We start from the raw sequence: 60948 nt of genomic DNA on the forward strand, positions 1-60948 counted from the left end.
CATATATTCTCTATTATCACTCTCTCTACCAAACCAACTTGTTGCTATAAAAAATGCTTTTCAAGTTTTTACAAACTTATAGGTCTTAACTAGGAATGAAATATCGTATATTACAACCGAAAACTACTGAAAAAGTTATCTAAACGTATCGTATTATGGGTTTGGGTTACGAATGCTGCGGAATTTCTTATTGGGTCCATTTTTCCAATTATGTATAAGAGTCACAATTCTTAGCCACTTGCTTCGATAACTTAAGTTTAGTTTAGACCAACCATTTGATGGTCATTACGATTTATGTTCACGTGTGAATGGGAAGAAAATAGATTGGAAAATTGTGGATGGTGCTTACCTATTTTGTTTGATTAAAGACAACATGAGGAAAAAGGAAAAAAAATTGACTTAAAAAAAGGCCTCAATTCATATACCTTTTTTCATCCTCTAATCAAAACATGTTCACTCCAAGTCAAATCTAAATTATACAATCATATTTTATCAAGCAACACTAATATTTTATTTCAAATGGGAGCTACAAATCTATTATTTCCATCATTTAGTACATAAAATTATTCCTAAATTTCATTCAAATGACAAATTATACATGAAAGTATCAGCATAATTCAAAAGTATAAAATAGTGAGATAATTAGACTAAAATGGACTGAAAATACTAATTAGTCTAATATAAAAAATGCAAAAACTATAAAATATTACAAAAAAAATATTAAAAATGTTTTCAAGAGATTCTACCAGGCTTTGAATAAGGAAGTACTGAAAAAAAAATGTAAACACTGTTTTTTATCTATTTATTTCTAGACTTATTACTCGATTTTTTCTATATTTTGTAAGATTTTCCTTATGAATTTCACATAAAAAATTATAAAAAAAATTACTGTTTTTCTCATAGATTTTGTAAAGTTTTCATAAAGTATTTGCAAAAAGAAATCATAAACTGTACAAAGTATTACTAGCGATCGAATAAAGATAGAGCCTCGATTTTAGTTACTAAAAAACTAAACTACCTTTGTTTTATTCATTTTATTAATATTTATGTTATTGACAAGAAAGAGGAGAGATGTAGCTTTTTTATTCAACTAATCTTCATTTTAAAATTAATAGTTATCGATGTATTTTAAGAATACAGTAAAGAAATAACAGAAAAAATCAATAAAAAATTCAAACTCTCTTAAAATTCATTGAAAGTTTTTTTTTTTATCGACTGAAATGAAACAAAACCAAATTAATAAGTAGATGATAAGAGTTACGTGGTACTTTTATTACACTATAATTAATTGTAAAACGACATTTACATCAACTATATCTATAATCAAATATCTGATATGAGTAAATTTTTATGAGACTTCATAACCCTGAACTCATTTTCAACATATACATGAATATAAAGTGGTGTGATATGTATATCAGTTTAGTTTGCCACAGAAAGAGTCCTAACAATAATGAAGTTCACCATGTGCATAACATGATGACAACCTGTTGCGGAATGAGAAGTTAGTGAAGATAAGTCCATATTGCATTCAATGATGATGATGATGATACCACCATATTACCATGAGAAAAACAAAACAAAAATAAGATAGAAAAATTAAATAATGGACAATAATTATATATAAATCTAACATGTTTTTTTTTTTCATTGTATTGGTTGTCTTTTTAACAACATAAAAATATCTTCAATATATAACTTATATAACTATTATAAGTTCAATGTAAAAATAGGTTTCAACCTATTTCATGTTATGTAACTCAACTAATTGTAAGCTCTTAATCTACTTTTGAGAAGATAAGTCCGACTAATTCTGGTTTTATCGATGCGCCCCATAGATTATATATTACTCGAATTATATAAAACAAGTTGTCTGAATTTGAAGCAGAAAAAAAGAGTAAAATTGTACTATTCTTCTCGAAAAAACAGTTTAAGACATAAGATAATATAATTCATTTACACAATGCGTACAAACTCTGCAAAAGAAAATGGTTTGAGAAGAGTTAATTATATATCCATATTTGTCTGGTAGCTAAAAGACACTAGTCATACAACCTTCCATGTTTCCCTCCTAGGAACAATTGAATCATAATTTATTTGGAAATAAGTTATTTAAATTATTAAGTAAAATATCCCCATAAAATGGATCAATATAGTTTTCTCCTCTCCTATATAACTAGAAATTTAATTTCAACTCAAAATCTAATCATATAGATTCTTACTTAAAAAGTGGATTTTAAACTTAACTTATAAAGTTTACAAAATCAATTTATAAGATAAAATTTGAATCCATTTTCATAGTTGAAACTCTTAATTAGAGTGTTTGCAACGTGATTTTATTCAACATTTAGTTAAAAATATGTTAAAATCAACTATAAAAGTTTTAAATATAATAACTATATGTAATTCAATAAATATAAAAGAATTTCAAATTAAACTATTTTTTTTCAATTTTTTAAATTGATTTTAAATTTGATTGTATTATTTGTTATTAATGCATTAATTAATTCTTATTTATCTTAATGAATAACTTTATTATTTATATTTCTTACAATATTGTGTATAATATTAAATAACTTATTTATATTTATTAATATTTTTCTTTCAATTTATCTATTAATGAAATAAAATAGAAAGACAAAAGTGTTGTTACACCATAACAAAGAAAAAAAATAAAAAATAAAAGTGATTATATTACATTTATACAAAAATACATATTAAATAATTTCTATCTTATGTCTCTCGAAAATTTAATAAAAACTCTCCCTCTTTCTATTATATATATATATATATGAAATTCAAAACATCATAATCAGAACTTTTATATTTTTTTTCTAGTAATATTTTAGTTTGTTTTAATTCTTTTCTCCTCCAACATTATTAATGCAATGTTTAGAATATTTGAATAACTCTTCTTCTATCACATATTTATATATTAAACACATCACTTCTCATCCACAAACATATTGGTATAAAACAAATTAAACACATTATATATTTTTTCTCTCACATATATATCCTTTTATATGAGTAAAGTAATAATTATAATATAATATTTGAATAATTATGTATATTTAATTTAATTATTGGATCACAATAGAAATGTCAAAATGGGTTTTAACTTATGAATCAATTTGGTTCATCATATGTTCAATTTATTTATCAAATTATATATATTGATATTTTTTTTAATTATTATCTTTATAATAATATTTTAACAATTAGGTGAATATTTTTATTTCACTATTATAAAAGTTAGATTGAGTTAATTCATTTTAATTATACTGCGATAAATATATAAAATAAATTTCAAAAAATGAAAATATTTATAAGTAAGTCAACTTACTAATCTACCAATCTATGATGAGTCGAATTGAGTTATAAATTTTTTGACTCACTATAAAATAAGTTAAATGAACTAATTATTTTTTAACTGATCTCATGATGGTCAACTCATATAAACAATATGAACCGAACTAATTGGTTAAAAAAATAAAAAATATTTAAATTTTGACGAGTTTTCAATTTTATGCATCGAGATTTAGTTTCTCTTTTTGGTAATTACAATTTTTAAGCCTAATATCCTTAATCAATGAAAAAGCAATTTGAAATCAGTTTTCTTTTTTTCTTGCGGAACAAGTTTGGTTTGGTGTATTTTATTTTAGGAACTTATGCGTAATTTCTTTCTATAATTGAAAAAAAAAAATGTATTAAACTATTCTTGTATAAGTTACTACATATTGCTTTCACAAAGAATCCTAGCAAAATTACTGAAAAGAATCTAAAAAGTTGTTTATGGATATATATATTTTTGTAAACCAATTAGAAGTGCAAATGTTTTATTTATTGTTAACTATCTAACATATTTTTATTCTGTATCAATAAGCCTTGTAATATGCTGTAATTTTTGTCACACTGGGGGCAACATTTTCTTGCAAACCTCCTCTGTGATGTGACGGTAGCCCCAACTAAGTGTCCAATATGGTTTTGGATTTTTAAGATGCACTGCTTCAGTGTTTAATAAAATTCCTGTATGTAGGGCTATTCATGAAGAAGTTTAATATATCACGCTTCTCTTCCTTTTCTTAAAGTCCACCAATCCCATTATCAACATGCTTCCTCTTTTCTTCCTATCATCTCTTTTTTATTCACAAATTCACATTTTACTTCAAATACTTCCCTCTAATACTGTGCTAGGTTGGTGGTTTCAATTCTATTTCATCAATTTTACAATTTCTTCTTTCCTTCCCACATGGTTGCGCAGGACAAATAAAAAATGCAAATATTTATTAGGTGAAATAGAATGTCATGATACTACGTTAAAAGTAGATTTTAAGTTTAACTTAATATCACAAAATCAATCAGTTTGTAACATAAAATTTGTATTTCATGAAATTATTGGAAGTAGACTTCTAACTTTAAATGTATCGGTGAGTGTGATTCTTGAAAAACAATTGGAAGCTTTTTTGGGTCCATAAAAGCAGAGTATTCTGGATTCTGTGGTTCCTGGAGGGATCTATAAGCTAGCTTCTATATCCATTATCATCGAGATAGAATTGTGCAAAATTTTATGCATATTTGACCACTGAAGTGCAAGAACCATATATTTTGCATCTTTTCTGTACCCAAAAAATGTGTTAGAGAAAGAAAAAATGCTTCTAGTATTGTGCCTTTGAATTGATTTTGATCGGACTGATTTGATTTCCACTTTGCATATATGGCTCCAACTTTTGGAAAATTCTAGTAATTCTTCTTCCTTTTTTAACAAACTCTTTCTTCCTTTATTTTCTTTCTATTCTTTTAAAGTGTTTCTCGTCTTTCTCTTCAATAGAGTAAATAACAACTTTAACAAATCATAATTTGTTTATAATATTTTGTTCCAAAAAAATTATCTTGTTTATTCTATAACTCTTGCTATAAATATTTCAGGTTACATAGGTTCAACAAGTTAAGAAAGGTGTAATCCTAATTGAATCAATTTTAGATCAGTGTCTTGGTTATTTGAGAATTTTTTTTGTTTCTTAGTGAAAAAGCAACTCTCAAGTAAACGATAGTTGATTTTATCAAAGAAAGTAATTCCTTTTTTGATAATATTGACGAATGTAGATTATTAAAAAAATAATTGATTTGACGTCTTTGAGAGTTGTTGTTTTTATTTTTGTATAATTGGATATTGTAGTCTTGTATATAATTCTGGGGTTTTTATCAGTCAATTTGAGATTGAAGGGGTATTTGAAGAGGTGATGTGAATAAAATAGTATAAAAATAAAAATACATTTGAAACTTGATACAACAATATTGTATCAAATTGAATTGAAGAGATTAAGAATTGTCTGTGAGGTGAACAGAGTTAAACCATTTGAGTGCTGTATTTGACATGTTTTTTTAATGTTAAATACTTTTTTATTTTATGTTAAGAATTGATAGGATTCTCTATGGTTGTCTTTTGAATTTTGCATTATATGCATAGAGACGGAAATTCGTTACTGAATCTAACCTTAAAGACTAAAAAGTTCATTTATAAATCAATTTTGTCTAATAATAAACATTGAGCAGTGAATAATTAATTTTCTTAATTAAATGCACTCTTAGTAAACTATAGTTAACCCACCTAGTTACTATGCTAAAAGAAAAACTTGTCATATGAAATTGTTTAATTCAAGTTTTATACTCTTGTTTTTAGTTAAAGTTATTTAATATTAACCTAGTCAAATATCAATTTTGAAGACTAGTACTAAAAGAACGTAGACTATTAAGGTAATATTCAAATTTAAAATAAAATTAACATTAAAAACAAGTGTGACATTGCACCTGAATTTTATTTGTTTACAGATTTTTTTTCAATGAATTTTTGAAGCTTTAATTGGTTGGAACTAATAATTTTTGGTAAACATAACTCTGACTAGTGGTCAACTAAAAAGAAAGAAAAAAAAATTAAAATGTAGTTTAAATAAATTTATACTTTTATAAATTAATTTGAAAAATCTCTGGTTATTTTGTTTTATTTAATTTATTTTTTCATGAATAAATAAAATAGAACAAAATACGTGTATAAAAATTTGTAAACGAGTTTTTCAACCATAGAGTTGGGTGGACTCAACTTCCGTTGCCACAACTCGTGGAACACTAAGACATGGATTCGGTTGGATGAAATTCCAAGATTCCCCACTATCACCTTTATTATATGTTTAACTTCAATTATTTCAAGAATGACATGATTTTAATCTATTATTTTTTTTTTTTACGAATTATACACACGATTACATTTAAAACAATAATATTTTTCAAATTTAACTATGCAATTTTTTTCTCTCATGCTTAAAACCATTTATACTTTTATAATTTAGCTATACATATTTTCTACATATTATATTTTTATTTACTCTTTGTTTAAAAAATGACATAATATATGAATTACTTATTAATATATGACAATGAAAATTTTTGTGGAGTTGCAATGGCAACATTTTGTATTTTGATTTGCGGATTTAATTTTGTGGACTGGTAATACCAAAATTCTGTAGTTTGAATTGGAGATTCTCTTGGATCAAATTTAAACCATCAAAAGTGTTTGTTTTACATGATAGGTTCGAAGAAAAACAGGGAAAGGATTAATAAAGTCAACAGGAAAAAATAAAAAAGAATCTGCATGCCCAGAGGCTAAAGCTTGATGACCCTTTTCCAAAAGTAGCACTTTGAATAAAATGATATAATTAGCGAAATCTCTCTAGATTTTATTTTTCAGGAAATTTTAAAACTTTATTTTTCACTTCTAATTGGTATTACTTTAGTAAATAGTGATGCCTATACATACCATACCTACTTCCGGGGAACCGCCCACGATTTCATTTCAGACTTATTTTCAATACGTGTCACACTTTTAACTTTGATTTCCTCAGTCGACAAATTTTACCGATTTTATCACAGGAATTATTTTCCCTTTAATTGTAATATATATATTATAAAACTAAATATTAATAATAATTCAATAAGTAATAACAACGGATGACTAAATAAGTTTAATAAACAAAAGTTTTGTAGTAATAAATTTTGGATGTCTCTAAAAAGGAAATTAATTTTAAATTTCATTGTATAAAACTGGTTTTTAGAGTGAGATTTTATTTATATTTTTATATTTTTAAGTGAAAGTCTATGTCTATCTTATAAAATTTATATTTTCTTTTAGGTTTTTGATACCATTCCTCTTTTATTCTTTCAAAATACACTTATAATTATTTTTATTTTAAAATATATTAAGAAAATTTAAATATTAATATAATACATTTTTAATACTCAATAAAAAATAATGCCAAAATATCAGTAAAAAATATGGGATTCCTTTCATATATTGAAGTAACATTATCGACGTATACCATTTGAAGTAATAGATACAAGTATTAACTCTTATGATTTGTCAACGGGGCAGGTAAAATATGAGTATTAGCTCCTCGTATGTTATTTACTGGATAAATATTTGTTTTGTGTTGTGCATGTATTCGCATATTTTTTTAATATTCACACGTATCCACGGGTATTTATAAAAGAAAATTTTAATATTTAATAAATAATTTAACCATAAATTAAAATAAAAAATACAATGCATAACCTTTGTAAATCTCAAACAAAGTGAAACTAATTCATTTAAATAGTGTTGAATGACAATTTACAAATAAATGAAGATGTTTTAAAATCAATTGATAAAAAATAATTCATTCAAATCAATGTGTTAATGTTTTAATATTTTTTTTAATTTAAAGTAGAATATAGCTGGTACGGGTATCCACGGGTACGGATACTATGATATTCATATCCACCTCCATTAACATGTGGGTATAAAAAATACTTGTACCCATTACCACAGATATCCATTTTCTATTGGTTGTAATTTTTATCCGCGGATACTCGTGGGTACGGATTTTGTTGACATCCTTACTTATAACAAAAATATAGTTTTTAACAGAAAAAATCATATAATTTTTATAAACAGTATTTTTTTAGAAAAAGTTTAACAATCTCGCAAACTTCCATTTATTCCAAGCTATCAAGATCGTACATGATCTTGTTTATAAACGAAACCAATTTTTTTGGCCATATACTCATTCCTGATTATTTATTTGTAATAATTTTGTTTCATAATTATTGAATGAAAGGGTTTAAAATTGATGCAAAATGATAATTGTATTGTATTTTAAGTATATTTTTAGTTATAAAATAGTTAAATTAAATAATTTCGTCCTTTATTTATTTAAAATTATTACTCTATAATTTAAATCCTCTTACTCCTCTTCAACCTCCGTGTACATCATTTCTAGAGTGTACTGATCATCATCTCTCCATTCTCTTTTTCAAGTAAAAATATAAGAGATACAAATAACATGTTTAACTTAATTAAAGAAAACTGTGATCAAAATATGTTTTTCTTTTAGTTTTCAACTTTCCTTTTGCCCCATACACGTTGTTTGTGAGTCAATGCATGTTTGATCAACTGAGAAAAGATGAGTCATTACTAGTGTAAATCCATGATGGTGCGATTATTGGATAGGTTTAGTATTTTGGAAGAAATATAGTATATCTTGGGCTATTATTAGACGATAACTAATATTATCGTGTTTTATTTTTTATTTTTTATTGTTATTTGATTAGTATTATTATTATAGCCATTTTAAGTTTTATTTAATAAAATTGGAAAAGATGAGTATTTGGTTTACATATTTAATATTTTACAGATAAGTAAAAATATTAAAGAAATTAAAAAGAATATCAACAAAATTTGATTATCAAAGTTATTGGTAAGAAGAAATATTGATAAAGTTGGTTGTTTCAATATAAAATCAAGTACAATGTTGGAGACCTAGTCCAATTCGAAAAATTTATAAATAAGGAATTTGATGGAGGTCAAAAGAATCAATCCTTCAAGCAACAAAAAACCCCTTTTGGAAAAAAAAAAAAAAACCCTTTGGAGGAGAGAGGGAAAAATAAATACCTTTTGAGAGAATGACACTTGACCTACAAGGAAGGAAGGTAGAGACACATTCTGAAGGTCAAAGACATTCATCTTTATCATTATTCTAATAGCAAAAAAAATAAGAAGAATATCAACAAAATTTGATTATCAAAATTATCGGCAAGAGAAGATATTGATAAAATTGGTTACTTCAATACAAAATCAAGTACAAAGTTGCAGGTCAGTCCAATATGAAAAATCTATAAATAAGGGGTTTGATAGAGGTTAAAGGTAACAACCCTTCTGGCAACAAAAAAAACCCCTTATTATGAAAAAAAAAAATACCTTTGGGAGAGAGAGGAAAAATAATAAATGCTTTTGGAGAGAATGATACTTGACCTTATAGGAAAGAAGGTAGAGACGCATTTCAAAGGCCTGAGACATTCATCTTCGTTATTATTCTAATAGTAAAGAGATTAACAAGAATATCAACAGATTTTAATTATCAAAGTTATCGGCAAGAGGAGATATTGATAAAGTTAATTACTTCAATGCAAAATCAAGTACAAAGTTGCAAGTTAGTCCAATTTGAAAAATCTATAAACAAGGAGTTTGAAAAAAAAAAGCTTTTAGGTAACAATCCTTCCGGCAACAAAAAAAACCTTATCATGGGGAAAAAACCCTTTAGGGGAGAGAGGGAAAAACAAATTCTTTTGGGAGAAAGACCTTTGAACAAAAAGGATGTAATGTAACTAGGTAAATCCCTTTATCATAGAAGTTGGGTGTAATGTATTATTAGTTTTTTATGAATTTCATTATTCAATATAATTCTTTCTCATCACTATGGTGTTCTATTCTTGTTTTAACTGTATGGTAATTATTGATTGCATATTTATGGATATCTAATCATTGGACACGATATTAGAACCTAGACTATAATAACTCTTTGCATGTTTACTTAATTATTATAAAATAAAATATAGTATATACAAATAATATATATATATATATATATATTGATTTATTTATTTTTTAATTATTTTACATCATATTTATTTTCACTTTATCACTTGAAAAATAAATATATTTGGAAACCTTTTTATATTTAAGGAAAAAATATTATCAACTTTGGATCTCTCCTTAAATATAGATGCACAATTCCCGATCAATTTGAAATGGGATATTAGTCATTTTTCTTATATATAAAAACTTAAACTAATTTATTAATAAACATATTTATACTTGCTTTGTACATATAATTTTGTTAATTATCAACGAAATATTACTGATGACTCCAAATTCACGATAAACTCTAATTTATCGACAATTATTTTTCGATGAATTTTACATTTTAATTTATTAATGAATATTTTCATTAGTATGAAATTCGTCTATAAAATTTGCTAAAAAATTCCTCAATAAATTATAATAATTATTATTATTGACGAATATTTTCATTGATAACTTATCATCATAATTATTAACGATAAAAGTTGTTGGAATTGTTTATCATTAAATTACAATTTTCATTATCAACTAATATTTTCATTGATACCTTATTATTATAGTTAATGATCTCTCATTTTGTCAACACTTTGGATAGCAAATTTTTGCACCCAATCTGATAAAGGTTTTTTTTTTTAATATTAAGGGAATATGGGTGAGAAAAAGAGGAGGAGGAGATTGTTGAGAGCAGTGGCGGAAGAACGTTGTGACAGAGGGGAGCCACGGCTCCCCCAATCATTTTTTTTATTTTATTTAAAAAATAATATTTATATATTATTATTTTATTTATATTAATTAATTATTATTTTATTTTATTTTCTATATATTTATATATTATTACTTTATTTATATATTATTGTTTTATTTATATATTATTATCTTATTTATATTAATTTAGTTTGGAATTTTTTTTTGAATTTAAAAACTGTTTTTTTTATTATAATTTCTTATACTTCTTTATTTAGTTTTTCTTTTCTGTGCCTCGATCTCTTTCTCTCGTTTTATTTTCATCTCAATTTTTACCGTCAATTCCTTATTATTTTCAAAATCAAATTGCACTACGATAAAATCGAAGAGTTAATGAACATTTTGGACCGAACAATTTCTTCTTTTGAGTAAGTTCATTTTCCTCCCCTTTTTTTTTGAAGCAATTTGTTTCCCTCTTGTATGTGGTTTTTCTACACTCTAGGCATATCTCTATCGATTAGAGATCATAAAATCATGTTTTAATTATTGATCAAACTCTTCTTTGTGTAGATAGAGCTATTTTAGGCTTTGAAGTTGTGTAAGAAAACAACAAGATTAGGAATTTACTTTAAGGTAAGGAAAGCTAATCATTTAGAAGTTTTTAGTTTTCTTAAAATATTGAGTCTTGCTTTTAAGATTTAATTTGGGGTATGCATAATTTTATTTTTTTGTAAATAGGTGAGAGGTGACAAATTTATATTAGAAAAATTATGATAAAGAGTAAAATAATTGATTCTTGGCTTAAATACCTTTTTGGTCCTCATTTTCGTAGTGTTTGTTGCGGATGATCCTCATTTTGACAGAATGTTTAAAATAGTTCTCATCTTTACCGAATGTTTTAAATGGTCCTCATTTTCGCAATTCGTGTTTTATTTGGTTCTTTTCTGTAATGCCGTTTAAATCATTAACGGAGCATTGTACCACACCTGTACATTACACGTAACACACCCTAATACAAATCGTGCCACATGTACAATGTTCCGTTAATGATTTAAACGGCGTTACATAAAAGGACCAAATAAAACACGAATTGCGAAAATAAGGACCATTTTAAAAATTCTGTCAAAATGAGGACCATCCGCAACAAACACTACGAAAATGATGACCAAAAAGGTATTTAAGCCTTGATTCTTTTTTCAAAAGGAAGGCTTATGATGAAGATGAAAAAAATGCATCTACGTCATCTAAAATTGAGAAACTTCATGAGAATCCAAATATTGAAGAAAACGAAAAACAACTCTCTAAGGTTTCTAAAATTACATATAATGAATTTGAAAATATATTTAGAACGTGATTCGTGAAAGCGTTTTCAAATTTGGCAATACCCATCAAATCAAATTGATTCAGTACACATGGTTTAGCTTATTTTCTTCATGGTTAGAGTATTCGCCATTAAAAGAGGTTGCATATTGCTTGCCGTGCTATCTTTTTAGTAAAAAACCAAGCGGATGACCTAGCTCATATGTTTTCATTATTACAGGTAATTGAGTTTATTTTCATTGAATTCTAATTAGAAATTTGAATAAAAAAATGATATAAAGAAATAAATTTTTTTAATTAAAAAAAATAATTTATATATAACAAATATAATTTGGCCCCCCTAAGATTTTTGGTCAAGTTCCGCCACTGGTTGAGAGTGATAGGGAGGTTTGTATATGACGCACATCGGGATTGTTATTGATTGCCAATGACGTGTAGATAGAGGACGTCAGTGATGGTGACAATGGTGACCGGAATTAAAGAAAGAGGTGAATGTAAAAGAAGTGGAAAAAGGAAGATAAATAGGAGGATATGAGACCCCAGAGGACAAAATTTACTTGGAGTTGACAATAGTGACGCAACAATAATGATGAAAAAATATATAAAAGAAAAGAAAACAAAAGATAAAAAAAAGAAGAAGAAGAACAGTCAATCGAACATTTTATCAATAACAACTTTACTGAGATATTTCTGACAATAAACATGATTTACCGACAAATCTTTACTATTATCAACTATTTTTTTATAATGTTATAATACAAAATTTTTTATTACAATGTTTAAGATTACATCATTATTATTGAAACTTGAATTATTTTTTTTGTCTTAAAAAATTGTTAATATTATATGCATAAGACTAACATCAAATAACATTTAATTGATAAAAAGAAAAAAAAATACAATTTTGCACACGTGAAGAACTTATCCTCTCATCTGCCACATGTACATTTCCTGCAAAGTTTCATTACATTTGAAAAACAAATTACAAAATTAAAGTTTAAATTAAAAGAAAAGCAATTATGACAATTCATGTTATACTTGTATGGGTGTGGGTGTTTGCAACTTTAAAATCAAGAAGGAAAAATACATTGGAAAGTATTTATCAAATTTTATTCTCCAAATATTTAGATAAAGGGTAGGAATATTTATCAATTAATTTATATCAAGTTATTTGACTATTTCATGTTATTTTATCACTATGTAACATCATCTTATAAGATATCATTTATCTTTTAAAAGTATAACTAGTAAACACGATATCTCTAAATATCATTCGTTAATGAATTTTTTAATTTACTAAATTTATGTTTCAGAAATAAACATATTATATATATATATATATATATATATATATATATATATATTACAGTATATTATATATTAAACTTTAAACTACGGTTAATTTAAACTTGCAATTTAAATAGTAAAATTTGGATTAGACGCAATAATTAAGGTCGACAACAAAACGATGTGGGACAAATTTAATTATCTCATATTTATTTTTAATGTAAAAATTCACCTTCATCTTATTCTTATGTCCAATGAATTTAAGATTTTTGTATCATCTTTACTTTGATTCTTATTGAGTAATGATATATCTGTACTTGTGCTCAAATTTATTTTATCATTGTTTTAATATTAATTATTTATTTTTTATAAAAAAATAAAAATCACATAAAATAAAATAAAATATTATTAAATATTCAATATAAAAATTTATTATTTCTTAATTGTTAAATATTTAAAAATAAATTATAATAGTATAAATTTCAAATCAAAAATATCAAATTACAATAAGGGAAAAAAATTTATAAAATATTTCACAATTATACATAATTAATGTTTTTTAGCAACTAAAACAACTATAAATATTTTAGATTATAGATCTTTTTACTGATATTTTTTTTTATACAGAACAAAATTGCACAAAGAAAAAAATATTAAATTAATAATTTAAAATTAGATATAAATCTTTCAGTTTTTGAATTTCGATATATCTTAGATGGTATAAAAAAAATTTATGTCAATTGTTGTAATAAAGTTACACTTAGAATAAATTAATAAATAAAAATCATTATATAAAAAATCATTAAAACAATATTTTATATAATAAAAATAAAATGTATAATTAATTATATGATAAGATATAAAATACTTTATAAATATGAGAAAACTGTTCAAATATCAAAATTGTAAAACCGATAAATAATAAAATTTATTTAAACAAAACAAAAGTTTTTCAAATAAAACAAGAATCAACTATCGATGAAATTAAAGAAAATATATTTTTATATTATCTGGTAAAATAATTATGTAATTAAGTCTTTCAAGATGAGAGTCAAATTTTTTTATGTGAAAAAGATAAACAATTATGAGAAAAAGAATAGTGTAATCAAGTTGTAATAAAAAAAGAAGTAAATATATATATATATATATATATATATATATATATATATATATATATATATATATATATTATGTTATCAAATATATTTGTTTTCGTATTGTTTAATTTATTTATATATGATTTTATTTTAGTTTATTTTTTATCTTTTCTTAAATAAATAAAAAATTATTAAACACACATGACTTCATGTTATGTTTGACAAATCTTATTTTAAATATATTTTTTTAATGTGGTGTAGAAGTCAATAATGACATGTAACTTTCAAAGAATAATGTTCATCACCTTAACTATAATAGTTTTTACAGGTATTATTACCATCGATTGCAAATGTTAAGTAAATATTTTCAAATAAATATTTTGGGTGTCAAAATATATATTCAAAATATTTAGTATTAAAATAAAAATAAATCATTGTTTGCTATCTATTAATTTATATATAATAAAAAAATTTCAGAGGGTCAAAACCCTCTTATAAGCTTATAGGAAGCTCGGCTGATTACCATTATATTTATATTTCTTATAAAAATTGTCATGTTAATTCATTATATATTATGTCACCTAACTAATTTATTTTTAAGAGTATATAATAAAACTTTTTTCTAAAAGTATATATATATATATATATATATATATATATATATATATATATATATATATATATATATATATATATATATACTCACGTGAACGAACTTTTATAAAATCAAAATATCAAATAAAATTACATACAAATATTATACAAATATTATATAGTGACAAGAATGGTAGAGTAAATTAAATCAAAGAGTTAAATAATAAAAAAATTAAGGTGCTTATATAAACTAATTTTTCAATTAGGTGTTTAAAACATTATAAATGTAGTAGTATTAAAAAAATGGTATTAGGAATAAATATAGATATGTTTGTCTCTAAGTAATGAAATAATATATATATATATATATATATATATATATATATATATATATATATATATATATATATATAAAATTTGTTATATTTAAATAGATCGATTGTAGGTTGTAAGAAGATAAATACGCATAAAAAGATAGTTTTTAAAAATTCAATGTCTTAATTTATTAAAATATAATTTATATAATAATGTCAAAATGTTGGAAAAGGGTGTTAGAATAAAGTATTTTCCTCAAGAATTTATCATGCAAATTGACTTGACTTTCAAATATAGCTTATCCTTCAATAAAACTAAATGAGACTAAACACATAATTTTCAAAGTTGAGAGATAGGAAATATTGTAGATGTTCACCAAAAGAGGAGAGGAAAAACAATTTCATATAAAGAAGGACGTACTTTCCTTAAAAATAATAAGTTCTTATTTAGTTAAAAATTATAAGTTAAGATTTTATAAGTAACTACTAAAACCAATAAAATTCATATATATATATATATATATATATATATATATATATATTATAAAATATTATTATTTATTATTGTTTCTTCTGATAAGATATTATATTTAACATATATACATTACAAATTTTTACAGATATAAAAAATTGATTTTAAATATATATTATGCATAATAAGTATTAATTAAACGCCATACAAAATATTTATTAAATATTTTACTATTTAATAAATATAAGAGAATGATTTTTGTTATAATATGCTAAACATAATATACATTTAGTTTCAGTAATATAATTAACTATTATACTTATTATAATAAAGTTAATATGTTTGTATGAATACTTACAAATTATAATATGCTTTAATTAAGGATGACAACATGTGGATTTGAACATTCTTATCTTTATATTTGAGAATTCTTATTTTTATATTGTACACATATGCAATTTTTATTTTACGTCTCCGAAAATGTGCATATTTTTGCATTTATACTTATTTCTATTTTATTTTAAATATTAATTAAATATTTTGTTTACAACTAATTAAAATATAGTAGAAAAAAAAAGATGTTATAAGTATTTATTGTCAAAATCAGATAATTATTTTTCTAATATCAAATAGTAAGACACAAATTATAATTATATAAATTTCAAATAAAAATATTTGATAACCTCTTAACGAGAGTCAAATAATTATAACAAATAGTAAAAATAATTAAATGTTTCTTTTAGAAATAAAGAATTTTTTGTCTATTTGAAATAGAAAAGATAATGAGAATGAAAATAAATATTAGAATGGGAGACAACTCTTTTTGTTTCTGAAATTGTGAAATAGATAAAAGAAACGTATAGTTACACGCCATATTCCAAATTTTGTTAAAAATTTTCAAATGGTATCTAATTAGACTTTTGTTTCAAGTGAGTTTTAATTTATTGAAAAATTAACTCAATTAAATAATTTATATTAATACCTTATATATAATATTAGTATTAGTGTCACATGTCAATTTGTACTTTTATTTTTATTATTTTGCAAAATTTTGTGTTGTATGTTCCTGCAATGTAACATGTGTTACATGTCAGTGTCAAATTCAAATGTCATGGTCTTATATTTAATGTATTTCTATTACATGCTTTTTATTTAATGCAATTATATTTTTGTTTTTAAAATATAATGTTGTTTCTCTTCAAATTAAAACAAATTTTATTATTTGTATAGATGTTATAGTAATATTTTTATTAAAATTGTATTTTCTTATCTAATTCTTATATATATATATATATATATATATATATATAAAATTATTTAATAAAAATAAATTTTAAATTTTAATATTTTTAAATTTTAAGTCAAACAAATAGTTATTCTACTTTTTATTTTATTTTAAGTTCAACATTAGTTTTTTATTTATTGTATTATATTTATTTATAAGTTTAAGTTTCATTTTAAAAAAGTAAATATTTAAAACAATTATATTATTAATTCATATTTTTTGTATAACATTAAAATTAATTAATTTAAATGGAATCTACTAATAATATTAGAATTGATTTAAACTTAATTTTAAAAATAAAAATTAATTTTAATATAAATATCACTATAGCATTTATAATTATAATAAATTTGGTTATAATTAAAAGATTTTATTCAGAAATAAAATATTAAAATCGAATTGAGTCAAATATATACGTATGTAGAATAAATTGAATAAAAAATAAAAATATTTGTTATTGACACCAGCATCGACACCTAACACATAATATGTTGAAAGCAAAAAAATGTACAAGAAAATGAATAAAAAAAATTACAAATTCATACGTAACGGTTTTTAATATCGAAGGTACTGACAAAATTAAATCAAATTTTAAAAAATTGAAGCTTAATTAAAAAAAAAATTTAAATGGAAACGACTCAAAATTTTTTCTCAACTTGGAACTACTAAATAAGGAAAAAAGAAATATAGGGAAAATATTTAAAATTTGTAGAATAAGAGTAAAAGCTAAATCTTAGAAAAGTAATCTGTTGGGTGAAAATAAGGGGTGTGTGCGCATCTGAATTGAACTGCGATACCTACTGATGAGTTGATTTGTATTAAAAAAAAAAGAAAAAGGTTTTTGTTTGGTATTTATTTATTTGAGAGGAAATAAAGAAAGGAAGAAAGTGTGAGAGGATGGTGAGGATACTGGGCCCATGTGGTGCTAAGTGTATCCACAGAGCAGAGCAGAGCAGAGCACTGGGTCTATAAATTGTGTATAGTTTTTATGAATGAAGGACCATGCTACCACACATTCACTTCTCTCATTTCTCCTTCTTCCCTCTCCAAACTCAGTGAGGAATCAGAGAAAGTTATTGAGTTGAGCAACTATGACCATGGAAGAGGGGAGGGTGGTGAACCAGGACTACACCCAAGATGGCACTGTCAACATTAAAGGCAAACCTATTCTTAGATCCAAAAGTGGCGGTTGGAAAGCTTGCTCCTTTGTTGTTGGTAACTTTTTTCTATCCTTCTCTAACCTTTTTGCTTTCCCTTTCTTCTACAAATGCACAACTATTTTATTACTTTAAAACCTTTCTTACGTTTCATTCAACCAATCACAAACCATTTAACAACTCTATTATGTTAACGCAAGCTTTCACATCCATGCCTCTCATATGGCTACTCCTTTTCTTTTCATTTCTGATTGTTTTTCCAATTTCGAAACTTTGAACTACTCAGTTGTACCATGTTATGCAGTTCTCGGCAACTGCAAGTGTTGGTGATAACTGAGAAGAGAAATTTACTTGCTCCATTTTTTGCCTTTGTCCTTCGCTTCGCATTAATTTACCTACCAGAGGTTTTCCTATTTTTCGCTGCAAATGGGGTTTTTTTCTTTGCTTCGCTGGGCAGCGAAGTGATGGTGTACCTGCAGCTTCAGTCCTTGCATAAATATCTCTTCGCATCACAAAAAAAAAGGAGTTTGTCACACACCTTTTTACCCTCTCATTTTCTCTTTCGCTCAAACTACTTCTAACAAGTATATTTTACCATTAAACCACACTTGTTTCTTTTAGTAGTACACTTTTTTTTATATATATATTTTTCCTATATGTTATATATATATATATATATGTATTACTTTTGTATACATATTTTGTCCTTTTGTAATTTAATGGATGAAGTCAACAAAACATTCACACATCCTTATATTTTTCGAAATAAATATTATGTTCTCCATATCATATCAATTGAACTTCATAATATGTATTTTGATTTTTAATAAATTATTCTCCTTTCCTTTCCTAAAAGTATTTTTTCTGTAGTGATCCTTATTAATAAATCCATCCAATACGCTATTAGTTTATAAATCAAGTCTAATTTATATACAGTCTTATATTTATAAACTAATAAAGAAAAATGACATTTTCAAGTACTTGTAAAGCTTAGTAAATTTATTATACTCGACTTTTTGTATTTATTGAGAAAGTAAGAATCTTTTATATTTGTAAAGTGTATTATCCTTTATAAAATAATATGATTTTTTAAAAGATTAATCTGTTGGGTGAAACCTTTTAGAAGCCAAGGCAAGGAATATTTTTCGTAGGGTGTCCTTGTCGCTCTTTGTTCGCGAGGGTGTGGGCTTTCTTTGTTATCTAAAAATCAATACTAATATAGTGACAATTAATATTAGTTATACAACTAATTATAATTATTTATTAAAGCATCATTAATTCATTTAAACATTATTTATTATTATTACTAAAAAAATTGTTAATTAAAATAGTTGTGAAAATATAAGTTTTGTTTTATGGGTCGAAAAAGGGTGTTGGAAAGGAATGCATGGAAGTTGGAGTTGTCCCTCTCGGAGTGGTGGTAGTGGCTGGTGGGCTCGGTCGTGATGTGAGAGAATCAGAAGCTGTTATTCTGCGTTAATGGAATTGGAATGGATGTTTTGTTTATCAATCGTACAAAAGTAGATTAGGTTTAGGCCTGGAAGTAACCGTTTTCTCCATTTCGATCGTGCCAAATTTCCGAAATCACAAGATCCATACGCATGCTTTCCCATAATCATCATAAACTTCTTTTTCAAACTTTTTTTTTTTTAATTTCATCGAGAACAATTTTATAATCTCTTCCTAGCTAGTTCTTATCTGAAAGCATTTCTCAAAAATTAATTTTAAAAAATGAAAACAGAATCAACTAAAAAAAGCCTTCTTGCACTTTCAACGATGCCTATTATTGTATGATAGCTGGATTAAATAATGCGTGATATTTTATTTCCAAACTCGTCGTACTGTTTGTTTTTATTATACAAGTCACTGGGTTTATTTTAATTATTTTTGGATAGCATACGATGTTTAACATATTGAATTACATAGAACAAAAAATATCTCTCCAACAGTACTAAAAAAGTATAATTAATATTACTTTTATTATTCAAAGATAGTGAATATTTTACTATCTGGAATCAAACTGGGAAAAAAGAGTTTGGATTGGAAGCAAACCGTTGACGAACGTAACACGCTTCTGATTGAATTGTCACGGATACCAATCCGTAAAGTTGTATAATTAGTGTGACATATTTGACGGGATGACGTAACTCCTGTTTTTGTATGCACTTAATTTAATTAGCAAAATGAGAAGGTTGGTTAAAGCAAAACACTTAGTTGTTTATAATTTGAAAGAGGAAAATTGAGGTTTGAATTGATACATGTTGATGCAGTGTATGAGGTATTCGAAAGGATGGCTTATTATGGAATATCATCAAATTTGATTCTGTATCTTACAACAAAGCTTCACCAAGGCACAGTAACCTCTGCAAACAATGTCACAAACTGGGTTGGCACCATTTGGATGACACCAATTTTAGGTGCCTACGTTGCTGACGCTTTCCTCGGTCGCTATTGGACTTTTACCATAGCCTCTACCATTTATCTCTCGGTAATTAACTCTAACTTTTTCTCTTTTTTTTAAACACCGCTCATTCATTCAATTGGTGTAATCTCCTACATTAATCTACTAACAACTTGTTTGACTTCTTATGTTAACTATTATCAGCGTATTCCATTTTCTATAATATGTCAAAAATAGTTTACTCCGGACATTGAAATCTTGTCACAAAACAAAAACATATGTAAAGTGTCTAGGTAGGCCTTTGACAATTTAACCTCAATTATTTGGATGTCAAGTGTTCATCCCTTCTAATCTCACATGGAGCGTTGGGTGGGACATATAAAATGTTTGAAGTTAATGTCCTCTCTTAAGCTTACGTTTGTGTAAATTTTAATTATTAGTAGGTAGTATGAAACAATTGATTATTCTATCAATATATATTTGAAAATTATGGAAAATGTGAGTGTAAAGTTGATTTAAGTCAAACCACACTCTGTTTGCCTTTGGTGAATCCCATACCACCCCCGGTGGCATTATCACCACCTTTCAACACCCCACTCCCACATGTTAGAAACTAGGAAAAGTCTCGCCCAAGATCCTTGGTGCTTGTTCTTCTTAATATAAAAATTATCATAAAGTTATATCTTACAAAATGATTTTTTAAGTCCGCATATTTTGACCATAACCCTGATTCTTATATATATGTATTATGAGATTAATTAAAATGATTTAGTATTTTGATACCATGTTACATGTCACTTGCTGATTACTCCACACAAAAACCTGTCAAGAACCAACCAACCAAATGAAGCTACTATATACCATAACACTTTCATCCTTTTGGATCAAAGACTTAACATTTAATTTCTTTTTTTCTTTTTCCAATATTGCTAGTATGATAAGTGGACAGTAGCTATCGCTGGACCAATAATACACTAACTCTCGAGTTTGATTAGTGATTCTAGATAAACAAAAGAATCTTGCAGCTCAGCCAGTGAATCGGAACTTGACTTTTGAGGATGAATGATTATTGAGATGGCATACTATTTTTATGACTATGATGTTTATTGAATTATAAAATATTTAAATATTGCTAATTTTATATTAAGTATTTTAGTTCCATTAAATATAACTGATAGATCACATCAATATTTGTTTTACATATATATGTAATTCAATCTAATCACATGTAATTAAAATTTTGTAAGTGAACTGTAATAGAATTGAGATAGGAGATGTTATGATATTACATTGGGGAAGTATTAAAATTTGACCTCATGACAGTGTTGTCTAAGAAAAAGACACGGAAGGTAGTAGGAAAATGTCCCGGTCACTATCTACTGTCTAGTTTGGTTCAAAGCATGTGGCATTCTTTTCATACTTGTGACGTTAGTGGACCGCGCTTTTCATGGTTGTGTGTACACCCTTCGAAAGTATGTGTTGTTTTTATGGTCCACAATTTAGGTTATCATGTTTTTGTACCTGCAACAAGTAAAAGTGTAGCCCTACACAAGTAAACCACACTAACTCCAAAACTATTTATCACAAGTCAGTTACTGGGGCAGGTGCGGTCGTGGGGCATCAGAGTGTGCCACGAATAAAGACAACTAGCAAGTTGTATAGGAGAATCTGATAACAAGACAAAACTGTCTAAATAATAACAACATATAAAATGAAAATCTGACACGTGGTTTTATAACACCCTCTGTAATTATATGATAACCTTCATTCTAATCTTACTATTTTTTACTCAATAAATCCAAACAGATATTCAGATAACCTTTTTGCAGTAATTTGGTGGTTATGCAAACTGTTTAAACTGTCAAAATAGTTTGTTGGGGTTGTCTGATTGTTTGATCTGTATTGGGATTGTTAATGGCAGGGTATGTCTCTGCTTACACTGGCGGTGTCCCTTCCGAGCCTAAAGCCACCTGCATGCTATGAAAAGGATGTGACAAAATGCGGGAAAGCCTCGACACTACAGCTAGCAGTGTTCTATGGTGCACTTTACACTCTAGCAGTGGGAACCGGAGGAACCAAACCCAACATCTCCACCATAGGAGCTGACCAGTTTGATGATTTTCACCCTAAAGAGAAGTTGCATAAGCTCTCTTTCTTCAATTGGTGGATGTTCAGCATCTTCTTTGGGACCCTCTTCGCAAACAGTGTTCTAGTGTATATCCAAGATAATGTGGGTTGGACTCTTGGGTATGCTCTTCCAACTCTTGGCCTTTTAGTGTCAATCATGATATTCCTGGCAGGCACACCCTTCTATAGGCACAAGGTGCCTGCTGGGAGTACCTTCACTAGAATGGCTAGGGTCATTGTGGCTGCTTTGAGGAAATGGGAAGTCCCTGTCCCTGGTAACTCTAAAGAACTATATGAACTTGACAAGGAAGACTATGCAAAGAAAGGGAGCTACAGAATTGATCACACTCCAACACTCAAGTACAAAATTCTACAAGAGTATTCTTTTATTTTTTTCAATTTTTACGTCTTAATGATAATAATAATAATGATGATGCATATTTGTGTAGGTTCCTTGATAAGGCCTGCGTTAAAACAGATTCAAACACCAGTCCATGGATGCTTTGCACAGTTACACAAGTGGAGGAGACAAAACAAATGCTAAGGATGATTCCTATCTTGGTTGCTACATTTGTTCCTAGTACAATGATGGCTCAGATAAATACCCTTTTTGTGAAGCAAGGAACTACTCTTGACAGACACATCGGAAGCTTCAAAATTCCCCCTGCTAGTTTGGCTGCATTCGTTACTGTGTCCTTGCTTGTGTGTGTTGTGCTCTATGATCGTTTCTTTGTGAAGATCATGCAAAGGTTTACCAAGAACCCCAGAGGCATTACCCTGCTTCAGAGGATGGGAATTGGCCTTGTAATCCACACACTGATCATGATCATTGCATCTGGGACCGAAAGCTATAGACTCAAGGTTGCAAGAGAACATGGGGTAGTTGAAAGTGGAGCACAGGTTCCTTTGAGCATATTCATTTTGCTTCCTCAGTTTATACTGATGGGAACTGCCGATGCCTTCTTAGAGGTTGCCAAAATCGAGTTTTTCTATGATCAAGCCCCAGAACATATGAAGAGCATTGGGACTTCCTATTCCACAACTACCTTAGGCATTGGTAACTTCATCAGTTCCTTTCTTCTCTCAACAGTGTCACATGTCACCAAGAAAAACGGTCACAAGGGGTGGATTTTGAACAACCTGAATGAGTCTCATCTTGACTACTACTATGCATTTTTCGCAGTACTAAACTTCCTCAACCTCATCTTCTTCGCGTTTGTTACAAGGTTCTATGTATATAGGGTTGAAGTTTCAGATTCCATTGACGTGCTTGCAAAAGAACTGAAGGAAAAGACCGTGTCCAACGTTGTGAATCCCAAAGACTAGTTGATTGGGTATCTAATCAAAGGAAGAAAACTAAGACCCATTAGTTTCAAAAAACAGCTGTTATGTACAAATTTGGATGGCCAAAGAACTAAGTATGTGTGTGTTGACTTTGGAATGGTTGTGGTCATTGGAAGCCACTTCAGAAGAGAACCTAATCAAGTTATAGTTATTGGAGGTCGTTTTAGCATGTGATCGTTTTTCCTTATCGTTTGTAACATTCGAGAAATGTCACATGCATCTCGAAAAAAACAAGATTGGAAAAAAGAAATGTAATGTGTTTGATGTTTATCTTTTTAAATCTTCTCTGGCCACTCAAGCTTTTCTTTAGTCAAGAAATAAAGGGTTGAAGACAAAATCTATCAGGTTAGATTTTTATTTCATTCATCCAATAAATTTGCTTTTTAATGTTAAAGCGATTTCTTTGTCGGCAGCTAAAGATTACAAACTGGTTTTCGTTTTTATTCTAATTTGAAAACTCTTACAAATAATAATGAAAATAAGAAAGAAAATAAAACTCACTGCTTATGTGTGTGTATATATTTAATAAAAGACCGAAAAGAGAAAGATATATAAGTAGAAAAAATTACAATTTTATGCAAAAAACATTTTCTTGAAAAGTTCAGTCAATACCCAAAAAATTATTGATTCCACACGATAAGTAAACATGCAGAATTCCTTTTCCCTCTTATCTTTTGTTCCATTTTTGTTGTGATTGTGGGAACCATTTGGAGGCAAAGGAGGCCACATATTATTATGGTAACTAAAAGCAGTTGCACATATTATTATCCTTTACACACTGATTTTGATGACTCCACACAGATTCTCTAACTACTGCTTTACCACTTTTTCGCAAACAAAATGTGACATTGTGGACTGCATATGTAAATGGCATGGCATGTAGTAATAAGTTCGCTACTTCATTCAATAAATAAATTCACAAGTTAAATTTTTAAGGTTTTCGACTCAAATTTATAGATAATATAAATAAGTTGTACTTTCAAAATACAACTTCAAAGTAAATACTTTGAAAACACAACTTCCGCGCTTAATTTTTTAGTTTTATTTTTTTTTTTACAGAATTTTCGTATTGATTGGAGTATTTTTAAAATACATTTTTTTTATAAGTTGATTGATGTATTGAAATTTAATAATTAAAACAGTATCGTATTTTTTTTTAAATATTCACATATATATAATTTTAACAAATAAATAATGAAACTTAACTTTTAGCCAGTAAAGTCGTTAATTTTTAACGTATTCTACATATATAATGTGAACAAAATCTTTAATATTTTAATTTAGTTTATAAATTCTGAGATTGAGGTAGTTTAAATATTGAATAGTTAACACAAAATAAGTTAGTTCTTTATTCAATTTTTAAAGAAAAGTTTAAGGTTTTTTATTATGTCGTCATAAAAAATCAAATTAAAATTTTTTAGTCAAATTATCGAAAACAAAATCTAAAAAATAAAAAATAAATTCATATAAAATTTCAAAAAAAAAAAACGTGAAATTTTTAAAAAGCAAAAAATTAATTTTTAAAATTTTAGTTCATTAGTCAAATTATAAAAAAAATATGACAAAATAAAAATTGTTTTCATAAAAAAGCATAACAATTTCAAAAGTTTTTTTTTTCTATAAAAATTACTAATAAAATTATGCATTCAAAGCATAATTTCTATGAAAATAAAACATAATAAATTTTAAAAAATAACAAAAATAATAAAATATTGCACATACAAAATACTTCTATATATGAAAAAAGAAATTAATGTTAGATTATGCACTCAGAGACCAATTATAAATAAGTAATTAAATCTCTTAGTCAATAGAACAATCTCTAAAATCTTATAGAGAATAATGTGGAAGTATACCTGGATTAATCTTTAGTATATGGTTTTTTTTAGGGATGTCAATGGAGTGAGTAGGGTACGGGTCCGATGAATTAATATCTGTTCCATACTCGTATCTATATCTATGTGGATATATGTTATGTGAGTATCAACATATTATTATTTTAATATTCATGACTATCCACAAGTAGTCGCGAGTATTTTTAAAAGAAAAATTAAATATTTAATAACATATTTTAATCATAAATTCAAATGAAGATACAATGCATAACATTCTTAAATGTCAAATAAAGTGTGAATAATTCATTTAAACATTTAAATAGTGTTGAACGACATTTTACAAATAAATAAAGATTTTTTAAAACCAATTAATAAAAAATAACTCATTCAAAATCAATGTGTTAATGTTTTAATCATGTATTTTTAATTTTTTTAATTTAAATTAAAGTATAGTGGGTATGGATACTATGATACCCCGTATCTGCCCCATTAACATGTGAGTATAAAAAATACCCATACCCGTCACCCGTGTGTATCCATTTACAATATTCATTTCCTACCCGTTACCTGCAATTACATGTTTTTTTGACATCCCGGAATCTTGTCATTATAAAACACCTGAAACTTTCTTTTTATTTTCTCTTTCTGGACGAAGATAAGGACCATAACCCCTTTATGTAGCCTCTCAATTACTTTTACTAAAAGTTAATTTGTTCCCTTCATCATATTAAAATATTATTGGTATCTACACATATAACATTTGATGACATATATGTTTTTAGTCATAAATTTAATTAATTAGATCACTTTAATAATTTGGGTAAATAATATAATGGTCCTATTATATATATATATATATATATATATATATATATATATATATATATATATATATATATATATATATATATATATATATAACCCAAATTTATAATAAACGTATATTTAGACAACAGCTTCTCTAAAACAAATTTAAAAGTAATTTAACTTATAATTGTACTTAAAAAACTTATTTTTTCATTTTGAATTCAAAACAATTCACTCATTTATATACTTTCTGAAAAACTTATTGATATCATTAAATTACACAATCTAAAAAAAAAAAATAACTTTCATGAAATTTAGTTACATAGAAAGAATTAAAATTAAAATCTCTTAATATGATGAAATTATCTATCTTTAAGTTATTAATATTCTTTAACACAGTTTGCATCTGTTCAATGTTCATGCATAAGTTAACCAGTAGTTTTTATGTTTGAAGGCCTCAGAAATATGGGAATGCAAAAAATTATGTGACTTGTGTTTTTGACAATATTTGCCTATTAATTATTTTGTAATTGTTTGGTAGTGCCTGCCTGCTATGAATTCAACATGAGGATCATGAAGTCCATGTGCCAACAGACATACAACTTCTAGACTCCCAAGTGCTGTAGGTATGAGTCACTAAAATAGCATATTAACAAACTTATCTATTTCTATTCAAATTTTCGATTAAAGAGAGGACAATGATTTTCTTACTCTGATTTTGTATTTGTATTTCATAACATGATTTAGTATTAGATATTGATTTTTTCAAAAAAATAAAATAAGTGGTATCATTTTATTTTTAATCTTATACCGTGGATATCAAACATAAAATTTCTTTGATTAAATTATATCTTCGGAAAATGATTAGTGAAACTCAAAAAATGATATATTATTATACATGTCTTTTTATTAAAAAAAATCTAATTTAATTTACAAAATTAATTTACAAAATAAAATTTATATTTATTTAAATATTATAAAATTGTTATGTCAAATCAATATTGAGCTTCCAACAAGAAATCCGATTGCTAGATTTTTCTCAGTCCTTGTAAAAACAATTTTTTTATATTAATTTTTAGTAATATAATACTTAGGTTGCATTTTTCTAAACTGATTTTGCAGCTAACCTTGTTGGTATTAAGAGAATGAAGCTGATTTGCAGAGAAAGTAACGATTCAAGAGCAAGCTGGATGAGAAAAATGTCTCTTTTACTCTGAACACATATATTTATCTGTAATGAACTACCACACATATGCAAGGATTTGTATTTTCTAAAATATTATTAAAAAAAATTGAAGAACATACTAATTAGGGTTTGTACGATTTTTATTAGTATAGTTACATACTTCGAGGATCAATGTAAGGCCCATTTTATTCCTGCCCTAAAAGTTAGTGGACTGCCCTACAGTATTGGGCCTAAAAGGCTGGCCCATGATATAAAGACCCTTAGCGTTGCCCTAATTCCACATTTCTTGCACTTTCAGAAAAGAACCAGCCGTCACTCCCCATACCCCTCACAGAACGCTCTGCTAGGGTTCCTCCCCAAGCCTTTCGAGCTAGCTCCGAATCAGTTTCTACTCCACGTAAGTACCCCTCTAGCTCACCGAAGTTCCCTTTTTGCCTTTCCCTTGTATTTTCGCAGTTAGGGTTAGTACTAATCTGCCTTGTTCCGTGCACATTCTGTTTTCAGCTCCGTAGTGAGTCCTAGAGCTGCTGTGCTCCTTGGTTACGCGTCGAAGGTCCGGTACGAACCTATTTCCAGGTACGGGAAGTTAGAGTCTCAGTCTTTTGGTGTTGTCTTGGCTGTTCTTGAGTGAATCACTGATTGCATGGATAAATCATTCGTTTTGGTGTGATTAACTGCTTTGTATTCTTTGTTGGTTCGATTTTCATGGCTGTTGCAGTGAAGAACAGTGGCGAGACCTGTTAATCTCGCCCAAGCGAGTCCATCTCGCCTAGGCGAGATGAAACAGGGAGCTCGCCTAAGTTTTTGCACGAAAGGTCGCCCAGGCGACTCGCTCAACTTTTGAGCGAGCAGGCAACTCGCCTAGGCGAGAGGGATCTCGCTTAAGCGAGATCCCGTGTTGCTCCTGCCCTTGTTTTTGTGCTCTCGCCTAGGCGAGGGGGAGGCTCGCCTGAGCGAGCACGTCTCGCCTGAGCGAGACTCCTCAGCCTGAGCGAGATGCTGGGCGAGACCGTACTGTTTTTGGATGTCTGTTTGTTCCTGAACGATCTGTTTTGGTTGAGTATGATTGTATGATGAGTGATATGCATATAATGGAACATGAAGTATGTTTGGCATGATTCATGAAATGATTATGACGGGTTGGGTATGATATTGGCATGTGAAATGAATGAGTGGTGTGGAACCAAAGGAACACGTGATTAATATGAGATGAGGCCCTAGATTCATGGGGTGGTGATGATCAGAGGTAGGGATTCGAAATATGATGCGTATGAGGAATTAATCTCAATGGTTGGTATGGAAATGTGAATATGATTTTATGTTCGTTCATTTCTGAGCTATGAATGTTGGTCCGTGTCAGCGTGTAAATTCCTTGGGGTCTCTAGGTGAGACCTCTGGGGTCGCGCTTCAGTGGTCGGGACGTAATTCCATGGCCCCTGTTAGTGGGTGCTCATGGTGGTGCCCCATCTGTATAACTAGGTAAGGATTCAAGGTAAGGACTGCATCCTGACACTCTAAGGGGCCAGTTAGTCTCACTTAGAGCAGACTGACTCCTGCGGGGAGAGTAGCAGGAGGCCTGTAATTCATTTAGGGCTAACCTTGTGGTGAGGGAGATTTGATTTATCGGAACACTTGTAACACATAGCTCAGAGATGAGCAGCTCAGAGTCGAGCAGGGATATCCACCACAAGCGCAAGCATCCGCTGAATCCGACTAAGTTATACGTATCCGGATGAGTCGAGTCGAGTCGTAGTGTATTGAATGAGAGTCATAACACGTTTGGTTGATTATATGAATATGGGATGATGAAAATATATTTTGACTGCATGATGAATATGTTGTTGGCTCTAGCTTACCCGTTTTGATGCATGGTCGTGATGTATGTGGCTGTTCTTTCTTGCTATGATCATCGACTTGGTTGATGGGAGTAGATGGGCGAGGTTCTCATGGTCAACAAGCGAATGGTGATTCCGCTGCTTAGCCATCTAGGCTGGAGTTTTCTTTGTGTTTTATTTAGAGCTATGGCCCATGTATCTCTTTCTGTATTTCTACGCTACACTCTATGTTGTATTCAGGACTACGCTACTGTACTTATATTGTGTGACGTTTTCCTTTAATTTCGCTTAATAATTAAATGGGACGTTACAATCAAAATAAAATAAAATAATATATAAATACTTTTTACATTTTTATTAGAATTTAATTATTTAAATAATGTAAACTTTAAATTTTTAATATTATTTTAAATTTTATAAAATAATTACTTCATATTCGGTCATACTTCAATTTTAAATATTTTAATTTTAACTAAAAATAATTTGATCATTTATGATGTAATACAAACTATTTATTTATTATACTAAATTAATCATATCTATTAGAAATTTTCCACTAATTTATTTTAGTCAATCTTACATTTCATTCTTTCTCTTTTCTTTTATATTCTCTCAAACAAATCCATTATTAAATCCAAAAAATGTAAGTTTCTTAATTTATTATCAATCTCTTGAATGAGTGTGATCAATTATTTTATGATTTTTTTTAAGGATAACTAAACCTATCAATAACAATAAGAATTTGGTAACTACAAATAGAATTATAAAAATGATATCATATAGTTTCTCAATTGGAACAACAGAAGTATTAATAAGAATAAAAACATTAATAAGTGAAACAATAATGAGTAGCGATTATATAAAATATAGAAATTTTGGAAGAAAAAACTTTACCACTAATAGGATTCAACATTAATTGCGTTTTTTCCTACAATAGACTATTATAAAGGTGTTTAACCTATCTTAAAAATATAGATCGTTCAAGGATTCTCAGAAGTTTATTTATTTTCTTCTGAGGATTGATTTAAATTATCTATAAATGTGTCTCTTCTCTATTAGAAAAAAAAATCTTGTAATATATTTTAAACAACTTAATGTTCAAACAATAAATTTCATTTTTCCTATTTCAAGGATGTAAAAGTTATAAATTTCCTTTCACATATATACTTCAATCCATACTTTTAAAACTAACAAAAAAAAAAAAAACAACGATTGATGTAAGAGTAAACAAAAACTTAATTTAAGAAAAAACAATTTATGCAAAAATTTAATTAAAACAAAGTCCAATTAAAGTTCACATCTATAAAGTACTAAAAAAAATGATTAATAACAATAATCAATATTTTAATAAACATAATTTTAAAATATATTATGTGGTCTCTTTGTATTCTTTTATTATTGTTTTTTAATAAATTTTGATGATAAATGATTCATGAGGTATAAAATCTGGCTTATTAAAAAGATGGTGATGGAATAATAATTTTTACTAGTTATGTTGGTAGTTTTTTTTTTTTTTTATCTACAAATATTAGTCATTAATTTTTTTAATAGGGGTTGAACTCACAATTTCTTATTTTATCTTTGTCAAACTCATTCAATCAACCTTTTATCTTCCAAATATCAGAGAAATTGAATCCACAACTGGCCTCCCTTCTAACTTTACAGGCCACTTTATAACTCCATTTCTTTTAAGGTATTGTGTTGCTGCAGGCCAGAGTGTGCTTAATGATTTTATAAATTGTCCTGAGAAAAATCTGGTTATATTGAAGTAAACCTTCAATGATAAAAAGAAGGTACTTTTGAGACGTATAATCAGGATCTTAGCGAGTTCTATGAACAATATAACTGAACACATTCAAATATTTTTAAAAGTTACACTTTAGGAAAACTCAAGCTGCTTTTTTGGTTGTTCTATATGATTAACCAAGAAAAAAGATTTGAGTTGGAGAATTTTTTCATTATTTTGGATTTGATGTTGACAGGGAATCTGGGAAGTTTGGTTTTCATTAGCTTTTGTTGAGTGTAAAGAAAGCAGCAATCCTTTTGAAGATGCTGATGTTGTTAAAAGAATTTTCTGCTTTTGCTTCTCTATCAATGGCAGTTTGACCTTTTATGTTACTTTTGAAAACGTTTCTACATTGGTCAATGGATACAAACAGTTGTATGTTCATACATATCGGAAAGAGAATGTGAACCATTTTTTTATGTGTATGCAAGAGTTATGATGTTCAGTGTGTGCACCATAGATGAATCTTAAAAACCTTTCAAAATGCTCCTAATTAAGGACCACTTGTCACTGCAGAGGACACCTCCACAACCAATGCTTATGTCAACCAACATGAAACTGAATGTGTCTGAAAGGGAAATCAAAGGTTTATGTTTTTGGATAACTAGAAATGTTATGTGTATCACCTCGATATTGTTTTTATCAATGGAGTCACAAATTTTTGAGTTTATATCCAGATTTGTATAATTCAAGATTAAGGTAAGAGTATTCCATTTCAGTGGAAGATGCAGATTTTGTTAACAAGATACGTGAAAAAAGAGTGATAAATGAGAAAGATATGCGAGAGGTATGTTTTGTAATTGTGCGTAATGGGTAGTGGTGGAATATTGTGAAAAATGGTTTGGAAGTTATAATCCTGAAAAGCTGCGTATAGTGGGAGAGAATAGCAGCTTTATCCGTGCAAAGTTGTAGTGGTGGAAGGTCAATTCGATCACTTTTTAATTCAAAAGTTGTATTGTAATGTTGTTGGTACTAGATTTGATCCTTGGTGGAGGTAGACATGTTAAGTGGGATCAACCACATTAAACTCTGTGGATATCATGCACGTAAAGAAACGATCATGGTTATTCTCCCCACCAAAAATACAAGTAATGTGACTTTAGTGTTACAGACCAACAAGTTTTGTAATATTGTATCAGAACAAATCATGCTGGCTTTTATATGCACTTCGCAATTGCCAAACTATTTTCATTCCAATAATATGTATAATTCTATCGATACATGTGATCATGAATGAGTGCTTCTTTTGACAGTTATAAACGTTCGTATATTTTTCATGAGTTTTACACGTGCAAAAGGCTTTAGAAATTTAAATTTAAATCTGAGTCTAAATTTTACATCGATTATAAATAAGAAATTCGTAAAACATTATATAAAGACGAAGATTCATAAATTTATTATTTTAAAATTTTAAATTAAAAATAATATCAATCTCTTATATAGTTAAACTTCTCATATCTTATTTAGTGTTATCTTCTCACTAAACTTCCTCCTTTAAAATCTAACAAAATCATCTTAACAAATAACATCATTATGAAAAAAAACTCAAACATAGGACGGTATTAAAACCATCATCGAGTAGATCATGTTGAAGTCTAAGTCTTAAGTCTCATCATAGAAATAAAAGACCCATCATTTGAGGATAAGAATCTCATTTATCTTCTTCATAATTTCTTTGTAATGGTTAAAGTAGTTTTAGAGGAAATGGTTGAATAGTCATTCATAATACGTGCACGATAACTAGGAATACTTTTATATATTGAAGTAAATACTCTTTTATTTATATACTCTGTTTGCTAATAATAAAAACAATATACATTTACAATGAAGTTAACAAAATAAAGATTAGGATCTATCTTGACGTATGATTATTAAATTAAATAATTTTTATTTTATTTTAAAACGGTTAAGATATACATTATGGTAGGATAAGATTTATAGATTTTACAGTGATATCTTTATATTTTAAATAAAATGTACTTTCGTTACATGTTTCGTGAAATCAAATGATAAATTAAGTTCCAAAAATTTAAATTAATAAACGATAAAATATATTTCTTAGATTTTCTTGTTAGAATTTGGAATAAAGTAAATTCATTTTAAAATTTATTGTTAGCTATATGAGATCGATGGTTTCTATCTCTATTGAAACTCGAAAGATTGCACCAACAAGAAAAATAAATATTAGCAATCATTTTATGAGCGAATGGAAATAAATATATTAGACATCAACTTTATATTAATTGTCTAAAAATTATGTGATATTTTTAAAGTCGTGAATCTTTTAAGTGATTTGTGATTTGAAATTGTGAGTGTTCATACGTGATTAAAAAGTTGTGTATTTTTTTTCATTTTTCTTATAAAAATAAGTTTGTATTATGATGTAATAAATTACTTAATATTTTTCTCATAACAGGCTACTAATTAGTGAGGAATAATAACACTTAATGAACAAACTTGAGCATAATTCAGCTTAAGACACTATGAGACGCTAAGTACATCAGAATGAATTGTGACACAAAATGATAATTATCTTGTGTACTGGTGTGAATAATTGGTATGTATGATAAGGTATGAAAGAGGTAAAATGAATGGTGGGGACCTGTTTTCCACAATGAAAAGGTATCTATGAGAGAATATAAATGGTGGGGACGAAGATGGAGTAATATTATATACGTTGAAGGATCACATACCCACTACTGATTGTGGTTATCCAGTTCTAGATGAGAATGAATATAGTGCACAAACTGCCCCATCACTTTTGCTTTGTTACAAAACCCTTACAATGTTATTTCCTAATTTCTCGACAAGAATATAAGTTATTGATTGGTGATAGTGCTCCTCTTCTTGTGGTTCAAGACTCTGCATAGCCTTTGACATCCTCATCATGTCTAAGTCTATTATAGTCTTCCAACACTCTTGCTTCGATTCACTTTTGACAATCATATTAATGTGATTGCCATTCGGACAAAAACACATTTATATTAGTTACCGATAAAACTATGGTCAACTTTGTGTGGGCGGGTTACACAGACCCATTTATATTAGTTAGCAATAAAACTATGGTAAAAAAAATTAAATAATAAATAAATAAATAAAAATGAAAAAAAAAATTAGAGATAGACACGTGATATACCGTTAATAATCTTTTTCTGAAAGAAACATAATTGAGGTACTTTTTCAAAAGTTGGGGTGTAATTGACACATTTTTAAAAGTGGATATCAAACTGACACATTCGAATGAAAGTGGATACTATCCGACTAATTAAACTTTTTTTTAAAATTAATTGTGAAAAACGTGGACTAGGCTGACTCTAGTGTTTACTTTTATAAAAAGAATATAACATGTGGCCCATCGTTGTAAATAAAATAGTTAAAAAAAATAATACTTTTAAATGCACATGGATCAAATGGTGTACAAATTTTGACTAAGGACTATTTTCAATTTTTGGTAAAACTTAAGGTACCAAAAATATATGTTGTTAGAAAGGGGCTTTAAGTTTAATTCAACCTCACAAAACCAGCTTGCAAGATGAGGTTTGCACCCCACTTATATATTGTAAATTTGTCTTATCTCTAGTGGATGATCCGTTAGCGGCCCGATATCGGATGAAACAGAATGTCCAAGGAATCTCGCTAGGATAGGCTTTAACCTGGGCTTTGATACCATGTTAGAAGTGGGCTTTAGGCCTAACTCAACCCCACAAAACTGGCATGAGGTTTGCACCCCACTTATATATTGTGAATTGACCTTCTCTCTAGTCGACGTGGGACTTCCAACATATGTATACGTATTATATATATATATATATATATATATATATATATATATATATATATATATATATATATATGATATTATATAGTAGGTGATAACATTATAATATTATTAAGTTAATATACAAAACTAATTTGTATTTATTAAAAACAAAATGAAATAAATGGAGAAAAGAAAAAAATGAATGAAAAAAGTTGTTAGAATAGTTTTATAGAAAACATGTAAATAAATAAATAATTTATATATAATGTTAGTAGGTGATGATGTTGTAATGTTATTAAGTTAATATACAAAATAAATTTATATTTATTAAAAACAAAGTGAAATGAATTGAGAAAATTTGAGAAAATAACTGTTGATGAATAGAAAAAAAAAGAGAGAAGATATATAATTTTATAGAAAATGGATAGAAGTAATAGTTAATTTTCAAAAATTTAAAAATAATTATATTATAAAGGGTAAAATTGAAATTATGAAATATGGAATAAAAGAAAAAATCTTCTTTAGCGTAAACACAAGCACTATCACGCATGTGTTTACACATATTTTTTAAATATGCGTGATATTATATTAGTAGATGATGATATTGTAGTATTATTACGTTAATATATATATATATATATATAAATTATATTTATTAAAAATAAAGTGAAATATATCAGAAAAGATGAGAGAATAATGATTGATAAATAGGGACAAAGAGAAAAAACATAGATAAACGGTTTATAAAAAACTTATAAAATAACGATCAATTTTTTTAAAAATTATTAAATAATTATACTTTAAAGGATAAAATGAGAATTTTGATATATATGGACACAAAAGAAAAAGAGGAAATCCTCTTTATATATTAATATAGATTATAAATAACAATAATAATAATTATTAATATTATCATAATTATTATTTGTTTTATTATTATCCACAAGATTTATTATTAATAATGATAATCATAAAAATATAGTAAAAGCAGCTATAAAAATATATGTAAAATTAAAAAAAAAAGTAAGAGACATTTATTTAAAAGTTATGGACAAAAATGTAAAAGTGAATGTGATGAAGATTGTCTTTATTTTTTTTTCTAATTTCTTCCTTCAAGAGGAGATGAAAATCTTGAAATCTCCTCCAAATTTATTTTTCTAATTCAGCTTAAATCTGTTGAAACAAACAATTTATCACTCGGGAATCCATTCTCACATATAGTACATCCTTTAAAGCAAATTATAGGTTCGAAACTATGATGAACCTAAAAATATACATTTATTGATTTATTTTGAAAATAAAAATCCTTAAAATAAACTGTTTTAGAATTTTTTTTTGTCAAAATAATACCTTTTTAAAGAAAAATACATTAAATAGACTTATTAGAATAACATTTTTCTAAATGGATCTATTGATTTTTTTTTTCAAATGGGTCTATTTAACTTTCTTTCTTTTTTTTTTCTAAAATAGAGAGGAAAAAATAAATTAAAATTAAAATTAAAATTATGGAAATTTAATATAAAATAAATAATTAAAAATATTGGGTTTAAATTTGAATTACTTTTAACAGAAAGAATAAAATAAAAAACAATATATGATTTTTTTATTGTAATATGAAATTATAAATTTGTTATTATTGAATTTTTTGATTTAATATAATTTGAAATTAAATTGCTTTTCTATAATTTCATTTTTTTCTCTCCATATTTTAGAAAAAAAAATGAAAACTCTAGGCACGTATATTTGGAGAAATAATTTTCGAAGTCTTTTTAATGAATTTTTTCTTTAAAAAAGTATTATTTTGGAATAAAAATATCCATAATCAAATTACAATTTAGGTAAACATTAACGTGTTAACGTAAAAGTCGCTTGTATATACTACAAGAATTTTTGATTTTTTCGTCGGCTAAAAACCTACGCTACAACGAAAAAGCCGACGATAATGTGCACTTGGCGTCGGTTAAGTGACGGCAACGTGACCCACGTCCATTTCCTGGATGCAAAAGTCATTTGCGTCGGCTAAATAGGGACGCATGATTTCTGCGAATTTCACGTCGGCTTAACCGACGACAATGAATAACAAATATAATAATAATTTTCTGTGCCTGGGTCAAGCCCACGAACAATTAAAAAGAAAAAGAAATTCAAATAATTTTCGTCGGTCAATACGACGCCAATAAGAAGATTTCAACGCAATGTTCTAACTTTTGCGTGGGGTATGCGTGGGTTAAGCCCACGAAATACAAAAATAGAAGCTGAAATAGGTTATTTTCGTGGGTCTGGCCGACGTAAACAATTAGAAATTCAATTGTTAGCGTCGACCTTGCGTGGGCTAAGCCTACGCAAATTAGTGTATAATTTGAAATGACCAATCTGTTTCCAAGCGGATCCCAGAAGCCTTATCGATTCCTCAACCTACATCTAATACATATCCAGACACATTTCAAACAATCTAATCAATCGAGCAATCCAGCATATGATTTCATTCATTCAATCCAGAAATCAGACATGATTTCATTCATTTACAATTGAAATTGCAAACATAAAGTTAGTTGTGAGTTTCACAAAAATCCTGGAGTCTAAGATCAGATTATAGTCAAACAAAAAGTGCCAATATTGGCAGTACAATCCCACTAGCATTCTAAGATCAGATTACAGTCAGGCAAAAAGTGCCAATATTGGCATTACACTCCAACTAACATTTCATTCTATGTTTTCCTACTTAGCCTATACTAAGCCTAACTAGTTATTGGCAGCAAAACCTACTAGCATCCACCTCCAAGCCACCATCCGCAATGGAAAAGAGAATGATACAAGAAAACCTGAAAAATGAAAAACTAAAATGTAAGAGATTAATCTCTAAAGTCACTTTATGAGTATCCTATAATATAATTAAGAAAGTAAATTTTTAGAAAATGTATACACAATTTGAACAAAAATAAATATGTACCATCTTCAAGGAACTGGATGATCATCCAAGTCCTCATCATAATGCAGATGCACGCGACTGGTGCCTGTTGAACTGCCTCCACCCTGTTTCTCCAACATCATGGCTAATTGTTGCTTGATCAAACTCAATTCTTCTTGAACGAGAGCATATTTTTTATCAGTTTCATCAGTTCTCATAATGGCTTGTTTTACTTCTTCTAGAAGCCTCTCTGTCTCAATCAACTGTCCTGGTCTTGGATGAATTGTGCGGGCTAAAAGTATGTGCAAACCAGAAAAAAGTATGTACTTAAAAAGTATGTGCAAACCAGAAAAAAGTATGTACTTAAAAAAAATCTTCATAAAGCTCTTCCAGTACGCAAATATATATACTTCTTATGGACAAACCAGAAATGCATAACAAGGTGTGTGAAAACAGTAGAAATATATATATATTCTTAAAATCCAGCTTCATCCATCTGCAACAGCTAATGTGTGGATTAATCTTTATTTTAATCACAATGTGAAATAAACCAAAAACTTAGAATAAGAGAAAACTTACAATGAAAAAAAATTCAGAAATTGTTGCAGTGCAATAATGCTACATGTGTGAGTCCTAGTTAGTAAGTCCCTCTGCCATTAAGTTTCCATATCAGTAAAATGTGAGAGATTGTGAAGCACCTACTATGCTAATGTCTCAAAGAATAGCAGCAAACACACAATTCAATATTTTAACTCTCCAAAAGTTATTTACCTCCACTTAAAACGCTTAATGACCAACACCAACCAGTTCTGAATCTTCACTGGATAATGCAGCCTTCACTCTTGGTGTTCAAATTAAAGAGTTGCAATTGAAAAACATCTCTTAAACATCAACAAAGCCTCCCCGAACGTGCCTCCCAGAATGTGCATCACGCAGATATAGAAAGCAAGAATGACACAAAATCAATCGAATTTAATCATCCCAACACACACAACAAAGAAACCCTAATCGGAAAAACCCAAAATTAAGAAAGAGAGGGATAAGGAGTTACTAGAAATTGAAAATGGAAACCGAAATCTCTTTGCTCCCATTGTTGGCTCGTAGGGTGACTGGAACGGAGAAGCGAGAGTGTTGTTGGAAGGGGCTTTGAAGCTGAGCACGGAAGCGATGCTCTCGGACCAATGCAGTGTGCGATAGATCCTGGAAGAGTGCATAATGAGGAAGCCCTTACAGTGAATGCAGAAGCAACTCCCCACAGTCACAAACGCTCTTTATGGTAGATTAGGGAACGAAGTCGCCTTCACAGGAACCCCTGATTCCGCTAAACCAATTCCAAACCTTCTCGTCTCGCACTCACTGTAGAAAAGAGATGGCAAATATTGAGAAATGATGCAATGGTTATGGTTGTGGCACACTGTTGCGGAAGAGGGGACAAAGGGTTTAGGTTAGAGAAACCAAATGGTGGAGCCAAAATGAAATTAAGAAAAGGGGCACCGCGAAACATAACCTAAAATTAAATATTTGTTTTTTTTTTATTTAAGAGATGTATGCGTGGGCCAACCGACGCCAATTATTGAATCCATATGCGTCGATTGAATTTTATATCATACGTCGGCCAAGCCGACGATAAAACCGATTACTTTTTTTTTTTATAAATACTATAGAGTGGGTTGTGCGTAGGTTAAGCCCACGCCCTTTTGCGTCCCAATATGGCCGACGCCATTTTTGGAAGCTAAACAGTGACATTCTTGTATATATTAGAATCAAAATATAAGCTTAAAAAAATCATTACTCATGTTATATAAAAATAAAAATAGTAAATTATCATTAAAACAAAAAAGCACGGCTAAACACAAATGTAGAAAAATTTATTAGAAAAAAAATTATAAAAATAATTTTGTATGTAGCTAGTTAATTTTTTTGTATAGAAGTTAATATTTGTTATTACTTTTATGTATTATAAATATTGTTCTCCTGATTTCATTAATAATATAAGCGAGTATATGAGAGTCAAGCGGAATTTACAGGAAAAAAAATGTTTGTCTTCGTTTTAAAAGAATACAATTTTTCATAAAGTAATAATCACTTATTAAAATTGTCTTTACATGTTTGGATAAACATATTTAGAAATAAAATAAGAAATTACTTTGTTTTAGAGTATCACTTATTAGAATTTTCTTTTTAAAATTTTGATTTTATGAACAAAATGTATTGATGCCACTGTACAAAGCAAAGCATTGCTGTGAAGAAATGCTCTCTAAACACATTCTAAATTGCTTTAAGCAAACATGATTGTGTGTTTTCATCCTCTCTTTAAAGACAGAAAATTAGTGAAAACAATTCTGTTTGAAATGTACACATGAATTGTAACTATATACGCAATTGGTGAGACCGTATTCATGAAGCATATATTAGTTTTCTTGAACCTTTTTCAGGAATTTGTTTATTATTCATTCCATGGGCTTTAAAAGTTGAGTTCTAAACTTTCAGTGCAGTCGTACAGAATTTTGGTACAGTGAATCGAGCAAGTTCATCCAATGACAAAATTCGAATTACGCCACAAGTGAGCTATGTGTAAGAGTTAAATGACTTAAAAGTTTCATATGGTATAAAAAGGAGTAAGAAAAACATAGAGAATAGAGAAAAGGACTATAAACCTATTGTTTTGATTGTTTGGATTAAATGTGAAAGTGTTATAGTTATTTCAAATATCTGGTCTGTTCAAATGTATTATTACTTGATACAAGAAATGGGTTTGAATATAGTTATTTCAGAGTGGTACGAAATGATATGTTAGCAAGTAAAAATAACATTGTTAAGCATTTAGTAAGGTGACAAAGTAGTCACATGCGAAACACAATTTTGGCTTAATGACGTTCCATTCCTAGAGAAAAGATGAGTATAGTACCTATTGAATGCAAGTACCTGCAAATTTATTATTATTAGTTACATTACTGAACAAACCTTCCATATTTAAGGTTCTGATTCAAGATGTCAAATTATCAGCTGGAGTAGAAAACTTAACTAATATATAACTTCCAGATTTTGATCAGCTTATCTCACCCTCCTAAACATCGTTGTCCATAACTTCACACAACAACTCATTTAATTGTCTTTCATTTGTGTCAAAAAACAAAAAACAAAACACTGACAAATACAAATGTTTTAAGTCTCATATTAACTAGAGATAAAGACCAATTTAGAGTATAGAAATGGGTGTAAATCTTATCTTACAAGTTGATTTTATGAAGTTGAGTAAGTTAACTTCTTAATGTTAGAGTCAATGTTAAAACCTATTCTAGCGAAATTTATTAGACATATAGTTCTACCTCATATTAAACCATTTACTAATGTTGAGTCTTACACTCGAGATTTTGGATGAAAAAAATAGACATGCTTGCGAGTATCGACAAATAGTTAGTATCCGTGAATATATTATATTTTATAATGTTATTTGTAAAATTTATAAAATATATATTTTTTAAATATTCTTGGGTATCTATGGGTATCCACGGGATTTAAAAAAACCTACCGGTATTTTTGAAATACGTATCCAGTAGATAAATTGGTGAGTAGTAAGTAGACACTATCCGTATTCGATCTGACATGCTGTCATCTCTACTCGAAATATATATGTATTTCAATGTAAAATATTATATAGAGGAAATATTATTGATAGAATATCTAAAATCCTAAATTAATGGAAATATTATATTGAGGAAAACAAATATAAAAAATTAAGGGGACAAAATAACTTTTTTATATATTTAATATTAATTTTAACAAAATTAAAAAATACACTTGTTCACCTTCATGTACACGTACACGTTCCAACTAATATAATATATAATTTATATGTCAATAATATCTAAATTATATTATGTTTATAAATTTAAAACAATTTGTCTATAACATAGTTGTGTTGTGTGAAAAAAAAGTACGGATTTGCTTTTGAAATTAGGGAGATTGATATCTTTTCTTAAACATTAAAATGGTATTAATTATGCGTACACACACTATTTTATTTGAAATAAATCATCTTATAAATCGAGTATGAAATAAATTATGTGTAAAAGGATTATATAATTTTATATAATATTAAATTTTTTAACAATACGTGATTAACCATTTCTGGTAGCCCGTATCGATATTATATATATATATATATATATATATATATATATATATATATATATATATATATATATATATATATATAAAGTAAAAAGAAATTCTTAAAGAAGAATAGATAGATAAATAGTTTGAATGATAAATGCACATTGTTTTCTTATCTTCTTTTCTCTGATTTCTGCTTTTTCTTTTTCACCAAAATCTATTTATATCAATTATCCATAGGATTGGAATACTTAGGAATATATTTTACTAAAAATATAAAGATAACTGATATGCATCGATTCCATTTACTCTTAATATAAATGGATCTATACTTTTTTACATAATTCTAATAGATCATATAAATTTAGAGTTATCAGGTTAGAAAATGTGATTCAACCTGGTCCACCAGGAGTTTGGGTTGGATTGGGTTAATTATATTTCTATAAATTTTAGTACATATTAATTTTTTATCCAGTCCACCAAGAACCCAGCTTATCTGAGTTGAACTCGTGGTGAGCCAGATTAGTGAGCCAGATTAGTGAGCCAACACTGATATAAAAGGTTACAAAAATGTTTTTTATTATATTGGGTTTTACATTTGGGTTGGGTTAGACTATTTTTCTTTAGCCAACGCATTGATAATTTTTATTTTATTTTTGTGATTTTGGTTTATATTTGGAGTTTAAAATCATTTTAGATTGTATTAAAGTTTGTTTAGATTTTAATCAGAATTATAATTTAGTTTTTTTGGGACTGAAGAAAAATTATATTTTTTTAATTAAGTGAATGAGTGAGCCAACTCGTTTAACCTACCAATATGTGGTGGACCGAGTTTGATTTTTTTTTTGGCTCGCTAATAAGTAAGTCAGGTTGGATTGACTCACTAAGTAACCAATCTGTGATGGACCGGACCGGGTGGTCCGTATTGACATCTCTATATAAATTATTTATTTTACTTAAGATAATTAATCACACATTTTAACAAAATTAGTATATTTATATTATAAGGTGAACATTCACTACAACAATTTATAGTTTAGACCACATTAAAATAGACAACGGCTAAATAAATGAAGTCTAAACATATAATAAACAACATTTTTATAAATGATATATAAATATCATGAAAGTCCATGATTATATAATTGTTGCTTTAAACTATGTGGGCAAAACTAGTAAAAATGTGGTCTAAAAACATAGGTAAGGTATAAATTCAACATGTAAAATTGTTGTTTATTGTGAGAATTTTAAGCAACGGTTTTAAAAATATTGTCATACTAAAAACCGTTGTCTATTACCTATAGCTACACTCACCTATACCACGCCTAAAAAATTGTGGTCTAATCTTTAGACCACGGTTTTTATAATTTATATCATAATTTTATGTTGTTGTCTAAAGTGATTTTTGTTGTAGTGATTTGAAATATTTCAATCCATATATATATATATATATATATATATATATATATATATATTCTTATAACCTATATTACATGAGCATAATACAAATATTTTCTCAAATAGAATTTATAAAATGCTTTTATCTGTTGTATCCTCACCAAAACTACCACACCTCTTGAAACCATTTGTATTTCCTCCATACAACCTACATTTATAGCTATAACCGATCATAAAGTTCTGTATCGTATTCTAATTACACATATATACTATAACATTTTGATATTTTCAAAGGCTTCCGACAATCCTTTTCTACAAACACAAATCGTGCAACGATACATTTAAACACTAAAACACTCATTTCAATTATCGTTACTAGCTTACGGAGCATTAAAGGTTGTCTGAAATATATTTCTTACTTGTCTTTTTTATTTTTACCACCAAATGTTTTGGTATCAACCCACGTGAAACTGATCTTGTTTTGATTTACTGATTTCTATTTCATTAATTAACCCTTGTCCTATATATTTCTTTTAGGTTTACTTTTATCCGAAAATGCATATTTTGGTCTACAGTGCCTCCTATACAGCGAAAACGAATTCTTATATAAAAAAATATATAAAAGGAACTATTATAAGTATTTACCCATCCACTTTTTTTTTTGGTATTCACTTTTTTAAATAAGCAAAACTCTTCAACAAAATCTCATGCCATCAAAATTTGAGATGAAGAATACAGAACATTAAATTCCTAAAGTTTGTAGCAATTTAATTGTCATTTTTTACTGGCTAAAAGGTATTTTTTTTTTTCATTGAAGTGCTTATTACTGAATTATCAATTTCAAAAGCACTGTTTCATATGGAAGCATAAATTTCACCCCTAATTAAGTGTCTAAAAATTAAAGAAAAACTTGTAGGAGGGTGTGTATATATGGATTCTCATGCGTATATACATGGGCTATGAGTGTTCTTCGTTAATTTTAGGCCCTATTATCATTATATTTAATTTTCAAAATCAGCAAATTGGAATTCTAGATCTTGAGGTACTTTATCTACCCTAATAAATTCAAACCTAGTCAATGACAGTCGTAGCATGTGCTTATGTGCAGTATATGTTAAAATGATTGACAAAAAAGCAAATGAGAGAATATATATCCTCTGTACGAGTCAAACTCAATCTTCTGATTAGTATGAATGAATCATGATTTGAATGCATAATAAACTCAAAACAAGAAAAAAAAAAACAAAAACATGTCTTATTGCAAACTTCAATCCTCTTAACTAATCAACATGAACCTCTAAATTGCCTGAGTGAAAAGAAAGACAAGTAGAAAAACAAGATTATAAATTGAATATAGCACTGTTAACTGTATCTTATAATAAGAATCCGAAAACACACATACGAAATACAAACAAAAGGAGAAAAACCTAGGTTATTGCTGCTCCCTTTATATATACACATATTCAACTGTCAAATGCTCGTGCATATACTCGAAGGTTAAGCATTTAGCTGGCTTTTTCTTTATAGTACTCCTACTTCTTCATATATATATATATATATATATATATATATATATATATATGTATATATATATATATATATATATATATATATATATATATATATATATATATATAGTAACGTACAACAATATAATTTATATACCTCAGTGTTAGTTCTGATACTTCTTCATAAACCTTTCTAGGCATCCAACCTGATAATATGTGGAGAATTTTGTGATCAGCTTTCAAATTCTTCCGTTTGTTATACATGTCTTAATTGCAAAAAAGACGCTTGCCCTAAATTTGATTTGTGCTTCATGCAATCTTGTGAATTAATTATATAAAGAGCTACAGAAATTTGAATTACCTGAAATTACAAATAGCCGTTTCATTATGGATGATGTCCAAGTCTGAGCTCCAAGTCCACTTCACTATCTTTCTGGTTTCCTCTGACTTGATGAATATCATCACCCACATGATGACTTGGACCAATTTGGAGACTGAGGTTGGCACCGCGAAGCTCTTGGTTGAAACTCAAAGACCGAGACCTTGGGTCATAAAAGTCGTAATAAAAGGCACTTGCAGGTGGTGGTGGATGAAAGTGTCTGTCACAGTTCCTCTGGGACTCCAAAATGGAGTAATTAGACCTTGCGGGTTGGTTTAAAGTTTGTGAGGCAAAAGGAAAGACTATGGATTCATCAGTGTTGAATTTGTTAATTGAAGGTGAAGCTTCAAGTGTGAATTGCTTGGCCCTGGCCCTGTCTTTCCTATGGATATTCATATGACCCCCCAAAGCCTGAGCGTTTGTGAAGCCTCTTTTGCAGAATGTGCACTCATAAGAGCGTTTGGTTCCACCACTGTCATCTTGTGCTTCTTCTTCATCATTTTCATCACTTAAATTCTCAGGGCTGACTGGCTTCTCTGAATTCATAGCAGTGTTGATCTTTGTGAATCTCTTAAGCTTAAAGAGAATTGCAAGATGCGAGGGGTTTATATTGAGAAAGGGATGTGTAAGAAAGGTGTGAGATATAAAGACAAGAAGAAAACGTTGGGTAAAACTGTTTAGAAGAGTAGCGGTTTTGTATGAAGAGAGAGTGTGATTTTGGCGTTTTGTCATGGGATTTTCCATTTAGCCGGCTCTATGATGGGTCTAAACCTTGAGAATATTTTTATCAGTTCCACCTCTCTCTCTTCCATTTCATTTGATTACAATTTCTTCTTATGTTGCTTTCATAACGTGCTGGTGCTTTTCTTTTGGCATCGCTTGTAATTTTCTTTGCCGCGTCAATGTGACTGATTCTCGCGTACTCACTCACAACAATATTACGGAGAAAAACGTATCGGTTTTTAGTGTTTCCCACTTTATTCATAGCTGTCAATTAAGTTGCTATATTTGATTCAAAATGGCAAACAGAATGCGCAAGAGAATGCGATATACTTTTTCCTTGTTTAACAAATGCACCATGATTCACATCACCTAAAGCAAAAAAAATTAGAAGATTTTACTGTTTTGCATGATCCCATGCACATGCTTTACGGCGTAATTCTGCTAAATATATAAATATTCGTCTCTTGCATGTGAAAGCAAAATTTAACAAATGAAGGAGACTCCGAGGATATGATTCATAATGTGACATGCAAGCAGAAAACGCGTTGAAGTATCCGTAGATGTCTTTTTCATTGTTCTAAAAGAAAATAATATTCTTGATATGCTGCATTTATGTTAGCGCTAGTGATTTTCTTGCATTTAACTGGCTTCATAGCCCTTCTTCAAAAGGAAGAGACATGTGAACTATTAGCATCATCCATCTAGCGTAGTAGGGTGTACCCTAATTTGATCCCAAGCCAACCTATATTTGCATTGCATGCGATGAAATATATATACTCAATTTATTATATCACTAACTTTCATTCATTCAAACTGAATTAAGATCCCCAACTAAACACATATCACTGTACCCTGTTTCAAATTAATGACCAAAAGGAGGGGAATGGAGCCAGTTCAAAAGGAATCATATATATTGAGGATAACCTATTGGTTATTTTAAACACACAAAAAATCTCTACTCGACCAAATGTCTCCTTGTGGAACAGCTCTTTAGCTGGTGCCTGATGAAGTATAGTGATGAATGTTGGCATTTTGATATAATATTTTTGGTACGACCAGTGATTAATTAGGTTCCTTGTAGAAAAAGCTAACTGAATCCCAAAATCAATTCATTCCAAGTTTTAGTGTGACGTTATCCTAGATATGATAAAGACTAAGTATTCAATCCTCATGAGAATAATAATCAGTATTGGGCATGGGATGAAACACCGGGGTCTGTCACTGACAATTACATGAGTGCTGAACTACAGCTTGCGTTGCCTTTACAGCATGTTGTTAAGGTTGTCATGGACTTAATTATATCATCATTTTTTCTTACGCCTGCATTTCCAAAGACATGGTCACTTCTTCTCCAATCGCGTTACAGGAACAAGGAATACAAAAATTAATCACCACTTTATTATTCTTTTCAATATCTTCCTGTTATAATTTCTTAGATTACGTTTCGTAATAGTGATAAAAGCTGAAACTTAGATCAACTCTTAACGCTGTTGAAATTTGGTAATTTTTGAAATTTCGTAGCCTTTCAAGTATTCTAATTATTATGTTTTTTATGGCATGTATTTATAACTAATCTTATATTATATCTTCAATTTTTCTTAAATAAATCGAAAATATATATATTATAGCCAAAAAGGGAAAGCAAATAAACTAAAAAGGTTAGGAGTAAATTTAAATATATTTTAAGGTTGAGAAAGCAGAAACTAAAAGCTAAAATGGCATCTTGAAGTCGCGTATCAGAAAGTATTAGAAGTTATTAAAATAATTAAGCTTATTTTACAAAACCACTATTAACTTGTTGGTAAAAAAATTTCAACAAAAACAAACGGTAAAAATGTTTGGAAAGCATACACTTGATAAAGTAATTATTTAACAAAAATTAATTATAATACTTTAGGAACATGAAAAGGATTCAATTTTTTTAATAAGTAGAAAACTTTGTAGGAAAGTATTATAAATAAGAAAAGAAGAGTTAGCACGCATATATATATATATATATATATATATATATATATATATATATATATATACCCAAGTTTCTTTTTCCTTTTATTTTTTTTCAAATCATAGAGTAAATTATATTATGAAGTTTAAATCACATTTTTATCATGCAGTCTAAGCTATGTCAGAATCATGTAACATTCCATAAATTGGGTTAGAAGGGAAAGTGTGATTGAAGTCAATATTTTGAAGCGGGGCTCTAGAGATACATTTATGAAGAATAGACGGTATCTAGGCTTGATGATTATTTTGTCATTATCCCCATATAAAGCAACATCGTTTGAGAGGCCTTGGACTTCGTGTTAGCAAATACAACCTATCCCAAAATGTAATAAATACAATCAACACCATTATATAGTGGAAAGTATTTATTTGAAGTCATTACCCATTCTTTATTGTCTTTTTTATTCATGTGCCTTTGTAAGTATAATTAATGAACATTTAATTTTGTCAAAATTAATAATTAATCGTGTCAAAATTCTAACCTTATTAATTATTAATATAATTTTATTTTATTTAAGGAGTAAAATTATCCATAAATATAATTATAATTGATCACTTATTTGCTAAAAAAGAATTAAATAATAAAATAATTATATTTAATGTTATAAAAAATTAAAATATAATTAAATGTAAAAAAATAAAATTAACAAAAAATAAAATATTGTTTATTTTTTAATAAATATTGCATGTATTTAAAAAAACAAATAATTTTTTATTCGTTTTAATTAATTTATTTTACCTTTAATTACATTTTAATTATTAATAACATTAAAATATTGTTATTTTATTATTTATTATTTTTTTAAAATTTTTTGTGCATCAAATCAATTATCAATATGCATAACATTTATATACATTTTTGTCATCTAAATAAAGTAAGAGTACACTAATAATTATTAAGGTTATAATTCATTTAAGGGTTTTGTTAACCAATGTCTTAAGAACATTGGTTAAAGATAATTAATATACATTGAATCTTGTAAAAGTTTATAATTAAATATAATAATAAATAAAATTTGACCTAATAACAGTTAATGAAGTTTTATTTTATTTAAAAAACAAAAATATCCTTAGTACAATTACGTTTAATATTTGATTTAGTGTTTATCCACAAAAGTTAAAAAATAATAAAATAATAAAATAAATATATTTTAATATTATTAAAAATTAAAATATTAAAATATAATTAATCATAAAAAAGTTTAAATTAATATAAAAACCAATAAAAAGTAGTGTTAAATATCTTAAAAGTTTACAAAAAATATATATATTAAAGTATTAATTTAAGATTTTATTGAATTTTATTTCTCTAACTTGATAACTTTTTGCAACATCTTGTAACAAAATCTTATGTATTAGAAAAACAAAAAATATTTCAACATATGAAATTATTAATTATAGGATTAAATATATTTTTGTTCCCTCAGGTTTTAGTGAAATTTGAAATTAGTCTCTTTTTGAAATTTTTAACCAATTTAGTCCTTCATCTTTAGAAATGCGTGAATTTAGTCATCTCAACCAAATTTTGTTAAGTTTATCTGACATTTCAAACGCATATCATGATAGTATTTGAATTGTTTACCCTGTTTGACACATTTTCTCTTTAATGTTAACCTAAATATTATCGTAAAACGCGAATGAAACGTCAAATTAATTTAATAAAATTTGATGAAAAGAACTAAATCCATGTATTTCTAAAGATGAATGACTAAATTGGTCAAAAATTTTAAAGATGAACTAATTATAAATTTCACTTAAACTTGAGGAACTAAAAACATATTTAACCCTAAATTATAAATACATAAATTTAACAATTAAAAAAAAATTAAGTACCTAAACTTTTAGTAGAGACCTTAAAAATTTCAAATTACTTACTCTGAATTAGAATTGCTTAAAAATGTCAAAAGACAGTTTTGTTTTTATAAAATCTGTTATATACATTTATATTATTTTAATTAATGGACTTAATTATTTTAGTTTTCAATATAAAAATAATAAAACCAATACACATTAATTATTTCTTAACCAATGCTCTAAGAATACTAATTAGCATTTTTCTTCCTTAATATCACATCTAAATATGAATTTTGACGAAATTCAATGTTTATTAATTATACATTAAACAGTATCCTTACACTCATTCTCCTTTTTCGTATGATGTCTTAATTATGTTAATACCTCACATTTCAAACCATATAGAGTGATTCAATCAACATTTCCCAAGTTTGATCAAATTCTATTTCCGATGCATTACTAAATTAATGTTATCTGTGAAAATTTAACAAATCAAATTATCACCCAACATATTCAACACCTAACGTTAGACAATTGGGTCGAAATCACCTCAAATGGCTGTGGACGAGGTAAATTGTTTCCACAATGTCAATGTGATCCCTACTCCATATAAGCACTCTCACGCTTTGCAATGTAAAGCTATAATTGGGAACAAAATTGCAACAACTCATCCTATGACAATTAAGCTCATACGTCGACTTGAGTCAACATACAAAGCTATAGTGTAGTCACTTGAGATCATCTGCAGCAACATATTAAGTAGTTATGTTTTTATTTTATGCTTTCACGTGAGATGTTTGAGGTCAAGGACTCACATATTACATAGCTAGATCAAGATGTCTAGAAACCAATTGATTAAGTCAAAATATTACAAATTTCAATTTAGTTTCAAATAGGATTAAATACTTTTTCTAATATCAAATGCTTAGCTTTTATTTTAAAATACCTAATATGTGGTTATTATAGTTAAGTTTCCTCTACCTAATGAAAGATCACAAAATTTAAATCATAGTTTTTAGAAGAAAAAACATTACAAGATTTTAAAGTTAAACAGAAAAAATAAAAGAGAAAAGACAAGGTTCATCAATAGGAATAGCAATATGGACTCGACCATCCCATTTTGACCCATCTTATATAATAATTGGCTCACAGGTCTATAAGCTAGCTTACGAAAATAGAATCTTGAAAAAGAAAATTACGTTGTAATAATAATCTTATTTTAATATTTCATATATTTATCCCCTTGAGTATACATTTGACAATAATATTGAAATAAATTACATAAACACAAGATTAGTAATTATATCAAATAAATATGTCAAGAAAAGTTAAATCTTTCATGAACAAAGAAAATATAACTCTTGTTTTTTCATTTCAATAATATTGGATACAACTTTGGAGAAGAACTTTCATTTTTAACTTCTTTCATAATTATATATTTCCTATTATCATTTGCATACATTTCAACCACGAGAGATGATGAATTTAAAATAAAAACAGGGTCATTTAAAAAGATTTTATCATTTTTTAAAAAATTCATGCTTTCAACTATAAGGACAAATAGTTGCTTCCAGATTTTCAAGTAAGAGGCACTATTATAATTGTGGGAATCTAAGAACTAATGTTAAATACATACAAGATATTTGACTTTGTTATTCAAGCGTAAAGTGAATAAATAACAATCAAACTAGAATACAAGATAACTTGTTACATGGAGATTAAAATAGTGAAACCTTTTGATGTTAATTATGTGATCAAGTAAGTCTTGTCACGTTGTTCGCGCAAATTGTCAATTATGCAAGATAAATCTAAGTCGGTTAGTATATTAAAATATTCAATTCATCTATGTTTTTTTTTTCTGTTGACTTGATAAGTCAATCTGAATAATGACGGAGCTTTATTGGAACAGATGGGTTATGGTCCCCTTAATTTTTAATTTTCTTTATATTATGTATATATTAATTATTTTGAATTATTTTGAATTTTTTAAATTATATGTAATATATAGTAAAATTTGATAGAAGTTTAATTTAGTATTTTTTTTTATTTTAAATATAACATTTAATATTAATAAATAATAAAACATAAAATTAAATATAATGAAGAATAAAAATATTTATTAAGATATTTTTTTATTTTTTTATTGTATTTTTAAGTTTTTCACAACTTATTATGATCTCACACTCTCACATATTTTATTTTTGTTTTGAAAAAAAAATAGTTAAATACAAATTTATTAATTTTGTTTTCATTTCTCATTTGTTTTTTTTTTCATTTGTGAAGGAAAAAAAAAGCAAATTTTTGATATCACTTGATAATGAAATATTTGTTTAATAGTTAAAATTATTTTTTACCATATGAGTCTTATATTCATTTTTTTTTATGATTATGAGAGAAAAAAAATGATTGTTCTACATGTTTTTCCATAACTATCTTTTATTTGGAACTTGATTGTCATTGATTTTTTCTTTTAGTGACTCTTAATTTTTTATTTTTTAATCTTGAACTTAAAAAAGAAATAGATATATTGATGCAGAGTAAAAGAATGAAATTATTTTTTAAAAGTGATAAAAAGAAAGTTATCCATGATGATGAAAACAATTCAAATTCAATATCTTATCTTAACGTATCCTAAATTATAATACAAATGATTATATTGTTCAATTAGAGGAAAATGTTTTATATTAATTATTTGGAACATGTTTATATTTACATTGAAAAATAAATAGTTGAAAATTTTAGTTTTAATTCAATTATTGATGGGTTCAAAAATTTGAAAGAATGAAGAACAATCCTTTGTATATGTGTGATTTCTTTTGTAGGTACAATTATAGTAAATTATTTATTCATTTTTATTTTTATTGTATTAGTGACAATAATTAAATATATAAATTTTGAATATATTATTTTGGCTCCCCAAAATTATTAGTCAAGATCTACCATTGAATCTGAATGACTCATCTTACATTATAATTTTAACTCATCGACTCATTAATCAAGAATTATTAAATTAATACATTATGAAGATATTTTATGTATGAAAGGAAATCAAATATCTTTTTTTTTATAAAAAATAATCAAATTGACATTACTTGAAACAAGACACAAATAATTAAATTAACTAAAAAGATGTAATCGTGACATATTATTATAAGCAAAGAATAAGAAATAAAATCAATGATATGACGAATCTAAATTTTCAAAGATTGCTTAAAAATTCATTTGCATGAGATTAGTCAATATTTCTTTTACCTATAAAGATGAGAATAAAAATTATGTGACGCAAAAGAAAATTCATATTTCTTACCTTTATAATATGATTAATGAAAGAGAACCAATAATAGAATTTCGAGATGGAGAACAAGCTTTTTCATTTAAGTTGTGGAATGAAATAAATTATCATGTTTAATTTCTGCATATGAAAGTTCTATCTACAGAAATTTTGTGAATTAGAACTATTATTTTAACGAACTTGCAATAAATTACATAGGAAATTGAATATTCTTTTTACTACAAAATATTATTGTAGTGATACAAACTATTTTTATTAGATTTTACATTGAAGATTTATTTCCGCTTATGACAAAATTATCCTTAAGTTTATTGTTAAGGATTAAAAATGTTTCACTGAGAAACAGTGAATACTTGAATACACTCTTCGCTTGATCACAGTAAAAAATTTTCATCTTAAACAACATCTGTAATTATAAAGAAAGTGACTCTATAATGGGTTTTAAGTCCATTGACTCACATCGCTTAGAACAATAAAGGGGTGAATGTTAGTGATCGCGTGAGATTGGAGTTAAATTATTGCTTTAGAGAGTGTGTGTACTCGGGATCAAAGAACATGAGAGAGTTGTCTATGTTTGGAGAGTGTGGGTGTACTCGGGGTCAAAGGACATGAGAGAGTTGTCTATGTGTTTTCTTGTGTTTATTTTATTTCTCTATTAATAAAGTGATTTTCGGATTTTTTTCTACCAACAGTGGTATCAAGAGCTATGGTTTGGTAGGATTTTTTTAGTATGCTCAGTGGTTGCAGTGTAGTCTGATCTTCAACATTAGAAAAGAAAGATTAATTCCTTGTTGGAGAATCATCCTTGGTTGTTGAAGTTGCAACGAGAAATTTAATGGAAGGATCATTGTTGTCGTTGTGTTGATACGGTGAATCTGTAGTTGGGTGGAGGTGCAAGGACTGTGAGTCGTGCTGGATTTGCAGTGGAGTTCGCGTGTGACGAGATGCTCCTAGCTCTGCGAATGACATCGCAGTTGGTGCTCGCATGGCCCGGTGAGTGATGTACCATAGTGGAGATTTGATATGTGTGATTCACGTCTTGCGACATGTGCATGGAGGAACTGCTCTACGGTTCACAGATCGGTTTCGACAAGAGTAAATGGAGGTGCTACGCCGACAAGTGTTGCGTCTCTGAACAATGAGTCAGACAACACGGTGGTTGCAAAGTGTGAACGATCGATCTGTGGCTTTTCGCAATGTTAAGTGGTTTTGCGTCATGGGTTGCGACATGGTTTCGACAAAGGGTGTATGGTGTTTATGCACGAACATTAGCTAATATTTATGCAAGGTGTGTGGTGATTATACACGGGCATTGGTTAGCATTGATGCATGGTGCATGAAAATTCTTGGGATGACTTAATTCGAAATGGAATTTCTTGGGATGGTTTAATTCTAAGTGGAAATTCTTGGGATGGTTTGATTCTAAGAGAAAATTCTTGGATGATTTGATTCCAAGTCAAAATTCTTCGAATGGTTTAATTTCAAGTAAATTTTTTTGGGATGGTTTGGTTTTGAGTGGAATTTTGGGATAGTTTGATTCCAAGTGAAAATTCTTGGGATAGTTTAATTCCAAGTGGAAATTCTCGAGACAACTTGATTCCAAGTGATACCCCTTATGGTGGAATATGATTGCTGATATAGACAATGAATATGTGTTTATTTGAATCAGGGTAGAGAATGTTGAACCATGAAAATAACATGTCTTCAAAAGTCTCACATCGCTTAGGACAACCAAGAAAGTGAATGTTACTGCTTATATAATGAGTTTTAAGTTTTTATATATTCCTTGTCTCAAATCAAAGACACTTGAATTTGACTTTTCTTATTTCTTATACTCTTATAATAAAAATATTATATATATATATATATATATATATATATTTACTTGTATTTATTTTATTTCTTTATTAATAAAATGAATTTTGGGATCATTTCCACTAGAGTCATTAAACTAACGAAAATAAAACGCATTTTGTTACCATGATAAAGATTAATTTTTGAGTTTGCGGTCATTCATCGGAGTCTCAGTCACTCTTAATTTTTTTTAAAAAAATATATATGCAGTAGATATGGAATAAGATTGTAATCCATTGGATGGTATATATTAACTTTTGAAAACAGATAAATTAAATCTAAAAAATATGACAGAAGCGTTGATATTAAAAGACCAAATTTTGATCATAAAACATTTGTTTGCTGAGCAAAGCAAGGAGAAAAAGAAGGAACAAACAATATATGAATGGAGATGAAAGAGTAAGTCCTTATTTTAGATGAGATAATAAGAAGTGAAGGTGTAAAGAGTTTCTATCCAATTGTTGGAACCTGATAAACAAATCCCTGTTTATTGATCCAAACCCAAACCCTGTCACATTGGAAATTAGCTATGACCATGGATCCTTCATCCACAATGATAGCATTCACCAAAGGATTCTCTTTCTCAATTGTAGCCTCTGCCACTGTTCCTTTCACTCCAACCAGCTCAGGCCATGAGCTCTTACCTGCATATGTATACAACACCCATCTTCAAACTAAAACAACATAGCAAATCATCAGTGTACATATTTCAAGAATGATAAAGTAATTTAATGGTCAAATGAAAAAGAAAAATTGATAGTTTGATCCTGTTACTGACAATTTAAAAAAATAAAATTAGTTTGAAAAGTTGAATAAAAAAGTTGCAAGTTTAACTCTTCGATTAAAAAAATTAATGATTAATATTTGTCGATAAAAATAAAAAAAAAAAATCAAATTTTTGTTGATAAAAGAAATCAAATTTATGTATGCACTTAATCAAACATATCTTTTTACCTTTGCACTCCGACATTTTCTTTCGACTTTCTTGATAATTCTTGTGTTCGGAGATATAGACGCGTTCATGTGTGGGGGTATATATAGTTTCTTTTGGTGACATGCTGACGTAAGCTAGCTGGAAGAGTTAGTCATGTTCTCCATATTTATACGACTTAGTTTAATACAATTATACAGAACCTAAATGAATGAGTTTGCAGGCCTATCGATAGTATGATCGATATTTATTAATAAACTTTTATAAAACCAAATTTTTAAACATATAGGGACATCTTATCACATTATAGAAATTATAAAACTTAACAGAGAATAGCTGCATATAAAATTAAAAACAGTTAATCTAAAATATTCGATTTAATTTAAAAATAATGATTATATTAAAACCTAAAACATATTTATTGTTGATGGTAATTTAATATCCGACCGACTCAGTTTACGACATTGTAGACGGACAAAGAGACTTGTAATTGAAATTGAATTAAGAAACAGGAATGACAAGGATCTTAGCTTCTGGATTTAACCGGCCAAGCTTAAATACTATAAATAAATGAATAAAATATTTAAACTAAACCATAACAGACAAGAGAAGGAAATAACTACGTGTTTAGGACCGGCTCGTACTAACCCGTAAAATACGGGTTAGACCGACCTGTTCTGTATTTTAATATAGGCTAAAAGGTTTGATCCATCTTGTCTTGCGGATCAACTTTTTTTTTTTTTATGATAAATCTTTTGATATTCAATAAAATGAAATTTTTTAATAAGTTTATAAAATTAAACAATAATTTTAGAGAGTTAGATGATAAATTGATAATTTAACATTTTCATCATATTTTATTCGTCTTTTGATATATATTATGTATTTTTCAAATTTTAGCATATTCAAATATACATAATACTTGTCTTTTCCAGTTATACAAGAATTTGGAATATTCATGCAAAAGTTTAGAACCAAAGTAATTCATATATACAAGTACAAGTTTTTTTTTTTATGCGGGTTACATAATTTTTCGGGCCACTGGACTCAATATCTCGATCCGTCCGACGTTTTTTTGGCTGATATGAAGGCCAAGGCTACACATTTTCACCCTTAATGTGGAGGAAACATGAATTTTTAAAATTATAACTATTCAAAAATAAACATTTTGATTTTAGTCTCACTTAGAGATGTTTTGGAAGTACCACGTATTAATATCAATTTATAATATATAAGTTGATACAAATCTCATCTTATAAAATTAAATTACGTTTAAAATTCACATTATATTATAACTAAAGATATCTTGGTTTTATAGATTTTAATATTTGTAATTTATAATACTTTAACTACTTTTTTTTCAGTTTCAGATTGAGATTTTGTTGCATCTACACCAAAAATAATTGTCTTTGTAATTAAATAAACAAACAACTAATGTTTTAATAAAATTAGACTTTGTCTCTATACCTACCTCTAATCTTGCATGTATAAACTAAATTTCATCTCAATTGCACTTTTCAATATAAATTTATCAAAATGAAATTTATACTATGACTTCTACTTTTTTGATTCTCATCATCTACTTCTTAATGTAGTTCGGTATAGACCATTGATTATTTAAACAAAAAAAGAAGATATTTATCAATAGTCCATATTAAGCTACATCAGGAAGTAAATAATAAGAGTAAAAAAAATGAAAGTCATAATATCATTTTTATTATCAAAATAAAAACCAATTTTAACAATAACAATAATCAATTATAACTATTTATAATAATTAGTTATAAATATTAGTGTAATAATTTAATTCAAACATGTTGATATGAGTGCTTTAATTTATGTCCCATGTTTTATGTTTATGGACATACTATCGAAAATTTAGATAGAAATATATTGAACAAGAGTCTTGTTATTATGATTGGTGATGGAAGTTTGAAAGGTTTTATTTTACAATTTTTCAGTCTTATAAGAAGACAACGTTATACGAGTTTAAATATAAATGAAAAATTACGTCTATATTTTAAAATGTATAATTGATGAAACACATAACGTCACGCCATGAAAGAAATAATAGATATTATAAATTTGAAAAATACAATTAATATGTTGTAGTATAGGTTCCTGCTATTAAATAGACCACCTCCACTTAGGTAGCAATGTTGGTTTAAACTTGTAATACATTCCGGAATAGGATTGTGATGAGTGTTTTTCGAAAGAAAAAATTCTAAAATTGATTTAATGTTATCCGGAAAGTAAAATCTGGAATTGATGGGGTGTCAGAAGAAATTTGACGAGACGAAAGGAAGAAGCTACCTACTTCTAGTTGTCCTTTATCTTTTGGGCCGGAGATCTTTTCTCTCTAGATCCAATGGATTATCTTTTTGTTCATTACCATCCCCACCCCCCTCCAAAGCCCACCAAAGCCTACACTGAATTTTTCTTGCAATTGTAGTTATCCTTTTAGGAATTTTGAAAAAGGATAAATTGAGAAGAAAAATTAACCAGGCACAATGTACTCACAAAACATACTTAGCTTCCAAAACGATTATTTTTTTTTAAATATATATTTATGATTAGTTTCCAAGTCGACTTTCATGCATTTTTCTCAACTCGTATTTTCATGTAGGTGAGTTGTACATTTAAGGTTTTATAGTTTATCACACTAACACACGTATGTATTGTTCTCTCCACTACTATTTTTTCAAACTTGTTCTTATCATAGTTAAATTTATGATATAAAATTACTTCAAACCATCTCCTAATACTCTTCATGACCAATACATTATTGAGTTTCAAAGATGTTTTTGGCATCAACATATTATACCATGTCACCCTCTAATTCATCCATTTCTATCTTAATATGTGAAAAAGTTTTCCGTTTTTATCGGAAATACTTAATATGTTTCGACTCGATTGTCGATGCGATCTGTTTATTAGATTCACCCGACTCGATCATTAGGCTTAATCTGTCCGATCATTTATCTGACCTGTATTTTCAAAAAAAATTAAAAAAAATTCATTCATTAATATCGAAGATTTTATTCATAAGTCATATCGCACATATTTATTATATTAGATTAAATTTCTTAATTAAGCGGCCATAAATGGGAATAAATAGTTAGTTCCTTAGAGAAAGAAAATAAAACATGAACATAAATAATGAAAAATGAGAAGAAGGTAGTTTGTTATATAGGATACTTGTTTTATTTTGAAAGAAATAACATAATTGAAGAAGATAAGTCGTTATTTAAATATTATATGGATGACTTATAACACATGAAGTGGGTGAAAGTGAAGTTGCTATCCAATGGTGGGAGCCTGATAAACGATTCCCTCCTTAGTGACCCAAACCCTAACCCTGTCACAACGGAAATCAGTGGTGACAATGGATCCCTTCAGCACAGTTTCAGCATCCACATAAGGATTCTCCCTCTCAATTGTAGCCACTGCCACCGGTCCTTCCACTCCAACTAACTCCGGCCATGAACTCTTACCTGCACACACATCAAATATCAAATTATATATCAAAACCCACAACCCTTATTCTATTCATGCTTGCTATATACAACATATATAATTTACCTTTGCACTCCGACATTTTTTTTCTCTCTTATGCTTTCTTAATGCAATTCTTCTCTTTGTGATTTAGATGCGTTGATATGTGGGGGTATTTATAGTTTCTTCTGGCCACGAAAACAAGGCAATCTTGTGAGTTGCTGAACGGTGTGCCTACTTTTCAATTATGTACGCCGGAAGTTAATCAGATTGTCAATGTTCATATTTGTCAAACATTTCTGATCTCACGCAAACACTCTTCTATTTTCAAACTCTTTTTGCTGCTCAATTCCCCTTCAAATCTTTTACACACTTAGCTTCCAATTTCTAATCTATCCACGTACTTTTTCATGAACTCAGTCCAAAACTTCTGCCTCTTCTATTAATTGCTTACCTTAACATATTATTATTACATTTATATTACAATTTATAACTGTTGCATTTAATTTTGCCAAAAATATAAATCAATTTCTTAATCGATTAAAATTAATTTTATCGGACGTTTTAATTAGGATAAAAGCACAACAAAATCTATTTGAATGATAAAGGTTAGATTTATGAATAGATATTCAGTACATACAAAATTATAACCATTATCCTTTTGATCAGATTCATTAAAATTGTGGAAATCACTTAAAAATATTTTTTAACCAAAATATAAAAATTATATAGATTATATAAGTACTCTTCCGCTAAAAAATCTTTGAGTTATACTTTCCAAAATGATTAATATAATCCTCTTAGTGAGTCTTATTCACAAGTACCAAATTTGTATGGTAGGTCCATTAAAATAGGCATGCTTAGTACCTGTTTGCATGAATATGGGATGTACGTGGAGTAATTTGTTTGGTGCTTAAGTTGAATTGAATCATATTTCTACGGATTTTATAAACGAATTTTGTAAGGTTTAACTAAGATTAAAGCTTATCATAAAATGTTAATTGTTTGTTAAGTTTATTGTTTCATCACTATCGGAGTACCATTAATGTTCCATTTTCGAGAGACATATGTCATGGTGTGAAGTATATTTTAGAAGTCTCACATCTACTAACAATAAAACAAATTTCGAAGATACAAATAGATACAAACCTCAATTTATAAATCGATTTTTTGACTATTCTTCCGATATATTCCATTTATATATTAACATGATATATTTTATAAATTATTGTGATAAGTATTTTCCAGCAAAATTGCTTTATGTCGGTGTTTTAATCGATTTATAGTTTATTTGCTTTGGTAC

General features: G+C 27.7%; 4 protein-coding genes across 4 annotated transcripts; 1 reads left to right on the forward strand and 3 right to left on the reverse strand.

Annotated features, from left to right (window-relative positions):
• The first annotated feature begins 17921 nt into the window (after positions 1–17921).
• LOC114190865 (protein NRT1/ PTR FAMILY 5.2-like) lies at positions 17922–24314 on the forward strand. Its single transcript, XM_028079927.2, has 4 exons — positions 17922–18220; positions 20433–20650; positions 22485–23050; positions 23140–24314. The coding sequence occupies exons 1-4, from the start codon at positions 18097–18099 to the stop codon at positions 24014–24016; spliced, it is 1785 nt and encodes a 594-aa protein (XP_027935728.1). The 5' UTR covers positions 17922–18096; the 3' UTR covers positions 24017–24314.
• A 21242-nt stretch (positions 24315–45556) lies between these two features.
• LOC114191365 (transcriptional regulator TAC1-like) lies at positions 45557–46176 on the reverse strand. The gene has a single exon (XM_028080536.2). The coding sequence runs from the start codon at positions 46096–46098 to the stop codon at positions 45559–45561; it is 540 nt and encodes a 179-aa protein (XP_027936337.2). The 5' UTR covers positions 46099–46176; the 3' UTR covers positions 45557–45558.
• Positions 46177–55605: 9429 nt separating this feature from the next.
• LOC146884844 (inhibitor of trypsin and hageman factor-like) lies at positions 55606–56219 on the reverse strand. Its single transcript, XM_085675397.1, has 2 exons — positions 56174–56219; positions 55606–55863 (listed from the first exon to the last, which is right to left on the reverse strand). Exons 1-2 carry the CDS (start codon positions 56187–56189, stop codon positions 55670–55672), a joined length of 210 nt encoding a protein of 69 aa, XP_085531523.1. The 5' UTR covers positions 56190–56219; the 3' UTR covers positions 55606–55669.
• Positions 56220–59331: 3112 nt separating this feature from the next.
• LOC146884845 (glu S.griseus protease inhibitor-like) lies at positions 59332–59856 on the reverse strand. The gene is made up of 2 exons (XM_085665185.1): positions 59733–59856; positions 59332–59644 (listed from the first exon to the last, which is right to left on the reverse strand). Exons 1-2 carry the CDS (start codon positions 59746–59748, stop codon positions 59451–59453), a joined length of 210 nt encoding a protein of 69 aa, XP_085521311.1. The 5' UTR covers positions 59749–59856; the 3' UTR covers positions 59332–59450.
• Between the last annotated feature and the right edge of the window lie 1092 nt (positions 59857–60948).

The sequence above is a fragment of the Vigna unguiculata genome, chromosome 7, assembly GCF_037176805.1.
Source record: "Vigna unguiculata cultivar grain cowpea cultivar isolate G323 ecotype 2 chromosome 7, ASM3717680v1, whole genome shotgun sequence".
Lineage (NCBI taxonomy): Eukaryota > Viridiplantae > Streptophyta > Magnoliopsida > Fabales > Fabaceae > Vigna > Vigna unguiculata.

Coding starts and splice junctions, on each gene's coding strand:
- LOC114191365 (XM_028080536.2), bottom strand. CDS start 46,098: ATGAATTCAGAGAAGCCAGTCAGCCCTGAGAATTTAAGTGATGAAAAT.
- LOC114190865 (XM_028079927.2), top strand. CDS start 18,097: ATGACCATGGAAGAGGGGAGGGTGGTGAACCAGGACTACACCCAAGAT. Junction 18,221..20,432: donor AGCTTGCTCCTTTGTTGTTG/GTAACTTTTTTC, acceptor ATGTTGATGCAG/TGTATGAGGTATTCGAAAGG. Junction 20,651..22,484: donor CCTCTACCATTTATCTCTCG/GTAATTAACTCT, acceptor TGTTAATGGCAG/GGTATGTCTCTGCTTACACT.